The following is a 72089-nucleotide window of genomic DNA, read 5'->3' on the forward strand; positions in this document are numbered from 1 at the left end:
TCTCGCTGGACCTAGAACTTCCGAAGTAAACTCATCCCTGCTTGTCCATGCAGGAGGTCGACTTTAAAAAGTACTTTGAATTCACTTCGATCAGAGACTGAGAGGTGCTTATCTCCTTGTTTGGCTGAACAAAGCCTCTGAAACGCCCAGAGGCCGAACGGATTTTCCTCCCGTTAATCGCTGCCTGACGGATCTGCACTCGCCGAAGCGCTCCAGGACGCCCGTGGATTCGGAGGTGGGACACCCCCTTTAGACAACACAAGTAAAATGTGACTTTCCCCTTTTATTTCTCTTTTCACCCATAAGGTGATATATTTTGTGCCTGAGCAGGACCTATTAGGAATTAGTGTAATGCTTAATTACTCCGAGACGGAGTTTGTTTAACTGCTGGATATTTCTGATGTATGTGCATGCATTTTTGTAAGTGATTCTGCCGTGTTTGGTTTGTGGTTTTTACAAGTTGGCTCCGCCGAGAGCCGATCTTCACTCTTTCCCCTTTCTTCTCTTATCTTCAGTTTCAATCTCTTTGTGCATCCCAATGGCGTACCGCGAGCGAGCTATTTTTAGAAACGTAACGTCACGATGACGTCACATCACGTGGTACGCAGTAGGACAAGCTTGCATAGTCCGCCGCTGTTTCGCTGTAAAAGAGACGTGCGTTACCCTTGGTTTTACTCGGCAAATGACTGCTTTTTCCAAATCTAAGACCATGGTTTTTAAACATTGTTGCTATGGGACGTGCAACAGCGACTCCAGGTACGCTGATCGGCCGCATATGAAGGATGTTTTCTTCAAGACTGCCAAGGAGAAATGTGTGCGCTGGGTACACCGGTGCGGTCGGCCTACATATGTAGCAAGCATTTTGTTGGAGGAAAGGGCCCAACCGAAGAACATCCTGACCCAATTCCAGCGACATCAAGTAGTGAACAGGTAAGAGTATTTTGGTGGCCGACATGTTAATATTGAAGCGCCTGCTACCATGACAGCATATAGGCTATCATGGTAGCAGGCGCTAACATGATACCCTGCTACCAGGATAGCTTACTCAAAAACATTTCAAATAAGACAAACATTAAACATATACCGATACCTGGACGGTGATTACAAACAAAAAAACGGCCGACGACGCCATGACCGCCGCGCAGAAAAAAAAAACAAACAAAGCTCACCGTTCGATCAACTCAGCCCGTTTCCCGGTCTTTTTAAGCCCTCGACACTCAAGCCATCGTTTGAGCTGAAGGTTGGTGTGTTCTTCGACAGTGCGACCAGTAATCCGTGCGCCTGGAACATCGTCTTGGGAAAGTTTAACGGCTGCAAAGTCGGTCATATCGCTGGTTCTGTTGTGCGTGTAATAGCTGGTTGCTACGGGCGTTCTCTACCTGTATGCCCTACCTAAGCGGCAAAAGGGGCGTTGCTCTTGAGTCGGTGACGTCACGTGCGCGGTATGCCATTTCAGTTCGCGCATTTTCCTTGAATCCTTTGTCTAGGAGTAAGAGCACCCCTTTTCCAAAGCTCGCCCTATACACTAGCTGTGCGCTAAAGACGTCATTGGGACCTCCTCCTCACGCATCACTTAAGGTCGTAGGTTGTGTGTCGTCATAGTTGCTATCTTGGGAAGGTACAGGCTAGCTAAGCGGTTAGCATGCTTGTAGTGAAACACTGAAGCGTCCATCTGGTTTCTCAAAGCTATTTTGTCTTTCAATGCTGCTACGTCAAATGCCGACGTCTTGAATGTGATGTTTAAACAAATGTGAGTTAAACTAAGAATTGCTACCTCTCATTTTGACTTGTTTATTTTCATTTATTTTTCTTTTGCATGTTTATTTTAGTAGTGAGTAGAGTTTCCTAGGTTATTGATTTAAAATAATTACTGTGACAGGAAGTTGTTTTGGTTCAATAAATAATAACGTGTCGAATAGTAATTGTGTTTATTTTGATCCAGAGTTGCATGGTCTTTCAGAATACAGAATTACCTATTTTTGAGTTAACATCTGAAATCAATGAGAGACATTCTCATTGATTTGTGGTAAAGGAGTAAGGATTAAACTCCAATTGCAGTTATAATTTTAGTTTCTGGATAAATCTCATCGGTCAGAAACTGATCAGATCCCCCTGTTCCAGCATAAATGAGTTTGTAACAGCTAATTAATAAATGCATTATTGGTATTAATCATTACAAGCTTATAGCCCTGGGATCACAACCATTTGAACTATATGTGTTATAGCTGTGTTATAGCTGTATATATGTTATATTGTTAAAATTATAATAGCAAATTATAATTAATGATAATCATAATCAAACAGGTTTCTGGCATAACAACAGCATACAAGCAGATCAAACAGTTGCAAACCAGGATTGACACCCTCACCTTTGTCGCTCCCAGGTTCGTAGCACCAGCCCTTCGAAGGCCAAAAGCCGATTGGACTATAACCCGCTGTCTCTTTCCTTTCCTCCTTTCTCCTCCCTCCTTTCCTTGGTTCAAAGTTACAAACTTTGCTGGAGAAATGTTATTCTTATTTCAAATGGCCTTTTAATACTTATGGTTTCAATTTAGCTTTTATCGTGTTTTATTGTGTTTTTGTTTTTATTATACTTTCTGAACAGTTTTTTAACCCCCTATTGTAGAACTTTGAGATTTTATTTGAAATGTAAAGTGCATTATAAATAACATGTATTATTATTATTATTATTGTTAGTTCTCACATATGAGTAGTTTATATATTGACATTTAAGGAAGGGAGAACGCAGGTGCACCACATTCAAGCCTGCAATGAACTGAACTGAATCGTTCTTAGATGCCGGCTTTAAGTTTCCTTTTGTTTCAGAGTGGTAAGAGTACACGTCTATTTAAGTTATAGACTAAAGAAGATATTTTTCATAATCCAAAATTAAACTGTTGAATTCTTTATTGAAGCTTATGGTTAATCTGCTGGGTTATATGCACTGACATTATCTTCGGCCTAAGCTCTGACTGCTGAGGGTAACTGTAATTGATTGTTGGTGTTTGTACATGAGTGGAGGTAAACAGAGCTTTGGGGCTTCTTCCAATTTGTATATGTACATTTTGTGACGAGAGGGTTAAATATGTGGAATACTGAGGGTACAGATACCATTACGTTCAAAGAACTCAGGTTAGCTACCCCCATTAAAGTCAAGGACGCTAGTGGCCGCTACACAAGTCCATCACCCACACTCTACTTTTTAATACTCTGCAAAATTCTGATTTAAATTCTGCATAGTTGCAAAGTTCCAATGAGGAACTACAAGTGTGCGCCACAGGGCACCTTGTAAACTCAGACATCTTTGAAAATGTGACTTTAGTGGTTTTAGCCAGGAACAAGTCAGCCCATGTACAGTATCTGAGGAAAAACCCAAGCTCCTTCTCATCCCTTTCTCTTATAAACCTCAAGAGTTGATTGGAAGTGATTGTTTTGGCATCTGACATGCATCCAGGGCATTGAATACATGGTGATATTTCTTGCTTTGGGGTTTTAGATCATCCCGAATCTTGTTCAGTCCATCACAACTCATTGATTTTCCAACAGATCTAAGAATTGGCTGCCAACACTTGATGATGAAAGCTGGTTCTTGCACCATCTCTTTGTGAGCTATTTCTTCCCCTAGTTTTGGTAGATTCCCTTCGGTTGGGAGCAAAGTGCAGTTGTGAATGCTGAGAAGCTCCTCTTCATCAGCCATTTTAAAGTTGGCAAGAGCTTGAGTTAGCACATCCTTCTCAGTGGGGCTGATGAAATTAAAGAAAGCCTCCATTAGATTGTTTCCTGAAGTGCTGAGTGACAGAGCCTCTGTCAGAAATGGAGGGGCAAGCTGGCAGACAGACAAGGGAGACCTGTTTACCTATAAGCTCCCAATCTTCATCTTAAGTATGCAATCTAAGCTTGAATGGGATTTCTGGCAGAGGTGGAACCATTTTTTTTATCGCCTTTTAAATTACAACTGAATAAAGGTCATTTTTAGGATTTATCCAGTTGTTGGAAGTGACTGCCTACTGCAAAACACGAGAGAAAAACTGAACCCAGTTCGTGTAGATAATGAAAGAAAAGCCCTGGGGCGTTTTTAGGGTCTAGAAACATTGGGAACTTTAGCTCAGGCCCAAATACTATAATTTTCATTCAAGTAATTTACAGTATGTTCACTAAGGTAAAATAAATGTGCATGTGCATCATAAAAAACCTTTTTAGATTTTACACACAAGTGTCAAAATGTTTAACTCCTGCAGTTCCATGGTAGTAATTTATTACATGTCTATAAAAAACTGTTATAAAGTTGACTCTTAAATTTTAGTCAATGGTAAAATTTCACAAACACAATTACTCATTTTAATTAGACTAAGAGCATTCCAAACATTTGATTAAAATTGATTCTCTAAATATGTTCCTTTTGGTTTCTATCGTAGCCAGAGCTTTTAAGTCCAACTGTAGCTCAGGTGAAGATCCCTCTGCTCTCTGTTCTTCATGATGACCCTGGGGTGTCTTGCTGGATGAATACGTAAATAGCTGTAACTTACAATCAGCTCATTCTGAGTCAGCATTCAGGCTTTATTCCTAACTTGTCTGTCTTATCTACTCTATGCTTGGCTCTGCTGGTGCTGCTGCACTGAAATGTGCCACGTTGCCTGTTTTAAACCTGTTTGAGTAATGAACGAGGCTGGCCAACAGCCCTGGACTGCCAGTCCGTCCCTGCCTGCGGTGCCTGTAGTTGCACAGTCGCGGTGCTGCTAGAGCGCAAATCAGACTTCTTTTTCTTTTCACTCATTGTCAGGTTATGGTGGACAGTGATTGGATTGTATATAATACAAAAGAAAAAAATCTGACTGTTTTTAATGAAAATATTAAATCTGATGTCTTTTCCAGGGTTAATGCATCTTACAGGTGGAATACTGGGGCTGTTCAGAAGCACCAGAGCCCCAGGTCTAATGGCCTATGAATCAAACGTGGACTCAAACCATCAAACCAATGCCGTGAACTCATTATGGTTTATCTAAAATCTATTCACAGGATTATTTACAGAATTACACATAGACTACATGCTATGACTTACATTTAGAAGCCCTCTCCCGCTCTTGTGGCATTGAAGGATGGAAACAGCTTCAACTCACACACCAATCATCTCATGATTTTGAGAAAACAAAGTTTCTTTTCTCGAGATAAAAAATCCCGTTAGCACAAGAAAATGGTCTTTGTTATCTTTAGATAACGAGAAAATTTAAAATTAACTCGTTGGCAGGGAAACATCCGCTCTCGGCTTCCATAATTTTCTTTGTTGGTCACGCCTACATTTTGTGGACCATGAAACAAATTTTAATACCAAACACAAATTACCTGAGTGAAACCAAAATGGTCTCACTTATTAAATGAATAGGCTGTCCTAACCAACCTGGCACAATGGGGGAAAAATACACAAACCCCTAAAACTAACTGGTTGCACATCTGGCTACAACAGCTGCCTTCAAGCTTTTGCATAAATGTAAAATGAGTGCCTTACATTACTTTGGAGATATGTTGGCCTACTATTTTATGCAGAATTGTTTTAATTCAGTCACAAAGGATGATCTCGAACCATGACCTGTTGAAGTTCATGTTACAACATCTCTGTAGGGGTTAAATCTGGCCTTTTCACTATTAAATTGGTATTATTTCAGCATCTTGTAAAAATCTGTTAAAAGTTAATCAGTTAAAACTGCTCTAATTAAACACGTATTGAAATATGTTTTAATAAAAAGTTAAAATTAGTAAACTTTATGATTATACCAAAGTAAGGCCATACAGTATACAAATGGTGTATAAGTAAATAAGCATACTATTCTTATGCACGCATAAGTATAGTATAAATATGTCAGAAATAGGTACATATGTATGTAAACTTTATTTAGGTCTTAGAAGAAAAAACTTTGTGCTTGTCCGAAGTTATCCACTCTCCTCTGGGTTGACCTGCATCGGCTGATGTTGAACAATAACTGGAGGGACTAGTCTCAGCCGATCGTTTTTGACCTCCTATTCCAAGAAACAAACATGCATTAGTTTAGTGATTTCTTATTTAAATTTAAGTTGGAAATGAAACATTATTATCTAATTATATTTTCTGACACTGGTTAAAGTTGGCTCAGAACTGACATACTTTCATGCATGGATACAAACACTATGAAACACAGACAACTGGACTTTTGATCAGTTTTTCTGAAAAAGTTTCAACACCTATCCAGGAGTCATTGTCTGTCTTTGTCTCTGTGCTAGATTTAATGTTCCTGTGCTGTTTTCTTCATTGAAATGAAAGAAACAGCACATTAGGGCCTGCAGACTGCTTTTACTACCATTTATGAAAGAATAGGCTGGTATCTGTAAATTCCAGCGTGGGACGGTGATAAGATGCACTGTGCAATAAGCCCAGACAGGAAATTTTCCTTCTCCTAAATATTCCACAATTAACTGTTAGCGGTATTATAACAAAGTGGACAACACTGAAGCAACAAAGTTGAAGGTGGCATAAAAGTACAAAATGGAGTCAGTGGGTGTTGGGGTAGAGATTGTGCAGAGGTCTACAACTTTCTGCTAAGTCAACAGCTACAGAACTCCAAAGTTCTTGTGCATTTTAGCTTAGCTCAAGAAAAATGGACAGTTTCTAACCAGCTGCATGCAAACATTACATTACAAAGTGCAATGCTGTAAACCTGCCAGCACTGAACTCTAGAGCACTGGAGGCATGTTCTCTGGAGGGATGAATTATCTGTCTCCACCAGTTCACAAAGTTAGGTCCGTAAAAACATGGATGAGCGAGAGAGAATTTGAGACCCGACCTCGACCATCTCTAGGATGAATTAAAGTGAAAATCGCAAGCCTGTGTTTCTTGTCCAACATCAGTCTCTGACCTTACAAATATACGTTCTTGTAAAGTCAAAAACTTGACCTAATTTAAATTTAATTTAAAACTTTAGGAAATGTTACTTTTTACTAAGGAAATGTAGGCCTCTGACCAGGGTCCGAAATTACCACTCGCCAGTCGCCAAATGCGAGTAAATTTCCCGTTTGGCGAGTGAATTTCAGAGGGCTAGCTGCCACATGGCGAGTAAATGTTTGTACCAAATAAAATAAAAATAACATAAAAATAACAAAACCCATCTGGGCTGCGGATGATACGTTCACAGCTGTCTATCCAGAGCTCAGTCTAGACCCGCCTTCTACGAAGCTGGTTCAGCTCCTTTCACATTCAGAACCAGTCATGGCTGTACGCTGGTTTAGAAAACAGATCTGCTAACCAGATGCATTCTAAAATGCCAATTAGCCTGTTTATAAGTTTTGTTCTTATATATTCAGCTTTTTTTTTTAACTACGTGCGCTGCGGTTTTGCGCTTCGCCGCTCTTGTTGTGCCCCCCCCTCCAAGTGCTTTTATCAGCGGCCAGCCTTCAAAACGTGAATCACTGCGTTTAATGTCCTTCCACTCGTACCAAATTGTCCCAATTAAAGTCAATAGGAGAGTCAGTAACTGTATTTCATGCTCTTTGGTTTTTAACGACACAGAACCAGTGGTGCTTCAGTGGGCGTGGTGCCTTGCGCTTGTATTCAGGTGCGCAAAATTACGTTACAAGTAATTTAGGTTCCTTCATTTTAAGGAACTTGTAACATTGGGGGCTGCAGCTCAGACCAATTATTTCTTATCTCCTCCCTAAAGGAGCCCTTTAGAGTCTTTATTTATGTATTCCCACTGTTTATTCCTCGCGCGCAGCGCACCAGGGTAAAATCCAGCAGCCGGATCATGCGTAAAGACGCAGCGTGAACCCTGCGTGCTTTAAGTGTTGCAGCTCAGGGAAAATGTTGGGATGTATAGGCTTAATGAAACTCCGCCTCATTCACCTACATGGATAGACTAATGATAATCTGTAGTGTTTTTATAGTCTTTTATAATCAACTACAATATTTTTTTATCAAAGTCAGGAAACAGATTTCTCTTCAGCCACGCCGCCAACCACGCCCTCGAAAAGTAACATAATATCACTCTTGATTTTTATAAAAATTGAGGTCTGGTGAGGATTCATATTTTGGCCAGTAAAAAATATACCTGGCCGGTTGATTTTTACATCTACCGGCCAACTCTGCCGGTGAATCAGGAAGTTAATTTTGGACACTGCCTCTGACATTGAAGAAATTCATAAAAAAAAAAAACATCCAGGGCTGAAGATCCTTAAATCATTTAGAGACCCAAACTGACCAAATATTTAGCTTGATTTTACATCACAAAATAAAAAAGGTGTCTTTTTATAGAGTGGATATAAAACTGTGAGTTCAACAGAATATATGTTAAATCAGTCATGAACTCTTTCCAGCTTATGCTGGTCTATTAAGTTTTACCTCTGTGCTGTCCTCCAGCGCCTGCATGATTGCTGCCACCACCAGGTTTACAAGCACAAACTGGACTGTGACGACAAATGTGGTGAAGAAGATGGGAGAGGCCCAGAACAGGTAGCTGGGACAGTTACTGTCGCCGACCCGGCACTCCCTCATGGTGTCCTGCAAGGCAGAGAGGGAGGTCAAAAGTGTCAAAATCCGACAATCCAAATTTAATGTGTATTATTTAGTCAGTCATTATTTATAATTTAATATATCAATATACTGAATTAATTTTGTCCTTTAAAAGATATGGAAGTTTATTTATATGGCACACTGCAACACAGAAACATAAAATAATACAATAAATATCCAAATGATTATACAATTTGAATATTTAATGATTTAATATTACATATTAATAGATTAATTGTAACAATTAATACAGCCTAATTTTAACAAACAATTTCCACCTGGTGTTTCTAACCCTAACCTAAGTCATTCATACTTTAAGGATGCCGCTCCAGTTGTCTCCAGTGCTAACTTTGTACAGCGTCAGCAGGGCCACCCCGAAGTTTTCAAAGTTAGTGTGGCGGTGCAGGCCGCGGCATGGAATGTCTTCAGAGCATTCTGATCGACACAGAACAACAACGAATGAGTCACGTTTCAAAGGAGGTGACATTTGGACAAGAGGGCAAGAAAGCAGCCAGGGACACACCAAAGGACAAATCTCCATCAAAATGCTGAGTAAGGATGTTCTAACTATCTCCACCTTTATGTGATATACCTGTGTGACAACCCAATGGGCTTCACTGCTCATTTAGTTGGTAATATTAGCAAAACTTCACTCGAATACCATAAAGTTAGGCTCTGTTTTGTTCTTTTGACTCTACCCAAGTTTGATGAGTTCATATTCTGGATATAATTATCCTGTGTAAACACATTCATACCAATAGCTTTTATAGTTGTAGTAAACCTACTCTCGATTAAGATGTCTTAAGAAGTTACAGGCCTGTATCCAATCTTCCTTTAGTTTCTAAAACTATTTAAACAAATATTTGTTAATCAAGCATGTGACTATTTCCAGTTTGAAGAGTTTCAGTCATGCTTTCAGAGTTCATGGTAGCGCTGAAACAGCTCTAGTGAAAGTCACTAATAATATATATGATAAAAATATGATAATGTGTAGAGCCTCTCAGGATTAGTATGGCTTAAAAAGGCCTAAATTAAACTAGAAGACTGTAAATAAATAAATACATTTCACAACTGAATCAACCGTCCGTCCGTCCGTCTTCTTCCGCTTATCCGGGGTCGGGTCGCGGGGGTAGCAGCTTCAGTAGGGAGGCCCAGACGTCCCTCTCCCCAGCCACTTGGGCCAGCTCCTCAGGAGGAATCCCAAGGCGTTCCCAGGCCAGCCGGGAGACATAGTCCCTCCAGCGTGTCCTGGGTCTTCCCCTGGGCCTCCTCCTGGTGGGACATGCCCGGAACACCTCACCAGGGAGGCGTCCAGGAGGCATCCTGACCAGATGCCCGAGCCACCTCAACTGGCTCCTCTCGACGTGGAGGAGCAGCGGCTCTACTCTGAGTCCTCCCCGGATGACTGAGCTCCTCACCCTATCTCTAAGGGAGAGCCCAGACACACTACGGAGAAAACTCATTTCAGCCGCTTGTATCCGGGATCTCGTTCTTTCGGTCACGACCCAAAGCTCGTGACCATAGATGAGGGTAGGAACGTAGATCGACCGGTAAATCGAGAGCTTCGCCTTTAGGCTCAGCTCTCTCTTCACCACAACGGATCGGTACAGCGCCCGCTTCACAGCAGACGCTGCACCAATCCGCCTGTCGATCTCCCGCTCCATCCTCCCCTCATTCGTGAACAAGACCCCAAGATACTTGAACTCCTCCACTAGGGGCAGGACATCCTCCCCAACCCGGAGAAGGCACTCTACCCTTTTCCGGTTCAAGACCATGGTCTCGGATTTGGAGGCACTGATTTTCATCCCGGCCGCTTCGCACTCGGCTGCGAACCGCTCCAGTGAGAGCTGTAGATCACGCCCTGATGAAGCCAATAGGACCACGTCATCCGCGAATAGCAGAGACGCAATCCTAAGGCCACCAAAACGGATCCCCTCAACACCTTGGCTGCGCCTAGAAATTCTGTCCATAAAAGTTATGAACAGAATCGGTGACAAAGGGCAACCTTGGCGGAGTCCAACTCTCACCGGAAACGAGTCCGACTTACTGCCGGCAATGCGGACCAGACTCTGACACCGGTCGTACAGAGACCTGACAGCCCTTATTAAAGGGTCCGGTACTCCATACTCCCGGAGTACCCCCCACAGGATCCCCCGGGGGACACGGTCGAATGCCTTCTCCAGATCCACAAAAGCACATGTAGACTGGTTGGGCAAACTCCCATGCCCCCTCAGGAATCCTGCTGAGGGTATAGAGCTGGTCCAGTGTTCCACGGCCAGGACGAAAACCACACTGCTCTTCCTGAATCCGAGATTCGACTATCCGACGGACCCTCCTTTCCAGAACCCCTGAATAGACCTTACCAGGGAGGCTTAAGAGTGTGATTCCTCTGTAGTTGGAACACACCCTCCGGTCCCCCTTTTTGAATAGGGGGACCACCACCCCAGTCTGCCAATCCAGAGGAACTGCCCCCGATGTCTACGCAATGTTGCAGAGCCGCGTTAACCAACACAGCCCCACAACATCCAGAGCCTTAAGGTACTCAGGGCGAATCTCATCCACCCCCGGGGCCTTGCCACGAGGAGCTTTTTAACAACCTCGGCAACCTCAGCACCAGAGATGGGAGAACCCGACCCAGAGTCCTCAGGCTCTGCTTCCTCAATGGAAGACGTGTTGGTGGGATTAAGGAGGTCTTCGAAGTATTCCGCCCACCGACGCACGACGTCCCAAGTCGAGGTCAGCAGCACACCACCCCCACTGTAAACAGTGTTGGTACTGCACTGCTTCCCCCTCCTGAGACGCCGGATAGTGGACCAGAATCGCTTCGAAGCCGTACGGAAGTCTTTCTCCATGGCCTCTCCGAACTCTTCCCACGCCCGAGTTTTTGCCTCTGCGACCAGCCGAGCCACCTGCCGCTTCGACTGCCGGTAAACATCAGCTGCTTCCGGAGTCCCACAGGCCAAAAAAGCCCGGTAGGACTCCTTCTTCAGCTTGACGGCTTCCCTCACCGCTGGTGTCCACCTGCGGGTTCGAGGGTTGCCGCCGCGACATGCACCGACAACCTTGCGGCCACAGCTCCAACTAGCCGCCTCAACAATAGAGGCGTGGAACATGTTCCATTCAGACTCAATGTCCCCCGCCTCCCTCGGGACGTGTTTAAAGTTCTCCCGGAGGTGGGAGTTAAAGCTCCGCCTCACAGGGGACTCTGCCAGACGTTCCCAGTAAACCCTCACAGTGCGTTTGGGCCTGCCCGGTCGGACCGGCTTCCTCCCCCACCATCGGCGCCAACTCACCACCAGGTAGTGGTCGGTGGAGAGCTCCGCCCCTCTCTTCACCCGAGTGTCCAAGACATACGGCCGCAGGTCAGATGAAACGACAACAAAGTCGATCATTGAACTGCGACCTAGGGTGTCCTGGTGCCAAGAGCACATATGGACACCCTTATGCTTAAACATGGTGTTTGTGATGGACAATCCATGATGAGCACAGAAGTCCAACAACAAAACACCACTCGAGTTCAGATCAGGTGGGCCATTCCTCCCAACCACGCCCCTCCAGGTCCCACTGTCATTGCCCACGTGAGCGTTGAAGTCCCCCAGCAAAACGAGGGAGTCCCCAGGAGGGGCACTCTCCAGTACCCCTTCCAAGGACTCCAAAAAGGGTGGGTAATCTGAACTGCTGTTTGGCGCATAAGCGCAAACAACAGTCAGAACCCGTCCCCCCACACGAATGCGGAGGGAGGCCACCCTCTCGTTCACCGGGGAAAACCCCAACGTGCAGGCACCGAGATGGGGGGCAACAAGTATGCCAACCCCAGCTCGGCGCCTCTCACCATGGGCAACTCCAGAGTGGAAGAATGTCCAGCCCCTCTCAAGGAGACTGGTTCCGGAGCCAGAGCGGTGCGTCGAGGTGAGTCCGACTATCTCTAGTCGGAACCTCTCAACCTCGCGCACAAGCTCAGGCTCCTTCCCCACCAGAGAGGTGACATTCCACGTCCCAAGAGCCAGCTTCTGCAGCCGAGGATCGGAATGCCAAGGTCCCCGCCCTCTACTGCCACCCGTTGCACAATGCACCCGACCCCTTTGGCCCCTCCGACAGGTGGTGAGCCCATTGGAAGGGGGACCCATGTTGCCTCTTCGGGCTGAGCCCGGCCGGGCTCCATGGGCAAAAGCCCGGCCACCAGACGCTCGCCAACGTGCCCCACCTCCAGGCCTGGCTCCAGAGTGGGGCCCCGGTGACCCGCGTCCGGGCAAGGGAACACGAGGTCCAATAATCTTACTCATCATAAGGGGTATTTTGGGCTGCGCTTTGTCTGGTCCCTCACCTAGGACCTGTCTGCCTTGGGTGACCCTACTAGGGGCTTAAAGCCCCTGACAGCATAGCTCCTAGGATCATTGGGACACTCAAACCCCTCCACCATGGTAAGGTGGCAGCCCAGGGAGGAGCTGAATCAACTTGTTTGCTAAATATAAAATCTTTGTCGAAAGTCACCCCCAGATTTCTTACAGTGGTACTACATTTAAGAATCAGAGTGCTGACATCGGTGGTGGCAATCCCACTGAACAAAATGTATTAATTTGTTAATTTGAAAAGAAGAAGTTCTGGGTCGCTCCAAGTTGCAACAGGACTAAGGACTAAGAATGGACCCCTGTGGCACCCCACATGACAGAGAAGCACTAGAGGAAGATACATTATTAATCATAAATAAGAAAGACATGTCTGTCTGAGAGGATGTGAACCATTTAAGTGATGAGCCCCAGATACCAACATAGTGGGTTGATTGAGACAAAAGGACTGAATGACAGATGGTATCAAAGGCAGCAGTGAGGTCCAGCAGCACCGGGACAGGCACCTCCCATAAATGGAAAAAGCAAAGTCACTATGCACTTTTAATTAGGCAGATTCTGTCTCATGTTGCAGTCTGAAGCCAGACTGCAATTCCTTTAAAACCCTAATTATTTTCTAAAAATGTAGTTGAGTAAAGAAAATGTCTAAACCCCAGGAAAGGAAGGGCAAAAGAGAAACATACAGTAGGCTCAATTCCTGAGCTAAGACATGAGTTAAAAAAGACAAGAGTCGGAACAGTGATCTTAAAAACAACCGGGTATGAAAAATGTCAAGGGGACAATTAGTAGCGCCCATGTGTTGCCCAATTTTGATCAAATGAGAGATTATACTGGTTAAAAGTAGCAACAAGCGAAATTTCATTATATTAGAAAGAACAAAAAAATTGTTTTGCGAAGAACTAAAGGTATCTTTTTAGATGGACTATGGTATGACGTCACACACCATCTCTCTGTCTCTGTGTTGTTCTCCAGACTCTTGTTCACATAGCCAGGGCGGCTGCGTGTGCATGAACGTCCATGTGAATACTTCTTCACCAGACATGTTGCTCTGAAAGACGGATGCTGTTTTGCTTCTTTAAACTGTTTAAAAACAACAGAACCAGCACGGTGCCAGGATATTAAAGCCATGATGAGAGAATGAATGAATTAAGATTGAATTCTGAACATGTACCATGGGGGAGGGAGCCAAAAGATATTTCACACCCAAAGCAGAGACATTCTCTCAGCAGTGGTGCCACTGCTGTTGAGCCAGATCCCTCCCCACAGAGGATCCCTTCAGACTGCACCTCTCAGCTCTTCTTAACTTCTTCCCTGGGGCTCCGGCTCTCTCATTATGGCTAAAAATAAAGCTGAAGTCTTAGAAGTTAGTGCCGAAAATACGCTAGCCAAAATGCTATTAGCTTCTGGTAACTTCCGATTTCCGGTTATTCAAATACGGTCATTTCAAGCATAAGGCTTGTTCGTTTCACCATTGTTCCATAGTGCTATGAGCGTTATTATCGCATTAATGTGGAATATTAATGTCGATTTAAAGTTGTTTTGTATAACTTTAGATTAGCCTATTTTAGCGACCGTCGCCGGAGCAACCCCTAGCTCCCGGAGGTATAATCGCATTAATAAAATCGACCTTTCCTAACCTTTACAGATTCTTACCGAGAAAATCGTTCTTTAAAATGTTATTTCCTCAAATATTGTTTTGTGTAACTCGTGAGTTGCATTGTGAATGGGTTGAAAACATGCCAAATATTGTTCTGAATTAATGAAGCTAATTTAAGATCATTCCATGTTCTTTAAGGTTACCTTTGGTTCTTTAACTCAAACTAAATGTTATTTTAACAAATAATGTTTTGTTTAACTCAGGATTTGCATTGTGAATGGGTTGAAAACATGCCAAATGTTGTTCTAAATTAGTTAAACCGGTTATGAAGCACTAAATCATATATGTGAAAAAAAAAACAAAGATTTGTTGGTATATTTATTTGTTCATATTTTGCTATATATATACACGTAAAGTTAAGTCAAACTAACGGACGCTTCATAACCGGTTGAAGCTAATTTAACTCCATTCCAAGCTCTTTAAGTCAGATCTGCAGTGAACCAGGATTCACTGAATTATTGTGATGATGATCAATCACTTTCGTTTTGTCTTTTGTGTTCTTTTGTATATAGTTCCTTAGCTTATCTTATTTTTATCTTCATTTTGCTTAGTAGTTTAGTTAAGTTTCTCTAGCCTAGTAGAGAAGCTTTATTGATTGAAATATAGTGTTAATTCAGATAAACAGCATTCTATAGGGATGTTCTCTGGATGTTCATTCTATTTCTGTTATTAAATTCTTGAACTTGAGGAGAAGTTGTCACTTGTTTATTCAATGTGTGTGCAGAGTTTACTGTTAAAAGATTGCCAGTGCACGTATCATCCCTTTCAACCGTTGTCCTGATATCAGCTTAAGAGCTGATATTCACCGGACAATACCTAACAGACAGAGTTATTTATTAAACATTAAATAACTTTAAACAGTGTATAATTGTACAACAACGGACAGCAGAAACCAGTACGTAAACACCGTACCATCAACATCTCTAACAGACACCGCTTTCTCCAGGAAAAGGAATCAAATTCTCATTAGTAGTGACTGAGACATCAAGCTAAACAGAAGTGGGTGGGTTTGAAACAAAACTAATTGTATCAAATAACACCACAGGCCAAAGGCTGCTGCTGGGTATGATGTTAGACTAAAACTGGGTTTTTCATTCTTGTCTATCCCTGGTGGAGACCACGGATCTGTCTTTCTTCCACTGTCCTTCGGCCTTTCAGCATTTGTTGGGAGTTGGCTCTATATTAATGAACTGAGTTGAACTGAATGAACAATATGCATTCTACAGTACAAACCTTCTGAGCAGCGGATGTGTTTGTGTTTATCACATCAGCAGTGGTACACACCTAACTTTCCAAAGAGCTCCACTCCAAGCGCAGCGTAGATGAAGAAGAAAAACAAGAACAGGAGGCCAAGGTTTCCAACCTGGAATCAAAGAGCAGCTTCAATCTACGGGTCAGGAAATTCACACAGAATAAGTCCTTTCAAAAGAAATTCCTGTACTTTTAATGAGAAATAAATTATTAAAAAAGAACAACCAGGATGGGATTGTGCGTGGCTTTGCTGCATCCCCCCCCTTTTTCTCCCTCTTTGCTAATTTCTGATTTCTGTGACAAGGCCACTAATGTCGAAAAAATTAAGTATTGAAAATAACAAATGTAGGGCTATTGCAAGTTTATCATGCAAAGAAAGAAGCTTTAAGGTTTGATATTTCTGTTAACAGTTATATCCGAATGTGAATGTGATGATGAAACCTTCCAGAAATAAGGCTGTTCCTGACCAAATTAACAAGTTTAAAACCTACTTCAGTTTTACTTTGAAGAAAAAAGATCATGAAATAAAATATTTCTTTGGGAACATTTCAAGCTAGAAGCATTCTTTTTTGTTGGTTTTAACTAGGGCTGCAACTAACGACTATTTTAATAATCGATTAACAGGTCAATTGTTTTTACAATGTTTTTTTGAATCGATCAATTGGACAACAAAAAACAGTTTTATTTCCACTTCTTTTTTCCAAAATAGAACATTTGGACTGAGAGCAAATAAGCTTACAAAAAAACAAGTTGCTACTTAGGTGTTCAGTCACAATAATAGGTAATAATTATTTTGCTTCAAATAAAGAAGTTAGATAGATTGTTAGTCAATCATTTAATAGTCAATGTCTATATGAACAGCGACTTAACACAACAAAAGTGAAGCTATAAAACTGGTGTCAATGCGGTTTGGTTGAACGTCACCCTTGTGTTAGTGCATCTAGGGGAAATAATTGGGCATAACGATGAAACCAGTGCAAAAACACCACTTATGAGAATCAGATAAACCACCAGCCCATTTCAGACTGTTTTAGCACAAGCTGCATTTTATGTAAATACTACATGCTACATATACACACATTACATCACTGTTGTTGAGCTCCTATCGCCCTCATCAATGACTCCATGTTGTGTCAGGTCCTGTAACATCACTGTGGAGCTATCATGCCATGTCAAATTTCACGTTACTTATTTTATGGATTTGTGGAGCGCGACATGGTCCCTATCTTTTGAGGACTTGGTTTGAGCTTTTTTCTCTGTCGTCATTAGTGGAATCTACTACAAAAGCAGCATTTGAAAATATCAATTTTTTATCAGGGTCACCCAAGGCAGACAGGTCCTAGGTGAGGAACCAGACAAAGAGGGACCCCCTTATGATGAATACGAACAATGGACGTTTTGTTCCCTCGCCCGGACGAGGGTCACCGGGGCCCCACTCTGGAGCCAGGCCTGGAGGTGGGGCACGTTGGCGAGCGCCTGGTGGCCGGGCTTTTGCCCATGGAGCCCGGCCGGGCTCAGCCCGAAGAGGAAACATGGGTCCCCCTTCCAATGGGCTCACCACCTGTCGGAGGGGCCAAAGGGGTCGGGTGCATTGTATAATGGGTGGCAGTAGAAGGCGGGGACCCCTTGGCGTTCCGATCCTCGGCTGCAGAACCTGGCTCTGGGGACATGGAATGTCACCTGTCTGGTGGGGAAGGAGCCTGAGCAGGTGCGCAAGGTTGAGAGGTTCCGACTAGAGATAGTCGGGCTCACCTCCATGCATGGCTCTGGCTCTGGAACCAGTCTCCTCGAGAGGGGCTGGACATTCTTCCACTCTGGAGTTGCCCCTGGTGAGAGTGGTTGGGAGGAATGGCCCACCTGATCTGAACTCGTGTGGTGTTCTGTTGTTGGACTTCTGTGCTCGTCACGGACTGTCCATCACGAACACCATGTTCAAGCATAAGGGTGTCCATATGTGCTCTTGGCACCAGGACACCCTAGGCCGCAGTTCGATGATCGACTTAGTTATCGTTTCATCTGACCTGCGGCCGCATGTCTTGGACACTCGGGTAAAGAGAGGGGCGGAGCTCTCCATCGATCACTACCTGGTGGTGTGTTGGCTCTGATGGTGGGGGGGGAAGCCGGTCAGACCTGGCAGGCCCAAACATATTGTGAGGGTTTGCTGGGAACATCTGGCAGAGTCCCCCATTAGACGGACTTTAACTCCCACCTCCGGAAGAACTTTGAACACGTCCCGAGAGAGGCGGGGGACATTGAGTCTGAGTGGACCATGTTCTGCGCGTCTATTGTTGAGGCGGCTAGTCTGAGCTGTGGCCGCAAGATTGTCGGTGCATGTTGCGGCGGCAACCCTCGAACACACTGGTGGACACCAGTGGTGATGGAAGCCATCAAGCTGAAGAAGGAGTCCTACCGGGCTTTATTGGCCTGTAGGACTCCGTGAGCAGCTGATGTGTACCAGCAGTCGAAGCGCCGGGCGGCTCGGCTGGTCGCCGAAGAAAAAACTTGGGCATGGGAGGAGTTCAGAGAGGCCATTGAGAAAGACTTCTGTACGGCTTCGAAGCGATTCTGGTCCACTATCCAGCGTCTCAGGAGGGGGAAGCAGTGCAGTCCCAACACTGTTTACAGTGGGGGTGGTGTGCTGCTGACCTCGACATGGGACGTCGTGCGTCGGTGGGCGGAATACTTCGAAGACCTCCTTAATCCCACCACCATGTCTTCCATTGTGGAAGCAGACCCTGTGGACTCTGGGTCGGGTTCTCCCATCTCCGGTGCTAAGGTCGCCGAGGTTGTTAAAAAGCTTCTCGGTTGCAAGGCCCCGGGGTGGATGAGATTCGCCCTGAGTACCTTAAGGCTCTGGATGTTGTTGGGCTGTGTTGGTTAACGCGGCTCTGCAGCATCGCGTGGACATCGGGGGCAGTTCCCCTGGATTGGCAGACTAGGGTGGTGGTCCCCCTATTCAAAAAGGGGGACCGGAGGGCGTGTTCCAACTACAGAGGAATCACACGCTTAAGCCTCCCTGGTAAGGTCTATTCAGGGGTTCTGGAAAGGAGGGCCCGACGGATAGTCGAATCTCGGATTCAGGAAGAGCAGTGTGGTTTTCGTCCTGGCCGTGGAACACTGGATCAGCTCTACACCCTCAGCAGGATCCTGGAAGGGGCATGGGAGTTTGCCCAAACAGTCTACATGTGCTTTGTGGATCTGGAGAAGGCTTTCGACTGTGTCCCTCGAGGGATCCTGTGGAGGGTACTCCGGGAGTATGGAATACCGGGCCCTTTAATAAGGGCTGTTGGGTCTCTGTATGACCGGTGTCAGAGTCTGGTCTGCATTGCCGGCAGTAAGTCGGACTCGTTTCCGGTGAGAGTTGGACTCCGTCAAGGTTGCCCTTTGTCACCAATTCTGTTCATAACTTTTATGGACAGAATTTCTAGGTGCAGCCAAGGTGTTGAGGGGATCCGTTTTGGTGGCCCTAGGATTGCGTCTCTGCTATTCGCGGATGACGTGGTCCTATTGGCTTCATCAGGGCATGATCTACAGCTCTCACTACAGCAGTTCGCAGCTGAGTGCGAAGCGGCCGGGATGAAAATCAGTGCCTCCAAATCCGAGACCATGGTCTTGAACCAGAAAAAGGTAGAGTGCCTCCTCAGGGTTGGGGAAGATGTGCTGTCCCTAGTGGAGGAGTTCAAGTATCTTGGGGTCTTGTTCACCAATGAGGGGAAGATGGAGAGGGAGATCGACAGGCGGATTGGTGCAGCGTCTGCTGTGAAGCGGGCGCTGTACCGATCCGTTGTGGTGAAGAGAGAGCTGAGCCAAAAGGCGAAGCTCTCGATTTACCGGTCGATCTACGTTCCTACCCTCATCTATGGTCACGAGCTTTGGGTCGTGACCGAAAGAACGAGTTCCCGGATACAAGCGACTGAAATGAGTTTTCTCCGTAGTGTGTCTCGGCTCTCCCTTAGAGATTGGGTGAGGAGCTCAGTCATCCGGGGAGGACTCAGAGTAGAGCCGCTGCTCCTCCACGTCGAGAGGAGCCAGTTGAGGTGGCTCGGGCATCTGGTTAGGATGCCTCCCGGACGCCTCCCGGACGCCTCCCTGGTGAGGTGTTGCGGGCACGTCCCACCGGGAGGAGGCCCAGGGGAAGACCCAGGACACGCTGGAGGGACTATGTCTCCCGGCTGGCCTGAGAACGCCTTGGGATTCCCCCGGAGGAGCTGGCCCAAGTGGCTGGGGAGAGGGATGTCTGGGCCTCCCTACGAAGCTGCTACCCCCGCAACCCGACCCCGGATAAGCGGAAGAAGATGGATGGATTTTTAGCTATTTCATCAATTTGTTGTTGCAGCCCTAGTTTTAACGGACCACCTTGAGAAAAGATTCCACAGTGTGTGTTTTACCTGGTACAAGGTTCTGGTGATGGTTTTAAGCAGAACCTTCATCTTGGTGGTCTTGAGAACTAAACAGAAGACAAGAAGCATCAGGTGAACCAGTCTGAACTCAACAGCTGGGTCGACCTGTGAATCCTTTCTAACGAAGGACATTTCCCTTCAGAGTCCGTTTTTGTACCTTGTGCAAGTCTGAGGACTCTCATCACGCGGAAGATGCTGGGTTTGATGGGCATGTTATCGGAGAGTTTGAGCTGGGTCAAAACGACGCTGATGACAGAAATCAGGACAATAAAGACGTCCAACACGTTCCATCTAAACACAGATAAGATGAGTCAGGCGCTTTCAGGATTGAGCCAACTGAAGGGAGAGAGAGGTGCAGAGGGAAAGGGTCTCTTACCCGACTTTCAGGAACCTCACTAGGCCAAAAGCGATGATCTTCAGCACAACTTCAAGGACCAGCACGATGGTGATGACGTAGAAGACCCACTCTAAAAACTGTCGCACAGACTGAACACACACACATCAGTTACCAACCCCGATCACCGAAACAGACAAATCTTTTGGTCTGTTTGTGTGTGTGTGTGTGTGTGTGTGTGTGTGTTACCTCAGGCTGTTCATAGTGCTCTACACCCATCAGCAGCAAGCTGACAATGATGATGACCGTCATGAAGCACTCCATAGACTCATTTCTGCAGAGGTTGAGGATTTTGAGACGTAACCAGGAATAGTTGAGGAAATACGTCACCTCCTCATACTCTGCAACAAACCAGTTCACAGGTATGTTCATAAGGCCTTGCAAAAGTATTCATACCCCTTGACCTTCTTCACATTCTGCCATGTAGTAGCAGTAAACATCAGTGTATTTAGTTTCATTTGTATGTAACTGACCAACACAAAGAAGAGTTTAATTGAAAAGAGGAAATTTGATATGGATGTTGTGTCACTACATAGTTTTTAAGGTGAAGAGGCTGACCACAAATGCATGTATGTCAAACAAAATCCCAAGAAAATGATTGTAGCTTTTAGTTGGAACATAACAAATGTCCAAACGGTGTTCAAACATAAAGTTGTGTAAAACAGAAAACATAGGACTTTTAGCAGAGTCTGAGATACCTTGATGCCTCTAAAAAAGAACGATCATCTTGAGCTGACAAAGATGCTAGTTTTCATTAAAGATAAGCCAGGTGGTAACCAGTCTTACCACTGTCTGGGTCACTCTCGGTTTCTTTGACTGTTCTCTGCTCCCGCTGACATTTGTTAAAGATGTCCACCATCACCCCGATGAACATGTCCAGCAGAAGGAAGCTCATCAGGATGAAGGAGATGAAGTAGAGCAGCATCCAGAGGTTGTAGTTGGGCTGCGGCTGAGGACAAAAACAATCAAAGTTCCTTCACTGGTCTTTGTGTAACGGCATGCTTCCTGCTGCTCTTCCACACACCCTTGGTGCAATAATGTTTTTTTTCTTCAAAAACATTAAATCTGGGGAGAAGGTTGCTTTGCCCACAAGAATCCCTCGTCTCTGCTGTTATTGTCAGAAACCAAATGGGAACAAGCAGTCAGAACCGGTACATGTCCCTTTCTGGGTAACTTTGAGCCTTTTCTATAGCTGCTGTGGCTTACTACATCCTCTGCAGGAAGACGGGGAGGCAGAGCTTAGTCACAGCAGAGTGAGGGACAGAAATTTGATGTTATCTCCTACGGGCTCCTATTTCCAAACTAAGCCTGTCTACTTTTCAAAGTTATCAAGTTTAAAAAAAAAGAATCAGACCGTGAAACCTGCAAGAGTTGTTTGTTACATTACTATGTCTCTGTTGATGGTTTTGTGAGGTACCTGTTGGTCAACTCCCACTGCGTCCAGCCCGTCATACATCAGGTTAACCCAGCCATCCTTGGAATACATCACAAACACAGATATGGCGGCCTGAAAAGGACATGCGAAAACACCGCTTGTCAAGTCAGCTCTTGTATGGTTTTCCATGAACTGGGATTCAAATTACAAGATTAAAAAAAATTCTCTGTAATTTAAAAGCAACATTTAGCTCAGGCCTCTGCTTTGAAATAGAAAGTGATGCTTATTTAATTTGCCTAAAAGTAGTAAAATCACAATGATATAAGAAAGCTAAACAACAATCAGAGAGAGTCAGAATGTCAGTATTTGTGTACGGAAATTATAAACTTGCTTTTACTTCAATCACTTCTGTTAGCAGTGGACCTGAATTCACAGAGCAACTAAATACAAGCTGTGAAACATACATGTAAAACAAGAGGCCCAGCCCTGCCATGGTAAACAATACAAACATAACACACTTCTAGCGTTACCACAACAAGCAGGTTTCTCAGTTTTGAGTCTACATCTAACACCAAGTCTCACTTCCCTTGTGTAGCTTCAAGCTAATTAAAAAAATGTTTAATCAAAGTGCCTCTTCATGGGGTAAAAACATTTCCCCTTTGGAGTAAATACATTTTATCAATATATCTTATGCTATTGGCAAAACAATTTTGGGAGTGATGACGCAAAGCAAAGTTTCACTATACTTTCCATGCGTTTTGAAAAACATTTACTTGTTGTGTACAAAACACAATTTTAACAAACCTCTGACATGTAAATAAAATGAAACTGTCATGTTTCAAACCTACTAAATTTACTGCATATTCAGTAAACTCAAAAGTACATTCTTGTCATCTTTATTTATTTATTACACATTTTCAGCCACAAAGCCGAGCCTGCTTACAGCATCTGGCTTCAGACTTGCTCAGAGGCATGCTACAATGCCCCCGTCTACACTAAATGCTCGTATCGTACGGGACACAGTGTGAAAAGGATTCCCCTGAAGTGGGTTGTCTTATCACAGGGTTTTATGAGCTGCTGCTGTCCTGAACCCTGACGATATACTCAACGGAGCGTCATTTGTTGCTCTAAGAAATGAACCAGTTCCATATCATGAAATGCTATCTTTCTTTGGGAAACAGCTCTTCTGTGCTAGCTACCATGATATGTGTATCTGTGTGAGATGGGCAGTCTGATGACACTCTATGCCACAGGAGCCCAAGGAGTAAGTTGGCAAAGAAAAAGGAAAGAAAAAAATTCAGTTTTCCCAAAAATACATCTTTTGTGAACAACAAATTAAAATTAATTATAAAAGATTAATCAATTTATCGCCTGTGTTGAACTTTTCCAAATTTTGTCACATTGCCATCACAAAGTTTAATGTATATTATGTGGCAGACCAACACAAAGTTGCAGCAAATGGGAAAGTAGAAGGAAAATGACACATGACTTTCAAAGTGTCCAAAATGTTTGGTTTGCATTTTTATTCAGCCCCTGTTACTCTGATCCCCACCGAATAACATCCAGTACAACACTGCACATCCTCTCCTCACTACATTCCCCTAGCAAAACATGGCGGTATCATCATTCTGCAGGGATGCTTTACTTTAGCAAGAACAGGGAAGTTGATCACAGTTGGTTGGATTATTAATGGTGCTAAAAAAGAGCCATCCTAGGATAAAACCCGATGGAGGCAACAAAAGACTTGAGACATAGGCAGAAATGATCCTACAGCTCTAAACACACAGCCAGAGGGATAGTGGAATGGCTAAAATCAAAACATATTCATGTGTTAGAATGGCCCAGTCAAAATACACACCTAAAGCTGATTAAGACTCTGACATGTAAATTAAAAATGAATGTTTACTGAAGCAAACATCAATTCTGAAGAACATGCAAAATGGAAAAGACTGACTCCATTTCCTCCCACTTTACAATTATGCACTACTTTGTGTTTATCTGTCACACAAATTTGTATCAAAATGTATCAAAGTATTTGTTTGTTTTTTTCAACACAACTTGCTGATGTCACTATATGAAAATGTCCTGACAAGAAAAATAGCACAGAGAAAGGGATTATTGGAGTCGCTTAAATGTTGCTTTCGGACACAGGACATTTCTGACCAACAAATGAATAATGAGCACAAATTATCATTGGTGTGTATTAAACAGCAAAGAAAATGTGACTCAGCTTTGTTTCCCTACTGGTCAGTTCCTACCTGAATCAGGTTGTCAAAGTTGTACTCCTTTTTAACCCACTGGTAGTTGGCATCCAGACAGTCAGACTTGTTGAGGACTCTGGTTATGTTCCCACCCACGCAGTGGAAGAACTTCCCTTTAAACAGCTTCAGTTGGAGGGGAAGACATAAATACAGAGTTTAGTTTAATCAACTGTAGCCATCGGACAATTACCTCAAACCTCGTAGGCTTTTATACTGATGATGAAGCAAAAGAGGTGTTGTGCCATAATAACGCCATGATAATAATATTTGATGTCAGACTGAATTCTGGCCATGTAGTATGGAGGAGCTAACAAAAGGAATTCCACTCCTACTGCAAACATGAGACCCTCACAGGCACAAAGGACCTCCTCTCTCAGCAGGGTGCTTCTGACCACCCCCTCCTCAGACCCTCTCCTGCAGCTCCCACATCACTTCTGACCAGACTCTGCAGACTTCTTCAGACTCCAAGCTGCTCAGACCACCTCGTCCTGGAGCAGACCAGAAAACCACTTCGAGCCATGGGTCCTGCACGGGCCTGACCGATACACAAGCCAGCATCTGAAGGAAGGTGCTTGGACCAGCCATGCTTGACCCAGGGTTTACTAAACCCGTCTGCCTGCTTCAATGGAGGACCTTCCTGGCATCGGAGGAACTGCTGAGACAGAGCTAAGTTTCACTCTGACTTCTGCACAAACCAGCCGCAAAGTAAGGGATGCCGAAACAGCTTTGTTAACTTTTGTTAACTAGCCCGCTAAGAACAACCAACAGCTTTCCTGCTTTTACTGCTTTCCTTTGTATGACCAAAGTGGACCGACTCACATGGACTCACAGGTTTGGGCAGAGAGTTGAGAGAGAAGTTAAAAGGGTTTATTGGGAAATGTTTTGTAAATAGTTGTGCACATGGTGCCTTTAGAACAAAGGGCTAACGGAGGTAGCTCACGCTAGCCTTCCGCTCATGATATTGCTAATATCATTTGAGTGTGTTTTTATGGTTGTAACAAGGTTATCTCCACAAGGGTTTCATACATTGATGGGACAATAATGTTTATGCCGAATGCCCGCTAGCCAAAATGCTTTTAGCTTCTGTTAACATCCGATTCCGGACATTCACAAGGAGCTTGTTTTAAAACATATAGCTTAATCGTTCGACTCCGTCGTCGGCCGATAGGGCTATAAGCCTTATTCCCACATTAATATTGAATATTAATGTCGGTTTTAAAGGCAATTTTGATAAAGATCGTCCATAAGGGTTAAATGATTTTACTGAGCAAATCAGTCTTTAGAACATTATTTATTCATCAAATAATGTTTTGTTTAACTCAGGCTTTGCATTGTGAATGGATTGAAACACATGCCAAATGTTTTTAACTCCATTCCATGTTTTGTAATCAGATCTGCAGTGAACAAGGATTCACCGAATTATTCTGATTATGATCAACCACCTTTGTTTGTCTTTCGTTTGTTTTGGCATGTAAATAGTTCCTTAGCTTAGCTTCTCTTTATCTTCATTTTGCTTAGTAGTTTAGTTAAGTTTCATTAGCCTAGTAGAAATATTGTGTTAATTCAGATAAACAGCATTACATAGTCATGTTCTCTGGATGTTCATTTTATTTCTGTTATTAAATTCTTGAATTTGGAAAGAAGTTGTCACTCCTTTATTCTATGTAAGTGCAGGGTTTGTTGTTAAAAGATCACTAGTGCTCGAATAATCCCTTTCAACCATTGTCTTGATATCAGCTGATTATCACCAGACAATACTTAACAGACAGAGAGTTATTTAATAAACATTAAATATTGAAGCAGGCAGACGGGTTTAGTAAACCCTGGGTCAAGCATGGCTGGTCCAAGCACCTTCCTTCAGATGCTGGCTTGTGTATCGGTCAGGCCCGTGCAGGACCCATGGCTCGAAGTGGTTTTCTGGTCTGCTCCAGGACGAGGTGGTCTGAGCAGCTTGGAGTCTGAAGAAGTCTGCACTTAAACAGTGTATAATTGCACAACAGAGGGAAGCTCATAGTGTCCTATAACTGAACTAACCTTGCTGGAGAGTGATCTCCAGTTGTAAAGTATTCATACACCTTGAACCTTTTCATATTTTGACACACTACTACTACAAACTTTGTTGTATTAATGGGAATTTATAGTCTTAAACCAACACAATGTAGAGAATTATTATAAACCCGATGGAAAATCCTACTTTGTATTCAAAAGATTTTGCAAACAGAAATGTGAAATGTGTCCTTTGGGGTGTGACTCTCATTCTTCTTTGCACAAAAGCTCAGTCAGACTGCCCGGAGAGCATCTAGGAATATCACTTTTTGAGTTTTGCCAGAGATTAATAGGGTTTTCTGTTACTGCCTACTTGGATGCTTTCTTTCTGCTGCTCCCTACTTGCTTGATTGGATTTTTATTTTTTTTGCCTTTGACTGCATGTTTAAGCTTTAACCTTGCTAGAAAGTGAACCTTTATCCCGGTCTCAGGTTTTTTGCAAGTCTTTTACAGCCTCTAATAGGTTGTCTACCAGGATGGCTCCTCATTTAGACCCATCAACTCTGAATGTCTTCCCTGTCTGGGTTGGACCTCACATAACGACTCTGCCAGACCATGTGTAAGTTCAGGGTTCTTCCATTCTAATGGTTCGACTTGTGCTCTGTAAAATGTTCAAAATTGTTGATTTTTTCCCCGAGCTAAACTCTGGCTTAAACGCCATAACTTTATTCCTGGTCTGTCTGCTATGTTCCTAGACTTTTATGAAGATTTTTGTTCATGGGTCTTAACTGAACAGTTAATCGGTGTAAACAGTGTTTAATATAAATGCATGACACATTTTTCAGATGGTTATGATTTTCCTTTAGCTTCCAATGTTGGTTAGTTTATTACATAAAATCCCAATAACAACATTAGAGTTTTATTAAAGATTATGAGATTACAGATGCTAGAGCTGTGGAAAGCAGTTACTGGGAAACAACAGATGACTTGCGGAGACGGAGGACATCCCAGATGTGGCATACATCAACAAATGGACAGTTATCTCGGGGCAGTATGGTCATGTGGAAGAAACCTGGAGCTGATGCTATTTCACAGTCTAACAGTGACACACATCCCAAAGATAACATGGTAGGGATCGACCACACCTGCAGGGGCGTGTCCTTGCTGATCAAATATAAACTGATATAACCAAGAGTTTGGTGCTCTAACTTCCTAATTTGACCTTTTCCTACATCATGATTAATATGAGAGTCCAGTGCTGAGCTGTATCATTCCTCTGGCTTGTTTAGATTAAATGTGTTAAAGTATAGTTTCTGGCTCAATAATCATTTCCTACTTGAAGGGTAACTCAACTTTTTTTTGCTAAAAATAACTGTTAACCTGGTTTTATAGTGCCGTCTACATATCCTGGTTATTATTTTGATAATTTAGTGCATGCTTAGATCCTGCTTTTGTGTCTAAAACCATCAGTGTGGCTCTTTCTTAGGGTTAAACGGTGGTCTTAAATTGAATTACGCATCAATATTGCTATTGGTTCAAAGGTTTTTGGGACGCCATTTGGAGAAACTGATGTGGACTATAAAATCAGCTCTGTTTTGTGTCTGTGTAGCGAGTTGGACTTTAAAGGGTGAGTTTTGTGGTCTTTCTATCAATTTCAGGTTAGCAATTTATTAGATTTGCATTCAGTTGGTTTATTTAGCATTTATTTAGCTTTTAGTAGTGGCCCAGACCACACCCAGCTCTCACCCCCTCAACACGTTTCCTGGTTTACCAGGTACTACCTACACTCGGCACATTTTTCAAGAATGAGATTGGGCGGGGTAAGGCTCTGGTTCGTGGATGAGTTACACGTTAAGAAGTCAACAATTAAAGAAGACTGCTTCTCCAGGGCAAAGGACTGGGAGGATCGCAACTGTGTGCTATTATAATCTTTACAGTTTGTAACTTGACAAAACCTGAAAACCTAAAAGGGCATCAATAGTTTTCTAAAGTACCGTAGAAGTGTCTGGCTGAGTCCAGGTGATACTGGGTCATTTTAAAAGACATTTGAGCGTGCGCACCAACCAACCTGCAACCCGAGGAGGCTGTAGAAGAAGATGAAAATGCCACAAATGAGAATGATGTTCCCCATGGGTTTAACAGATGCCAGGATAGCCTCCACAGCCAGCTTCAGTTTGGGTGTTCGTTTGACCATCCTGCATCACACAAACATAAACAAGTTAGTGTCTATCTGTCAATACACCCGTCCGCAGACAGAGTTAAGCACAAATCCCCAGAAATACGATCATGATGCACACATAAACGACGCACCTGAGGGGACGGAGCGTACGCAGCAGGCGCAGGGTTTTCAGGATGTCCACAGAGCTGTTTGTTCCAGATGACATGAGCTCCACGCAGATGTCAGCTAAAGATGTGATCACCAAAAAGCCATCTAAGATGTTCCAGAGACTGTGGCAGTAGCTCCCCTTCCCAAACACCAGCCCAAGCGCTGAGATCTGGTTTAGAAAACAATCCATTATGTCTGTAATACAATGTTTAAAATCTCACAGCAGTTCAAAAAGAAACAAAGTGAATTTACCTTGAGAAGCATTTCCATTTTTTTTTTTATTTTTTTTTTTTTTTGTGTCCTGTCTGGGAATGTGGCAATAAGAATTGTTGTCTTAATGCCAAAACGAGCCCAACAGATTTTACTTTCACAAGTGGAGCCTTACTGCTTTCGCCATAGTGCTCCGCTTGATTTATATATGTAAGTAGTTTTATCAGATTTTATGCTGGGACTATTTCATGTTCAGTGGAAACTGAAACGGGAAGGTAAAAGAGGAAAACAAGGAGAGAAAAAGATGAGACAAAATGTTAAAAGAGAGAAAAGGTGAAAGAGAAAGAAGAGAGCACAATATAACATCCTCTGAGTCTGCTTCTTCACCTGCAAAGAGAGATATAAAAAGAACAGCAAAACCAACTGATAAGGTATTGCGGGTACAAACAAGCAATGCATTGATAAAATCGCTGAAAAATATGTAGTATTATTGATTACAAGATGTATTGGTTGACAACTATACTTATATATACCTTATAGGTACCTAGAATACCTTATGGTGATTACTGTAAGGTAATCATCAGTGATGATGATTGATACCATCCCTGAAGAATATACAGTATTAAATACGAAATGTATAAAGTGACAGGTAAAGATAAGAATAGGATTTTTCTGTATAGAAGTGAATCTACTTGAATCCAAGCGCAAGCATGTGCTTGTGTATGTAAGATTTTTCCATAAGAAGAATGCTCCATGGCAGTTGTGAGGAGCCAAAGACCCGGCCTCCAGAGCACCAAGGCAGATGCTAGGGGATCCAGAAGCCCTGACGCCCGTTTAAAGTCCCACAGCAGTTCAAAAAGCAGCATATAGTAAATTTACCTTGATAAGCATTTCCAGCAGAAAGATGACAGCGAGGACATGAGAGATCCGATCCAAGTGTTGTCGTTCCTGAGGGAAACATGTGCTCCACTTAATACAACTTATATTACACATCTGATTCCTTTCAGTGGCCTGTTTGGGTGCTGGTGTGTTTTGGTACTTCTTTCACAAAGCACCGCTCATCTGGACCGGGTCATCAGATCGTAACGTGCAGCTCATCTATGAGCAGTGTGTGTGTGTGTGTGTGTGTGTGTGTGTGTGTGTGTGTGTGTGTGTGTGGTGTTTGGTGTTGTGGGTGGGAATAGGACTGGTGTGGGTGTGAATTTCTCTCACCATGCTCTCTGGCTGGATGGAAGGTCTCTCCCAGGCGATGGTGACACAGTTAATCATGATAAAGATTTGGATTATCATGTCGAAATTCCTATGGGAGACAACCTTTGTGCAAAATCGACGCCACCTAAGAAAATGCAAATCCAGTTATAAAACAGCTGGGTTCGGCAAAACAGACAATTATTTTAAAGGGGAAAGTGCAATTATTTTTTAACATACCAATCATGTTACTTCTAAATGAGATAATCTGATTATGAGGTTGCAGGAAATTTATCGAAACACTCATTTTGCTGTTTTATAAGTCTTCAGTAAAAGTAAAAGCAATGATTCATAGAGCAACATTAAATCAATTTCAACACAATCTAATTTAATTGACCTCCATCAGTTTTACACATCAAGAGACTGAAATATTTGCCCAAAACAGCTCAAGTTCTGTTAGATCGAACAGAGAACATCTATGAACATTCATTTTTAAGTCTGGATTTCTAACACATGAATGTGCTTTAGTCTATACCATCTATTGTAGTTCTGGCTGTATGTTCTGGGTTGTTTTCCAGTTGGAAGTTGAACCTTCACGCTTGGTTTAATCCTTCTGCAGCCTCTGGCAGGTTTTCTTCCAGGACAGTTCCATATTTAGCTTCATCCATCTTCCCATCAACTCTGACCAAAGTCTCTGTCCTTGTTAAAAAAATGCCTCCCCACAGCATGATGCTGCCACCATCCTGTTTCCCCATAAGGGCGCTGTGTGTTGAAGACAACATGCAGTGTTTTCCAGTGCCAGGGTCATGATGATTCTGGTGATCTTTCAGTTTAAGTGGACAGCCATGCTGAATCAATATACGCCCAGTCTTCCACACCTTTAAAGCACCACTATCTGTTAGAGAAATACCTTTCTCTTAGCCGGAGAGCCAACGCAATTAACTACTGTTTGTGCCTAAGTCCAGAAGATGAAGACTGATTCCAAGTTTCAGTGTTTACGAGTAGTGACAGACAATTTAATGTTTTTATACGAATGGAAGAAGAAAAAGAGAGAGAATGTGTATTAGAGCTAAGCCATGCAGAGCCACAGTCCGATTTAACCTTGGCTCCATTTTGGTCAATTTGCATTAATAATTATAAAATTCCTTCTAATATCAGGTCTATCCTGTGCTGAATACACTGATAGTGAATTTCTGTGTCTTAGTGGGTGTGCATCTCTGACTTGCCAGTTCTGTGGAGACAGCAAATAGAGGGACCAATCTTCATGGTCTTTGCACCAGCGCTGCATCTTCCTCATCCAGCCCATAGATCCCTAAACAGTCACATATCAAAGACATTGGTTTCACCTTCCTGACAGCATAGAAAACAAAACTGGAAAACTTTAAAGCAGTTCTGCCTAGTGTGTTAAACTGAGGCTGTTTAATGTCTGTATTAACTATACCCCAGGATAGAATAAACTCTGTGTCCTTGCTTGACTTTCATGGACTTTTCTTAATAAGGTAATACTGCAGACTATGTGTCATCAGATGCCAGCAGTTTTTAGATGTCGGCTGCTCAGACTAAGCAGTTGGCTGTTTATGAATGAAATAATCTCTCTGGTCGTAAGCAGTGTGTTTAGCTCACAGGTCTTTTCCCACATTACATGAATGCGACAAAAGGTGTCCCTCAGGGCTCTGAACTAGGGCCAAAATTTTCTAGCCTGACTCCGCTAGATAGATTTGCTTCGCATATCCATCTGGAAACCTTCCGTTGAAGTAATTTTGGGAAGGGGCGAAAATACTGGTTAGCTGATTGGCCTGTGTTGGTGATAGACGGGCCAAATGAACCAATCAGATCAACGAAGCATATGACATACTTGTCAACATGCTTCGTCGTCGCTCGTAACAGAGCGACGACGAAAACACAACCACAAGCCAAGCTACTCTTGCTGCTGCAGGTAAAGGCTCGTTAGCTCAGCAAAGAAATACTCTGTAATTCCGATAAAACTTGCTCGATAGCCACACTAACGCTAGTTTCATCGGCTGAAGCCGCCATGTTCTTAAGACTGAACTGTCGCTCCTCGTTGCGTCACACCTCAACCCGCCTCAAAGCCAACGCTGATTGGACGTTCGTTTGGTGAACGGCTCCAAATTTTCTTTAACGGAGAGTAGCCAGACTGATCTGCGAGTGAAACCTTGAAAGCTCGCGAGATCAGGATGGTCTCACGAGGCTAAAAATTTTCTACAATTTACAGAAATTAAAATAATTTCAAACCATGTTCCGTTCTCCTTCCACATCCGAAAAATGCACAACTTTGTGTTGGTCTTTCACCCAGATTGTGAATAAAAGACTTTGAAGTATGAGGCTACAATGACACAAATTTTATAATGGTTGATATATACAAATAAAAAATTAGTTTGGTATCGTTTTCTATATTCTTTTTTTAAATAGTGTAGCTTCCCTAAATGTCCCTAAATGTTTAAAGGTCCCTAAATGTTTAAAAACATTCTTTCAGGATTAGCTTCTCAACGTGCTCAACAGCAGCCCTAGAAAGCTGCCTGTCACACAGACTTACATGGTCCTGGTCCGTCTGTGTTACGGCGGCTTCCTCCACCTGAATTGACTGCATCTGACCAGAGCTGGACTCAGAGTTTGAAGGACCCAGGCTGATACCTGAAGGATCCTGGAAAAAAAAAATTATGTTTGCAAATGTTTCTGCATGGTGAATAGGGTGTGGGGTCTGATCAGAAGCCATAATATGTACAGAGCCTTACAAAAGCATGCAGACCAGCTGAACTTAGTTGCTTACTTTACAACCATAAACTTAATGGTATTTCTTCAAAGATTTTATGGACAAAAGTGAGGCATGCATTTCTATTCAGCTCCCATTAATCTAACGTCTGGGTTTGACTTCCGGATCAGCAGAATTCACCTGTGCATTAACTAATGTTAGTATTAATAAATAAATAGCAACAAACAGCATCATGAAAGAACTAGGGCTGAAACAATTCCTCAATTGATTAGAGTAACTTGGTTAAAATTTATTTCAGGCAAATGATCTGCCTCAAGACTTTGTTAAATTCAGTTTAACTGCTCAGCGAACTGTTCAGGTGGGTACTGGTGTTGCAAAAACACTCCCCTTTCATCTAATAATAGCCTGCACTGCTGATACGTGGACGCCAAGTGCAGTTAGCATTCACGGAGGGAGGCAAAAAGAAGCCAAGAGAGTGTTAAACCTAACAGAAAAAAGTGCAGCACTTGTTCTGCTAAACTGAATTAGCATTCCCTAATAGCACGCCGATGCTGCAACACCTGAGCAGGAAACTGCAGACCATCTCGGGAGCCACTCAGTTCATTCAGGTGTTGGAGAAGGGCTAGTAGCTCTAATGAACTAGACCTGGACACCCCTGGTTTAGATCAAAGCATATTCATAAGCTAGAGCGGCCTAGTCAAAGTCCAGACCGAAATCTTTTTTTTGTGTCCTGTCTGCTAATGTGGCAGTAAGAATTGTTGTCTTAATGCCAAAAAGAGCCCAACAGATTTTACTTTCACAAGTGGAGCAGTACGGCTTTTGCCATACTGCTCCACTTGGTTTATGCATGTAAATAGTTTTATTATAATTCATGCAGGGAGTATTTCATATTATATGGACATTACAATGAGAAAGTTGAAGAGGAAAAGAAAAACAAGAAAAAAAGGGAGAAAAGGTAAAAGAAAGAGGAGATAAAAGGGAGAGAATGATAAAACATCTTGAGTGTGCTTCATCACCTGCAAAGAGAGATATAAAAAGAACAGCACAACCAACGGATATAGTATTACAGATACAATAAAGTAACACCTTGATACAATATCTGAAGTATATGTAGTATTATCTAATCCGACATGTATAATGCGGAAGCTGAAGATAAAAATATGGGCTTTCTGTGTGGAAGTGAATCTCTAAGTACCTGGAACCCAGCACCTGTAGCAGTTTGTGAGAGTGCACTTGTATCTGTGAGGTTTATCCATGTGAAAAATGCTCAACAGTGGTTGTGAAGAGCCAAAGACCCCCCCCCCCCCCCCCACCCCGAGTACCGAGGCAGGCGCCGGAAGACCCAAAACCCCAGATGCCCAAAGGGACCCCCAAAGTAAAGGTGCCCAGGAGGGCACCTTTACTTTCTTAACCTTTACCTTTGGTTAAGAAATACAGGGAAACATGTTGGCATGGGGGCTGAAAACAAATGTAAACCACACTTTTCATTTGCGTTTTCATTTTATGTGAAACAGTTCATGGGGTGTGAAAAATCTTAAGATGCGCTGAGAGAAAAGTTCAAACTTACATCAGTGTTCAACGTGGCAGAACCAGATTCTGAAGGGGGTAGGACTTCTTCTGGCTGTTAGATCAAAGAGCAGAAAACCAACAACATGAATCACATTTCTGAAAATCTGAGGCAGCTGTGTGTTTCAGTGAAGGGAGAAAACGCTTGGACAGGTTCTGACCTGGTTCTGGAAGCTCTCCACAACAATGCCCACCAGGATGTTGAGGAGCACGTTCTTTCCCAGAATAATGACCGCAACAAAGTAGACAGCAGCCCAGGCAGAGATAGATGCCATTGCGTTGTATAGGACCATATTCCAGTCCCCTTGAGTCAAAACCTGCAGGAATATGAACAAATAAATATGAATATACAACAAATTATGCAAAAATGGTAACAACTTTAATACCAGACTCTGACCTCAAACACTGTGACCATGGACCAGAGGAGCGTGTCAAAGTTTTTCCTGTTATTGACGTTGCGGACGATGTTGGAGCTGAAATCTGGACCTGAGCTATGAATCTTGCAACCAGACAGATGCATTCCCACGATGCTGCAGGGACACAGCAGATACAAATTAAAACTACTCATCTTTTCTCTGCTAGATATAGGACTCAGTGTGAGCATGCACCCGAAGAGATAGATCCCAAAGAACAGCAGCCAGCAGAGCATGGCCGCCTCCACCATGGTCCTCTTCAGCACCAGCAGTTGTCTCTGCAGGTAGGGCAGAAAGTGCACCAGCTTCCCTAACCGCAGCACTCGAAACGCACGCATCACCGATAGCTTGCTGTCAGATTGGGCTCCGAGCTCCCACAAACTGAAAGGCACAAACATTTTAGTTTGCTCTACAGTTAACATTACACATAAAACTCTGAAACAGGAAACGTTTGGAATCTGAATCCAGTTTATTTGAGTTTCACTGGATAGTGACCCGTCTCAAGTCTATGCTACAAGTCAGGTCAGACACCCACTTGCATGGGATCATACCTGATAATGACGATGGCAAAGTCAAACACGTTGCTCCAGTCCTGGAAGTAAGCCCACCTGAAGGCGAGCTGTTTAAGAATCATCTCCAGGACAAAGAGAGCAGTGATGATAGTGTTACAGATCTGCAATGCCATGGTCATCAGGAGAGGCTGCAGGAGGATGTGATACAGAGAGTATGAAGATGGAGATGAGACAAGGCCTGAAACCTTAGCTTGAAACTGCACTGAAGACGTGTCAGAGACAGATAAAAACAGCATGATCATGATCCCTAACAGTTGTACAATAATGTGACTCTATGAGGACTCACAATCACAGATCAGCTGTTCTTCTGACATCCAGCCAACAACTTTTCAAAAATGTCTTACCTGGTTATGGTGCTCCACAGCCATGCAGAGGATGTTCAGGAAAATGGCAGCCATGATTACTCTGTTGAATATTTGGCCTTTCACTATCACCTCCAGCCTTTTCTGGAATGGCTGCCAGCATGGAATCTGTTAGATGACAGAGTCATGTCGGTCTGCCCTGTGTTAGTAGCGGATAAAATCTGGTGGAGGCGGTTCGTTGGTGCTCTCACCTTGGACGGAGTTGCGCTGCTCCGGCTGTCACTGGAACTCCACTTGTTGCACAAACTAACGATTAAAACAACAATAAGATGAAGATGAGTTACCCAGGAACCAGGAGGGATTTTCAGGCTGAACTGACATGCAGTCGTTTATTTATGCAGTTCTGATGTTTTCCTTGACTAAAACTAGTTTAACTTGGCCTAAAGACCCACAGTTTAATGAATATTTAGTGTAAATCATTAAATTAATATTTAGTAATTCATAGTCACGAGCTCCAGGTGGTGGTTTTGTTTTTCTTATTTTGTTCAGATTTTGCCGTATTCTGTGGTGTAATTTGCCATTTGACTTTTGCCACAGTGGCTCATTTGTCCTATTTTTAGGTGTTTTCTATATTAGTGCATTCTTTTGAGCTTAGATTCCTTCTTCATTTTATTCTGTAACTAGTATCTGACCTGCTGTAGAGCTGCACAAGCCAGTTTCTCAGCGTGGTCCAGACCATGTTGAGACTCAGAGTACCGGGGAGCGGCTCTCCAGCATCGTCCTCCGTGGCCTCTGAGTAGTGGGTGGCGATAACGACTGCACACGTGTTCATTATGACGAAGGAGCCAAGCTTCATCAAGACATAAACAACAAATCAGTAGCTTGTATGAGACGTTAAGAGTACAATTCAATTCAGTTTATTTCGTTAGGATCCATTCACTAGATATCTAAAGAAATTATACAAGACAAACAGACTCAATGCATGTGGTGTTGTATAGACCTATACTGTTAAAAATGAATCTGATTCAATCTACTTGTGTAGACAGGTTAAATCACAAACAGTCTAATTTGATTCTAGTAATAAAATACAGTCAAATTCAGTTTCAGTTAGTTGTAAAAAGATATCTATAAGGCAGCTGATTGCAGTGAGTTGTGGGCTGCATCCCAAACTGTCTAATTGGTAAGGACTCGTCAGTCAAAGCAGAAGTGCGTCAGTGTTCACCATGAGTATTTTTGTCAGGATAATGCAGTCAGTAAGGAAGGAGATAGGAAAGGAGCCTGGTTCCAATTTATTTCTAATGGCTGTAGGCCCAGATTCGACTCGCATTATCCATGTGCGTTTCCATTGCATAATGATGTATGAGTTACAGGCTGTCTGAAATCGACACAGCAGTGCGAAGCTCTCCCACAATAAGGCAAGGCAAGACAAATTTATTTGTATAGCACATTTCAGTACAAGGACAACTCAATGTGCTTTACATGATTAAACTATAGGAAAACAGAAACAGAATAAAAGCAAGTTGGGATAAAATGTAGAAAAAAATTAACTAAATAAAACATGGAAAATGGAAACTAAAAGCAAATATAAATGATTTAAAAAACAGTTGGACTACAAACTTAAACTAATGATGTTTCCATTTAACTAGAACAGTCAAAGGCATTCCTAAACAAATGTGTTTTTAATCTTGATTTAAAAGAACTCAGGCTTTCAGCACTTTTACAGTTTTCTGGGAGTTTGTATCAGATAAGTGGAGCATAGGAACTAAATGCTGCTTCTCCTTGTTTAGTTCTGGGTCTAGGTATGCAGAGTAGGCTGAAGCCAGAAGACCTTAGTAAACAAGGGGGATAGATACACTGACAGCATGTCTGTGATGTGTTTAGGTGCTAAGCCATTCAGTGATTTATAGACTAACAGAAGTATTTTAAAGCCTATTCTCTGAGATACAGGGAACCAGTGTAAGGACTTTAGAACTTGGGTGATGTGCTCTACTTTCTTGGTCTTAGTGAGGACACAGGCAGCAGCATTCTGGATCAGCTGCAGCTGTCTGATCAACTTTTTTGGCAGACCTGTGAAACACTGTAATCAATTATACTAAAGGTAAACACATGGATTAGTTTTTCCAGGATCCTGCCGATAGATTAGTCCTTTAAAGGCCGAGCTTGTAAAGATGCTTTTGGAGGTTCAGATCTGAGTCCATCACTAGACCCAGAGTTTGGGCTTGATCAGCAGTTACTAGCTGAAGCAGCTCAAGCTGTGTGCTAACTTTTGATTGCTCCTCTATTGGTCCAAAAAATTCATGCATTGATTTCTTCTAGGCATTTACTCAGTGCTTGAATGGGTTCATAGTCACCTGGTGACATGGTGATATACAGCTGTATGTCGTCCGCATAGTTATGGTAACTGATGTGACCATACGTGTTTATTATCTGAGTCAAATCAGACATTATGACAGGGAAAACTTTCTTAACGAAAGCTGTGGGGAGAACATCAAGGCAGCAGGAGGAGGACTTTAGCTGGTGAATATTGTCTTCTAAGCTTTCGTAGTTTATTTTGCAGAATTGGGATATTTTGTCACAATCAGTTCTAGTTGGAGACAGCTTTGGTTCTGAACATGATATGGATGTATAGGCTCCAGAATCTTTCGGATTTTCTCAGCAAAGAATTAGCAAATTCATTACAGGCTCTGCTGGAATGGAGGTCAGATGCCACAGACAGAGGGGGATTTGTTAACCTGTCGACCGTGGCAAATAAGGCATGAGCATTATTAATGTTTTAGTTGATGATCTCAGAGGACAAATTCCCTTGCATTTATCAGTTTTAAGTAATATCTTTGAAGTCTCTCTTTATAGATGTCATAGTGAACCTGGAGTCTGCTGCGTTCTGCTTTTCAACACTGCTTTTTCACTTCTACCTGCTGAAACACTTCTCTGTGGTGATTTTTTGTTCCCACAAATAACAGCTTCCTTACTGTTGACTTCAAGAAAGCCCAGGGGACAGAAGCTAGGAGCTATGATTTGAATATTTTTGATGCAGCCAAGGACTTTGCAGTGGTTCTCATCTTGACCAAGCATGTTGCGACTGTGGAGAGGAACCACTCCCTTGAATCAGGAAGAAACTTCTGATGGGTTTATTCAAATGTTTAAAGGCTTTAAGTTTCATGAAAGCTTCATTAAAGTTTCAGTTAAATTAACAAAGCAATTAGGTAATCTCTTTGTATAAAAAGCATTACTGTATCTCTAAAAAGGGAGGAAATCACAGTTATATTGATGAGCATCGCATCAAAACATCACATTTCTTTTCAAATTAGTCCAAAAAACACGATAGTCCAGTTCCTAAGGCTTTGTGAGGCTTAAAAAATCTTGATTGCAAACACAACTCTAAATAAATTGACTTACAATCGTGAGGATGATGAAATAGATACAACTCCAGTAGGAATATGAGTCCATCACATAGTACATAATGTCTGTCCAGCCTTTCAGAGTGACAGCCTGAAGGAAACAGATAGAACATATAAAAGGTGAAGAAATGAAAATCTGCAATAGTAAAAGAGAAATTAAACTTTCTTATGACCTATAACCAGCATCTTAACAACGTTATGAGGGTCTCAAAGGGTTAATATATATATATAAAAAAAAAAAGCAGAATGAATTAATCTTAAGCAAGAGAAGCAGCATATCCCAACCATGAAGAGTCATCTTACTCCAGTTAGGAGGGAGGATAGATCACGTTATTGTGAAGAATCATTTCAGAGGGTGGGGCTAAACTGATGTCATCCAATGTACAGATGAATGCAATCTGTGAGATGACTCATAGAAAGGGTCACGCTGCAGAGAACCTCACTGTGGATGTTATTATAATTCTGTCTTTTATGACGAGAAGTCAGATTTTGAGGCTTGGCCACACACACATACTTTGATGCATCAAAAAGCGTGTCATAACTTTTGATTCCCAATGCCTTAAGACTATACTGAGTGATTTTTAAGTCCAAAGCTCTAGAAGGAGTTCACTCTCATACAATATGAGTAAAAGAGACAAAATGGTGGGTTTGACCTAAAATGGCCGATTTCCTGTTGGGCTTGGACCATCGGTCCAAGACACTTTTTTGTGGGTTCTGAGAATTAATGTATGTGTACCAAATTTCACAATCCTTCGGTCAAAGTATGGCTTGGGGCTGATTCTTTTAGTGTTGCTAGGTGGCGCTGTAGAGAGATTAGGCCATGCCCACCACTTGTTTCACTACATATCTTTTGGGGCCTAGACTAAGATCCATCATAGCGAATTTGGTGCAGATCAGATGAAAATTGTGGAGATTAGAGCCAAACTTTGCCACGCCGCCGTTACCACACCCTCCAGTGAAAACTATGCTCCAAAGGATCTGAGACCAACATGTTATCTGTCTATTAAGGCAGTTTCAAGTTGATCAAAGTGGGTCAAGGAGGTCAAAGAAGCATCAAGTGAAAAAAGTGGCTTCCTCTTCTGAAGGGGCGTGACTTTGATGATGTCAGACTTTGACCCACAAAGGATCGTCGCGCACCTGAAAGCGATCCATCATACCAGCTTTTGTTTAATTCAACCTTTTTATACGAGAATTAAAACGTTTCCAATGTTTTGCCGAGTAGGTAATGTTCAAGCTGTGGCTACGCTTCCTATACATTGTCATACCCCCACCATTTTGATAACTTTTAATCCCCAGGGCCTTGACTGCATACTGCGCGAATTTGAAGACCATAGCTCAAAATTAATGTTTGAGAGGTGTAGATGTCAAAAACGGCCAAAATTTACCCTTTGACTTCCTGTTGGTTTTATGGCATACCACCAAGAGGCTTTTTCATGATTTTGAGTGATCTACCTATAAACCAAATTTCAACTCTCTACAGCTCATGGTTTGGTCCAATTCTTTTGGCGGCCCTGTAAAGCAATTTGGCCACACCCATTTTACATTACATTAAAATCTTTTAGTCAGTGGACAACTTTTGATAAGTTTGGTGAGTTTTCAGGCATGTTTAGACCTCCAAAAAGCTGTTCTTGGAGGCAATGGAATAATAAGAAACCCTTTGATTACAATAGGCCTTGGCAGCGGTTAGCTGCATTCGGCTAAAAAAAATCAAGGGAGGCTTCATACATATAAAGCGTCCCTTTGTAAAGCAAATAGTTTTTTTTTGCATAACTACAGCACCTGGAGCACTGCTCTGTTGTCATGAAGCTCTAGATGACGAGGGGGAAAAATGTCTTGTAACACAGATGGCTTACCTGGAAAACGGCAATCCAGGCGTAGCCGATGTTGTCAAAGTTGATGGAGCCCAAGTTCGGGTTTTGTCCTCCGGAACGACACACATTGTAGTACACATTCCAGTTAACACAGCCGCTAACATTGGCCCCGAGGGGACCTGTCGGATTCTGCTGGGGAGCAGCCAGCAAACAGGGGTTCCCGTTTTCATGGAGAGGAGGTATGTCCCAGCAGTGACGCATGCCCGTCTTCTCGACAGAACAGATGAAAGGAACTCTCTCGCCAGGCAAGGACACATAGTATGGACTCAGGCTCCTGTTATACAGCCTGGGTGGATAAAAGCACATTAAAGATGAACGCCATGAAAAGGCTGCAATGCATCAGAGCAAACATTCCCAGCTGAAGAGACCCCAAACGCTATCTACTGTGCACTGTATTCTTATGAAGAGATTTAAAAAACTGCAAATATAGCAAAAAGAAAACAGCTTTTCTACCAAAAAGCAAAAGATTGCACTGAACCGAATAGTAGAAGGGGTGTGCATGTCCAAAAATCTGAATATATACACAATAAATTTGTCTTAAGTGAAGTTTCCTCAAACAGATAACATTTGGTCTGAGTCAAAAAATGTTCTTCAATTTCAGTACATTTTACTCAGGCAAATTTCTTATGTACTGGCAATAAGAATGGATAAAATATACAGTTAAAAACATTATTAAAAGGTGTATTTAATGTTTTTAACCAATCTTTTCTTATTTAATAGTATCTTTATTTTTACACGGTAATGCAGTATGAAGCCAGGAAATTTTTTTAAGATTGTAAAATATAATACTACAAAATCAATATGGTTGAAACATAAATACTTAATAATTAATTTAATAAATAACCTAAACAGTTATACGTGCAATAATCTATTTAATATTATTTACACTATTCAAAATATTTTATTAGTATATGATAAACACATTTATAATAAACTAATTTAAAGATACGTAAAGATGATTGGTCTAAAATTGACAGATAAAAAAGATAGTAGAGTCTGGTAAGTCGCAGTGATAGTTTAATTTTACCCAACTGTAATATAATTTAATAAATAAAGTGATAACTATATATGATTTTAATATGCAGACAATTGAAATAAAGGAAATGTTCACATATAACCATTATTCTATAATACGTAATTTAAATACATTTCTGATTTAATTAAAATAATGACATATTGTATTTTCTGATTTGTTTATTGGACTGCTGCCATTTTGGGCCTGTTCACAATTCTCACCAAGCTCCACATTTATTTCTTCGGTCTTTAGGAAATATCAGGAAGAATTCTCAAAGTTTTAAATTCCTGAATGAATTTACGGACTGAATATTTTCCTGCAGATATAATGAAACCCAGAGGAAGAAGGAAGGTTTCTTACGCTGCAATGTCCTCTCCCAGGAAGCATCGGTAGTGCAGGTCCCCCGCCCACAGCTGGACCCCCACCAGGGCGAAGATGTAGACGACGAAGGCATAGAGGATGAGGACGTTTCCCAGCATGGGCAGGATGCCCAGGAGCATGGACACCAGTTTCCGCATCTCTGCAGAGGTGAACACAGGCGGGCTTCAGGCTTGGTTACTAGGATTATTTATTATGGCTACAACCTTTACGCCTGTTTTTAGTATAAATGCACCAGTTGTACAGAATATATTTCTATTGTCGGCATTAAATATGAGATGAATGTATGGACACCACACCAATTGGCAGACAGACCGATTACTGGAAAACAGTAAATGGACTGAATATTTACATCTTATCTCGAGTCAACCAGGGGCACCAGGGCGCAGATAGCTTTTTTGAACTGGGGGGGGGAATCAATATGTCAGCAAATGATTTCAACACAATTAAGTTATTTTTATTTAATTTGGGCTTCAATGGTAAATGGACTGAACTTATACAGCACTTTTCCAGTCATGCTGATCACCCAAAGTGCTGTACACTATAGCCACACTCTCTCTCACTAACTCGCACACATTCATACTGAGAGGGAGCTCGGAAGGCAACTTGGGGTTAGGTGCCTTGCCCAGGGGCACATTGACATACGACAAGGGGAAGCTGGAATCAAACCTGCAACCTTCTGATTGCCAGACGACTACTCAACCCATCAGGCCACAGTCACAGCCCTCAAATGTCTTTTTGACTGCAGCCTGCAATTCGCTGTTTTTTCTAAGTGTTTTTGTTATGTATACCGAGTTTTCATTACGTTGTTTAAATGTTTGGTGCATCAAGGAGATTATGAAAAGAAATGTTAAGGTATTTCCTGTTAAAAGAATGCTTCCCAAATTCACTTAGTAGACACTATATTTTAAATGATTTCACAACAGATCAGATTATTAAATCTAAATTCAATTTAAATACAGAATGTTGTGTATTTTGTCTGAGAAATGCTGAGAATTTGAAACTTTTATTTTTTTTTTCTGTGATCTGATTCTCCACTTCTGGATGGAAAGCTGTTTGAATCTTAAGAACATTGTTCTGTCCCCACTTTCTGATACGACTGTATTATTTGTATGAGAAAATTAAAACAAATCACTTGAGTATTTAGGAAACTTTTTTATATTATGTTACATTATATTATTGTAGGTATCTCAAAACTAACCCCAAATTTAGTAATTGGAAAAAACGATTTTGAAGTCTCTGAAACTAGTTAAAATGAAACAAGCAATGCAATTAAATTCACTGTTGGAACATTTTAACCTTATATGAGGTTTCCCTTTGCCTAATTTTATTTAGTTATGATAGATTATGTTTTCTCGTTTTATGTGTGATACACTTCAAGTGTTCAAACATGTTAGGTTTGATGTCCCAAAGACACTTTAACTTAATTGTTTGCTGTTGTCTTGTTGTTGTTCTGTTTTATGATCTTGGCTCCTAAATTTGAAAGAGAGTCATTATCTGGCTGAACCTGAGCCGATGTTAAATTGATTTGAGATACATGTACAATTTACCCTATCTTCGTTCTGTATTTTGTAATTTTGCAACAGAAAAAAAAAGAAAAAAAAGACTGGTGCTGCTTTCAGATGGTTGTCTGATTATTGGTATTGGATGATTGACTTTGCGACTTTAGAAAATAAGTTTTTAAGTCTGCTTTTTGCATTAAGCTCTTAAGCTGTTCTATCCTGGATTTCTCAAGTGAAGCATGTAGAAATGAAGCTCTCTGAACGTCATCATCTACCAAAATGATTGGTATTGCAGTTGCTGTCGAGCTGTCTCCAGGCAAATGTGACATTATTTGAGAATGACCCCCCTTCCCCACTCAAAGCTGTCCTGTATTTTGTAAGTGCTGAGTTGGCAACCCTACCGTCTACCCTGCTGAACAGTCGCAATGGGGTGAGCACGTAGCAGATCTCAATGTGGAACCCCAACGCCTTCAGAGAGAAATCCAAGATTCTGAGGAGAGTAAAGGCAGGGTTTTGTGTTTCGTTTACTTTATTTCAGTCAAGTTTGTGTCTGCAACACAGAGTCGGCATGAGTAATAGAGGGTCACTAACTCTCCAATGAGAATGAAGACGTCAAACTTGTGCCAGTTGTCTTGGAGGTAGGCCGTCAGGCCCACGGCCGTCACTTTGATCAGCATCTCCACCAGGAAGTAGGCAAAGACAAAGCATACCAAAATCTGGTTGGAAAGAAGGAAATGTTGTGCTTTACAGACAGGCAGTGACAACAGTTTGTGGTTACATGTGGCTAAATGAGTTCAGATCTCACATCCTGCAGCAGGTGGTCCTCTATGCAGGGCTGGAAAATTCCTTGAACAATGCAGTTGATAAGGATGATCAGGATGGAGATGCAGCTTAACCCAGTGTCAGAAGTTAAGGACAAAATAACTGAAGTTGAGGCTCACACACTGGACCAACCTTTTTAAACTGATTAGTTTAAAAAATGTAAAATAGTGTTAGACAGATTAGAGTTGAAAAGCGTTATTGGTTTTAGCAAATGGCGACTGAAGCCATCAGCAAAGGATATGTACTAAAGACAAACTGAAAGAGCCGCTGACGGAACGGTACGGCTGGCCTCCAACCAAAAGACCTCAGGAGGGCCGTGGTCTGGTCGGGCTGCTGCTCTCCTGGTCCAGCCATGTTGACCTCTGCGTTAGGCTGCTCCCTCCTTGGACCTTGGGTCCCAGTCATCATGACTGGAACCCTCTTCTTTAGTGGCAGAAGACACCACCAAACAGGCTGAAACTGGAGGAGAGTCAAAGAGAACTGAAGGTTGCTTTCAAATATCTAGGAGGCATGATTGTGAAATAAAACCGTGAAGATTTTAAACCAACATTATTAATATCGATATTGAAGTTTTAGTCATACAACATAATAAATAAACAGCCATACCACCAGAAAACAGTCACCAGGAAAAACAACTGAATACACGTCCTTCAGTAAGAGCAGAATAGGCCTTCTTTCCAGTTATACAGTCTTTATTGGAGTCCTAAATAAAAACCTCTGAATTGTTTTTGAATTGAACTGTACTAAACTAAGCTGATAACAACCAAGAAACATTTTGTGTACCTTCTCACCATAAACACTGTTATTTGTGTTAGATGGTTAAATGGTAGAATAAACCATTTTTCTCCACATAGAGACATTTTCCTCATATCTGCATAGATAGAAAATCTATTTAAATAAACTTAAATCTTTTATCAGCGTTGTTTCCTGAATGAATGGCCGCCTAGGTGAGCGACTGATCCTGCTCATGATACCCATTTTCAGATTCAAGGTTTAACAAATCAAGTGTGTTAAAAGGATTTTGTAATCAGTGTTCAATACAACCATCTGGGGTTGACCAGTGTAAATATTTTAAACTGTAAACTAGAAATGTTTCAAATGTATCGGGGTGAAATAACCATATCATTTTGCAGGACATTAGTGTCTATAAACCTGATTCCATCATCAGCTAGCCACACTGTCAGCCATATTGTCTCACATTGCCTCTCCTCATTGTCCAAACATGCACTTATAGGAAAATAACTCTGGGTTCTGGGTTGTTTTATGTTAATAAATTAGCCATCCTCTGGTGGAATAGCAGCCTGCTGAGAAATCCTCGGACCAAACCTAATGTGACTGCTGTTGTTTTATAGATTAACACAGTGTTTTTTGTGAGGTTAATCTTGTATTTTGGAGCATGTCGCTCCATTAAAAATCCCATAAAGAACATGTAGTCAAGTTTTAATCATGCCAATTTAAAAAAAAAATGCTTGAGCTGCTGTCACCTTAATATGCATGCTACATAATATCAGAGTTTATGCTATACCTAAAATTATTGAACAATAAATTGTAGCTATTAAAGGATTGTTTTGATTTTTTACCCTTACTTCAGTCGTGTTCAAACTCTGAGTGTTGTCTAAAGACTTTTCAGATCACTTTGAGAGCACTGACGTGATTAAATATGAATTTACTCCACTGAATTATCTATCAACTCTGGAAATTTTCAGCAAAATGCAACTATTTAAAAACATTTTGTTTTCTAAGCGTAACCATGGCAGAGACACAACATGGAAATGTGGTTTCCATGGTAACCCCTGAGCTTGCATGTGATATTTGGAACATTCCATATTAATTTTAAACTACTGCTGTTTAAAAAACAACAATGAACAGCTCTGGTTATTCAAACAGAACAGGCTTGATCCAGAAAACTGGCTTAATCTCAGTTATTTTACTGTGTCTCAGTGATCCAGTTTGAAAATGTAGAACATGTCATTGATTATTTCACATCTGACACAGTTGGATTAAAACAAAACATGAAAGACAGTAAAGAGGAATGACATTTAGAAAGTGTCCCTGCCACACACATTGACCATATAGACCTTCAAATGCAAAATCTGATAAAAGTCATTAGATAAAGTCATTGATTTACAGTGCCTTGCAGAAGTATGTGAGACTTTCTTTTTAGAAGGGAACTGTGAAACTAGTCAGACTTTATGGGAAAATGGAATGAGCCAAATTCAGGGCAATCCTGGAAGAAACCCTGTTAGAGGCTGCAAAAGATGTGGGTCTGGGGCAGAGGTTCACCTTCCAGCAGGGCAACAAACATAAATGAACAGCCAAACTAGAGAACAAAGTATGATCATGACTTAAAATGGCCTAGTCAAAGTCCACATCTCAGTTGTTTTGAGAATCTGTGGCAAAACCTGGAAAATGATTTCCACAGATGCCCTCAATACATTCTGACTGGACTTGAATGATTTTACAAACAAGAATGGGAAAAAGTTAAACCAATTGCAGTGAAAAGTGGTTCAACAAAATGTTTACACTTCTTCAAATATTTACTGTTTCAAACATTCCCTCATTTTCATGGACTTTTATTAATAAAATAAAATAAAATAAACGGCAACAATTTTTTTTCTTCCAATTGACTAGCAACCTGTCCATGGTATACCCCGCCACCCACCCGGTGACTTCTGGAGATACACACCATCCTCCCCACAAGGATTAGCAGGTGTAGAAAATGGAGGGATTGATGGAGGGTTAGATATTTCCATTCTTCTCTACAATTATGCACTACCATGTGTTACTCTGTCATATTTAATCCCGATGAAATAAACTGTATTTTGTCAACAATTAAGGGGTGTGAGTACGTTAGCAAAGCACTATAACTCAACTGTAGAAAACAGTCAGTGAAGACTTTTAGAGGTTCAATAACTACTTTTCAAATCATTGAACTAATAATGTCGATATTAAAGGATTGTTTTGATTTCTTACCCTCACTTCAATCGCAGTCAAACTCTGAGTGTTGCCTGAAGACTTTTTAAATCACTTTGAGAGCGCTGACGTGATTAAGTATCACTGCACCGAATTTATCGATCAACCCTGGATAGTTTCAGCAAAATGCAACTATTTCAAAACATTTTGTTTTGTTTTACGTTTAAACGTAACCATGGCAAAGAGACAACATGGAATCATTGTTGCCATGGTAACCCCTGAAATTGCATGTGATATTTGGAAGATCCTATATACATTTTTAACTGCTGTTGTTTAAAAAACAACAATGAACAACTTTGGTAATTCAAATAGAACAGACGTCTCTGTGCATTTGTTGTTCTTTAACTACAATTTTACACAAATATCAATATTAAAATATAGATAAATAATTTTAAATAATACAATCCACGTTAAATTTTAAATTCATATGGTGTAATGGCTGCACCTTACAGGGAAGCAGCGTTAGGTCTGTCGGCAGAGGATTGATCCAGAAAATCTGATTTATTTTATTGTGTCTCAGTGAGTCAGTTGAAAATGTAGAACATGTTAATATTTCACATGGATTTGGATTAAAACAAAACATAAAAGAAAGTAGAGACGAATGACATTTGAAGAGTGTCCCTGGGTTTGCTGACAGAATCTAGCAAACCCAGGGTAGTAGAGGTGTGTTTTTTAATTTCAAGGAGAACATAAATTATGAACAAATAACACGGTTAAATGAAAATTAGGTTGAATGAATTCGAGGATTGATGTTTCATTTTGATCATAACATATAGACCTTCAAGTGCAAAATGTGTTTTTTCATCAGATAAAAGTCATTAGATAAAGTCATTGATTTACAGTGCCTTGCAGAAGTATGTGGGGCTTGTTTTTTTTTTTTAGAAGGGAACTGGGAAGTTAGTCAGACTTTATAGTAAATGGAAGGAGCCAAATTCAGGGCAATCCTGGAAGAAACTCTGTTAGAGGCTGCAAAAGATGTGGGTCTGGGGCAGAGGTTCACCTTCCAGCAGGGCAACAAATCTAAATGAACAGCCAAATTAAAGAACAAAGTTTGTTTATAACTTAAATTGGCCTAGTCAAAGTCCAAACCTCAGTTGTATTGCGAATCTGTGACAAACCTTGGAAAATGATTTTCACAGGTGCCCTCAATACATTCTTACTGGACTTTAAGTATTTCACAAACAAGAATGGGAAAAAGTTAAACCAATTGCAGAGAAAAGTGGTTCAACAAAATGTTTACACTTCTTCAAATATTTACTGTTTCAAATATTAACTAATTTTTATAGACTGTTATTGAAAAACTAAAATAAACGGCAACAATTTTTTTTCTTCCAATTGACTAGCAACCTGTCCATGGTATACCCCGCCACCCACCCGGTGACTTCTGGAGATACACACCATCCTCCCCACAAGGATTAGCAGGTGTAGAAAATTGAGGGCTTGATGGAGGGGTAGATATTTCCATTCTTCTCTACAATTATGCACTACCATGTTTTAGTCTGTCATATTTAATCCCGATGAAATAAACTGAGATTTGTCAACAATTAAGGGGTGTGAATACTTTAGCAAAGCACTATAACTCAACTGTAGAAAACAGTCAGTGAAGACTTTTAGAGGTTCAATAACTACTTTTCAAATCATTGAACTAATAATGTCGATATTAAAGGATTGTTTTGATTTCTTACCCTCACTTCAATCGCAGTCAAACTCTGAGTGTTGCCTGAAGACTTTTTAAATCACTTTGAGAGCGCTGACGTGATTAAATATCATTGCACCGAATTTATCGATCAACCCTGGATAGTTTCAGCAAAATGCAACTATTTCAAAACATTTTGTTTTGTTTTACGTTTAAACGTAACCATGGCAAAGAGACAACATGGAATCATTGTTGCCATGGTAACCCCAGAAATTGCATGTGATATTTGGAAGATCCTATATACATTTTTAACTGCTGTTGTTTAAAAAACAACAATGAACAACTTTGGTAATTCAAATAGAACAGACGTCTCTGTGCATTTGTTGTTCTTTAACTACAATTTTACACAAATAACAATATTAAAATATAGATAAATCATTCTAAATATTACAATCCACGTTAAATTTTAAATTCATATGGTGTAATGGCTGCACCTTACAGGGAAGCAGCGTTAAGTCTGTCGGCAGAGGATTGATCCAGAAAACTGGCTTAATCTGAGTTATTTTACTGTGTCTCAGTGACTCAGTTGAAAATGTAGAACATGTTAATATTTCACATGGATTTGGATTAAAACAAAACATAAAAGAAAGTAGAGACAAAAGACATTTGAAAAGTGTCTCTGGGTTTGCTGACATAATCTAGCAAACCCAGGGTAGTAGAGGTGTGTTATTTAATTTCAAGGAGAACATTAATTATGAACAAATAACACGGTTAAATGAAAATTAGGTTGAATGAATTTGAGGATTTATGTTAAATGTTATAACATCCATCCATCCATCCATCCATCCATCCATCCACCCATCCACTTTCTGATCCGCTTAATCCCTCATGGGGTTGCAGGGGGTGCTGGTGCCTATCTCCAGCGTTCACCTGGCGAGAGGCGGGGTACACCCTGGACAGGTCGCCAGTCTGTCGCAGGGCAGTTATCATAACATATTGACCTTCAAATGCAGAATGTGTTTTAATGATGAATGAATTACTCAATTACTCAACAATCTAATATTATTAATGGGAGCTGTTTAACATAAATTGGAGGAACAAAGACTCATATGCCTCATCAGTCGCCATTGTCTTATATATTGCAGTTCAGTCTTGCTCCATTAAATCATTCTCAAATGCTTTGATACACTGATCTCAAATGACTATAATTTTAATTTCTCTCCAAGTTATTATTTTTACTAGGTTGAGTTATTACTGTAAATATTGGTGATTCATCTGTAATATCATTTATCAACAAACCACTTACTGTACTGTTGGTTAGATCATTTGTAAACACTTATCAATAAGAGTTGCACAGTGTGTTGTAATTCTTGACGGTTTAGTTATTTTTGAAAGTAAATTCAAACTGTAAATATTATTCGGAAATTCTTCTGTGGCATTGTGATTACTTGGATTAAGCAAATCAATATTAATATCTGCACATAAATACATTCTGTTATTTCTCCTTGTAAATGTTTCCTCTATCCAGTCCTTAAGTAACTCTACATTTGAGCCAGGTACTCTGTATCTATAACTAACAACAATATTTTTAGCACCTTCCATTATGAGCTCAATAGTTATGCATTCCAACAAATTGTTCAGTGTTATCGTCCACTTGCATTTGATCCTGTTGTTCAGGTTTTTATCCACAAACAGGGCCAATCCACCCCTCCTTTATTTTGCTTGTTTATATGGTTTAAAATCCTTTCAATTCGACTTCCGGAAGTAAATGGAGTAGGCGGATGTGTTAGAACCTCTCTCCCGTTCAAAACTCGTTAACCAGCTCACTGTTACGACAAACTAATTTACGATGGGAGGAGAAACACGTCGAGTCATAAAAAGTCGACAAAGATGCCCAAAAACCAGGATAAATTTGCCTCGGGCACTAAAGCCAGCACACGACTGAATCAAGCTAGCGACAACCCGGCTAACTCGGGAGCTGAAAGCACCGGAACCAACATGGACTCGGCGGAGATACTTAAGGCTATAGACGACTTGAAGACTGTCTTGAAGGGGGACAATGCAAAGCTTCAACAAAAGATGGACCAATTGGGGCTTGAGATTAATGGTAAACTGGACAGCATCGCCACCGAGATGCAGAGCTTGACGGAGCGGGTCGACGAGGCGGAGGTCCGCATTCATCAAGTGGAAAACTGGGCAAAAGAAGCGACCGAGGCGCTGTGCTCCTGCATCGAACAACAGAGGAAAACGCAGCTCAAAGTGCTTGATTTAGAATCCTGATCCCGAAGAAACAATGTACGTGTCTTTGGCGTGCCAGAAGGTCAGGAGGGTAACTCCACTACACAGTATATTGAGACATTTTTGAGAAGCCAGCTACAACTAACGGAGGACTTTGATCTAAAAATAGAGCGCGCCCATCGCACTCTGGCAAATAAGCCTTCTCCCGACTCACCACCGAGGGCTATTATTGTTAACTTTCTGGAATTCTCCACAAAAGAAAAGATCTTAAGAGAAGTGTGGAAAAAAGGCAAGATCCAGTTGGGCTCTTCGCATATCCACTTCGATCACGACTATGCACCTGAGATAGTGAAGAAGCGGAGAGAATACAACACTATTAAAAAGCACTCAAGGCAAAATGCATACGCTTCCAAACACCGTTTACCAGCATGAGGATCCACTGGGATTCAGGGACCCGCACATACGAGCTGAAGAAACGTGGAATCCAGGCAGAGGAGCCGGCGACAGCAGACGGCGGTTCCAGAGCAGCGCCGAGTCTTAGGGAGCTATTGGGCCGGCAGTCGGCGAACAACGGCGGTGCTGCGGTGGCACTGAGAGCGAAGAACACCTGCAAAACTTCCAGCGCAGCATGTCCAAGTGAAACTAGGCTGATCGACATGATGTAACGTAATTCATTTTTTCTCTTTTATTTTTCTCTGGCTGGACGTTGATTTTCCATTCCGTGGGAGAGGTCACTGATTTATTTTTTACGTTGGACTAATAGGATGGATATGTTTTTTCCTAAAGGCGCTTTTACTGTCCTTTTCGGGCCCTCTCCGTTTGAGAGGTTTAACCCGCGATCCACCAACGGGATCAAGAATGGGAAGAGAGAGCTTCTTCTCATCTTGGAAGTCAGTTGGATTTCGTCTTTCTTTACTAATGTTTGTGTTAATGTTTGTGTTCTGTGTTCTGGGGCCAATCCATTCAAGGTAATTTTCTTTACATATTAATGTCATATAATTTAAAAATTGCTTCCTTAAATGTAAACGGACTGGGCAGTCCAGTTAAAAGAAAAAGGGTATTAGCTAAATTAAAGAAAGATGGGATACAAATAGCTCTTTTACAAGAGACACATTTGTCTAAACAAGAACATGATAAGTTTGTCATTTGGTTACTCAAACACGTTTTACAGCTCTTGTAGAAATAGTAGAAAGAGGGGGGTAGTTACCCTTATTTCTGACTCACTGAATTTTGAATTGATATCTGAAAAGAGGGACAAAGATGGCAGATTTGTCATTATGAAGGGGAGAATCGATGACTCTGTGGCCACAATTGTCAATATATATGTTCCGCCAGAGAGCGACAGGACCTTCTTAAAAATGTTCTTTGACACCATTATCTCATTTAGCGAAGGAGTTCTTGTTTGTGCTGGAGATATGAACACAATTCCTAATTATGCTCTAGATACAACAAGTCATAAAAAACAAAAAACTGGCAGGTCAAAAGATCTAAATATCTTGATCAGGGAGTTGGGCCTGTTTGATGTTTGGAGGGCTCTTCACAATAAAGAGAGAGAATTTACTCATTATTCTTCTACGCACAAAGTCCATTCCAGGATCGATCTGTTTCTGATGAATACTATCAACAGATCTAAAGTGAAGGAATGCTTAAATGGAACTTCTGACGTTTCGGACCACAATATCATCTATTTGTCCATCGGTCTGTCTAAAAGGCCTTAGACGACACTATGGCGCTTAAACATAGGTATCCTTAATAATGAAACCACCACAAATGAGATTAAAAAATAAATAACGGAATGTATAAAAGACGATAACAATGGGCAAGTGAAGCCCACTTTAGTCTGGGACACGGTCAAGGCAGTAATGAGAGGAAGACTAATTTCTAGAACTGCCTATATTAAAAAGTTAAAAAGGTTAAAATACAATGAACTAGAAAAAACATTGAGGGAATTAGAATTAAAACAGCAAATGACTAACAATGCAGAAGTATCAGAACAAATAACAAAAACTAAAAACAATATAAACAAAATGATACTTGAGGAGCTAGAGCAAAAATTAAGATTCTCCAAACAAACATTTTATGAATCAGGCCCAAAAGCTTTACGAATCTTAGCCAAACAACTTCGTAAACATCAATCGAAGCATTCGATTACCAAAATTAGAGAATCTTCTACTGGTAACCTAACCTATGACATGGATAAAATACATAAGACCTTTGAAGACTATTTTAAAACATTATACTCTCCCCCAGAATCAGTTAACATAAATTACATTGACAACTACTTGGCAGCCTTGGACCTACCTTCGATTGGACTAATCCAAAATGAAGCTTTATCTGCTCCCATTACCCAGAAAGAATTAGATACAATAATTGGACATTTGAAAAATAACAAGAGCCCAGGTAGTGATGGGTTTCCAAATGAATGGTACAAGATGTTCAGAAAGGAGCTCTCCCCTGTCCTACTTGAGTCTTTAAACTGGACATTGAGAAGAGCTGAGATTCCCCCATCTTGGAAAGAGGCTATAATATCTGTCCTCCCTAAAGAAGGAAAAAACATCGAATACTGTGAATCATATCGCCCAATCTCAATTTTGAACGTTGATTATAAAATTTTTACGTCAATAATTTCTCGGAGAATGGAACAGTACTTGTTAGATATAATACACGAAGACCAGACAGGTTTCATCAAAGGCCGACAAACTCATGACAACACAAGACGAACATTACATGTAATAGACCATGCTAAAAAGCAGGGCCTTAGCGTTGCATTAGTTAGCCTGGATGCAGAAAAAGCCTTTGACCGGGTCAATTGGGCTTTTTTTATATAAGGTGCTTGAGCGTCTGGGCTTTAATAATCAGTTTATTAGTTGTTTGCGGTCACTTTACGATGAACCACGGGCCAGGGTAAAAATTAATGGACACCTTACTAACAGCTTTCAACTATACAGAGGAACCCGCCAGGGTTGTTGTCTAAGTCCATCGCTTTTTGCAATATTCATTGAACCCTTGGCACAGGCCATTAGAGAGGATGATAGAATAAAGGGTATTAGTTTTGCTAATATAGAACACAAAATCGGCCTTTTCGCAGATGATGTAATCACATACTTGCAAAATCCAAATATAACTCTCCCCAAAGTAATGTTGGCGCTAACGGAGTTTGGTAAACTGTCAGGCTATAGTTTAAACATCAAAAAGACGCAGGTTCTGACCATTAATTATTCCCCTAGTAAATCTATAAGTAAGACCTATGGTCTTAAATGGGACTCCAAAAAGCTAAAATATCTTGGAGTATTTATTTCCCGAGATTTGGATGAGCTATTTAATTTGAACTTTGGAAGTCTTACTGAAGCTATACAAAAAGATCTGGCAGCCTGGACAAGGTTAATGCTGGATTTCACAGCTAGATTGGAAATAGTGAGGATGAATCTGCTCCCTCGTTTTTTATACCTTTTCATGTCATTGCCTGTTAGAATCTCTAGCGCACAGTTTCATGCCTGGGATAGGCTGATCTCAAGATTTATTTGGGCTGGGACCAGACCAAGGATAAAATTAAAAACACTTCAAATTAATAGGGAGCTAGGGGGTCTGGCTCTTCCAAATTTGAGGGATTACTATTACGCATCTCAGATGAGATTTATGGTCTGTTGGTGCTCTTCGGAAATGGAGACTGGATGGAAACAGATTGAACTTAGGCAAGGCAGTGTTCAACCCCAATCAAGGCTGGGAGATAAAATAGTTACAGATAAAAATGGGAATGGTATAGTTGAAGACACATTGTTAATCTGGAAAGAGGTGGTGGACAGGTACAGATTGGCAGATGTCACTGGACTCCTGATGTTCCCCTCCTGTAACTCAAACATTCGGCCAGGAGAATTGGATCCCTCCTTTTTAGCTTGGAAAGATAGAGGACTCGTGGCTTTATGCCAGTTTGTAGATGGTAACATTTTTAAAACATTTGATCAATTGAAAAAGGAGTATAATCTTGAGAACAGAGACTTATTTAAATACTTCCGGGTGAGACATTTTTACAACACTAAAATAAAGAAGAGTGTTCCTCCTGAAGGTAATACTATTGTAAACATTTTAAAAAATGCTTACTCTCACCTTCCATGTAAAACTGTTTCCAAACTATATAAAGGGCTGCAGAAATATAATGGAAAAAACACCTTGAATATTATGGCTAAATGGGAAAGGGAATTAAGAAAAATAATTTCAGAGGATGATTGGCTTTCAATGTGTATGACACAACAGACATCCACCAGCTCTAAGAGGTGGAAAGAATTCGGATGGAAATGCCTTATCAGATACTTCATTACACCTAAAATTACTAGTAGACAGAGAAGAAAAGATCAGCAATGCTGGAGACAATGTGGCCATCAGAACGCCGATCACTCCCTTATATTTTGGTACTGCCCAAAATTGGCAATTTACTGGGACGGTATCTGTCGGTCTACTGGGATAATCTTGGGGTATGCCATTCCTAAGGACCCCAGAATTTTTCTGCTGGGGCTGTTATCTGAAGAAGTACTCCGAAAAGAAGACGAGTACCTTTTCAAAATTTTATCCCTTGCAAGTAAAAAAGCTATTACACGGTCCTGGCTAAAGAAACTTTCTCCCAAGCTGGATCAATGGCGGGAAGTCGTTGAGGAGATCTACTCCATGGAAAAACTGACCTATCTCTTACGCGTAAGAGGACATTCTTTTGATAAACGCTGGTCTAAATGGCTGAAATACAAGAATAAGGAAGCATAATCAAGCTTAATGTCTTGTAACATTTTCTCTTTTCTCTTTTATTTACCTATGTATCAGTGCCCCCAGTTCTATGTGTGATGTATGTTTCATTGATATGAAAAACGTTAAATAAAGAGTATTAAAAAAATCCTTTCAATTCAAAATTAGCTCCTTTACTTTCTGTTATCCATGTTTCAGATATAGCAATAACATTAAATCGATGCTGAAATGGTAGAGCTTGTTGTGTTCAAAGTTAGCTTAAAGACTTCAACTACTGAACTGAATAGTATAGAGCTCTTGTCATGGTTTTGGCCCGGGACACGGGAGGCGGCAGATTTATTAGTTTCCAGTCCCTTTAGTCAACAGCCATGTGTCACCATCCAAATAGCTCAGTACATTCCTCAGTCACTAGTCAATCAGCTCAGATCAGTTCCACCTGCTGCCACTAAATAGTTCTTACCCTGTCTCCTTGTCATTCTCTCTATTTACACTAGCCTCACTCAACCACTCCTTGCCAGAATGTCTCGCCTTGCTTCATCTGCACTGCCGCCGTGCCTCTACCAGTTTCTGTGAGAGCAGCCAGCTGGCCTCTTCTGTTCTGTTTGTGTTCAGCCCTCACTGTTGTTAAGATGCCAGTGTCTGCGTGCTGCACACGTCTCTCATGTCTCCTCATGAGTTCCAGCTGCTTGCTCTGCTCATTCTAGGTGTTCCTTGGTCCGCATTGCCTGTTTTGGTCAGCTCCTACCTTCATCACTGGTTCAAGTCTGTCACTGCCAGCATCTCCTGGTCTGTCTGGTTTTGCCTGCCTCATCATCCACTACTCATCCACCCAGTTTGGTTTTGCTTGCCTGCCTAGTCTATCATTGCTAATCCTTCCAAAAAACTCTTTAAAAACGCAACTCTGTGTCTGGCTGAATATTGGGTTCTCCAGCACTACTCGTAACAACGTGCATTTATTTGTATATTCCCTTTGAACTACATCTCTGTATAGTAAAGACAAGTGCTGTCAACTGTAGGGGAAAATATTACCTGGGTCATTATTATATTTCACATCCTGTGTGTTGTAATCTCCAACCTTACAGGCCAATCTCAAAACTGCCATTTATCAGTAAAATTATTGAAAAAGCTGTGTTTCAACAATTAAATAGGTTCCTTACAAAAACCAGCTGCTTTGTGTTTGTCCGTTTTCGTGCTCAACACAGTACTGAGACCACCCTCGTCGAAGTGGGTGGTCTCAGACTGTGGAAGAACCACAGTGTTTGTTCTGTTGGACATCAACCAAACATGGAAAAGCAGCATTTAGTTTCAATACTCCACAAATCTGTAACAAACTTCCAGGAAACTGCAAATCAGCTGAAACACTGAGTTCTTTTAAATCAAGACTGAAAACCCACCTGTTTAGAGTTGCTCATAATAACAGGACCATTGACCAACACATTTGATGTGTATTGATGTTTTCGCCTCATACAATTTAATGTTTTTCACTGTCAGGGTGAAGTCCTCCCTGCTCCACCATGGACAGTTCCAGATCCTTCATTCATCCACTCTGCCCTGCTTCACTCCATGCTGGATCAGGTTCACCTGCTGCAATAATCAACTCCGGACTCATTCCACCTGTCCAACCTCCTATATAAGCTCCTCTCAGTTCTGCTCTCACCGCTGGTTCGTCATCATCCTTCCTTCGTCTGCTTCACGCCTCTCATCTCCAGTGCTTCCTCGAGTCTACTAGCAGTCCTCCAGCTACCTCTGTGTCAGACGCCTGCCTGCCGGTGTTCCCTCACATCCTCTGGCTCCAGCTTCACTCTGCCGCTTCAGCTCCAGCCATCTACACCATCCCTCCGCTGTTATCTGGTACAGACTTCTGGTTTCCATCTACACAACTCACAATCTTCAATAAAAACGCTGGAACAAGACTCTGTGTGTGGCTGAATTCGGGCTCAGTAACCAGTTCCTGACAGTACGAACCAGCCATCAGAGCCCGTCGCCCACACAAAGCCAACGTGCTGGAGCCGGCAGAATGGACCTGAACCACACACGGAGTGTGGAGACAGTTCTTTCCGAGTTGAGAGGATTGATTACTGGATAAATGCGCCACCCTAAACCCGCCGTGGATTCGGCTAAGTGCGGTGGGGAATTTTTGGGACCAGTGGAAGGACAGGACTACATTCCTGTCCAACCTGGGGATAATCGGCATGGCTGAGGAGGTCGAGTGGATCATGGCGACTGCTAGGGCGGACACGTTCTACAGGCCGCACCCGCCTAGACCTCCTCTCGCCTGGCTGTCAGTCCCATCAGCTGCTTCTGCCATTGCCTCTGCTGTCACTCCCACTGCATCACCGTCAGCAGCGACCCCTGCTTTGCTGCCGTTGGCTGCTGTTTCCCTGTCTCAAGAGGGGGTCCAGGGGGACTCGCCTCCGTCCATCACAGCCCCCGCCACGGATCTGGACTCAGCTCCTCCCGCTGCTGCTGCGCCTGTCGCTGCAGTCCCCACCACAGATACAACTTCTGCCGCTTGCTCCTCCCGGCGCAGACGCCGGGCTTGCCACCGCAGAAGCTTTCTCGAGGCCCAGCTCGACACCTCTGCTAGAGCCACACCAACTGCGGCTGACGTCACCTCCATTTCCCTGGTGAGTCGGCCGGGGGCAGATGCTGCTGCTCTGGAGGGTCTGGCTAGAGCGCCCCGCCTCTATGAAGACCAGCTGTGGGATTTTTTCTACGGGGACAGGGGCGACCTTCTCCCATGTTGGTCCGCCCCTGTTCCCGCTGATGAGAGTCCCACAGCCTACGAGGTCGGGGTGCACACCGTCTCGCCAGCCATCTCAGAGGTTTCCGCGGCACACGGCACGGCCCAAGCCTGCGTGGGTGTGTTTATCCCAGCTCCGCCGGCCGTCTCCGAGCTCCCAGCTCTGCCGGCCGTCTCCGAGCTCCCAGCTCCGCCGTCCGTCTTGAAACTCCCAGCCCTGCCGGCCGACGAAAGCGCTGTCCCGCCGGCCGAAGCAAGCGCAGTCCCACTGGCCGGCGAGAAAAAACACCCGCCGACTGCCGAGAAGAAAGACCCGCCGGCCACCGAGAAGAAGGACCTGCCGGCCGCCGAGAAAAAAGACCCGGCCGCCGCCGAGAAAAGACACCCACCGGCCGCCGAGAAAAGACACCCGCCGGTCGCCGAGAAAAGAGACCCGCCGGCGGCCGAGAAAAAAGACCCGCCAGCCACCGAGAAAAGAGACCCGCCGGCCGCCGAGAAAAGAGACCCGCCGGCCGCCGAGAAAAGAGATCCGCCGGCCGCCGAGAAAAGGGACTTGCCGGCCGCCGAAAGAAAGGACTTGCCGGCTGCCGAGAATAAAAAACAGCCCGAGTCCTCCGAGGGTGCTGCTCTGCCTCAGCCCGAGGTTCCCGAGTCCTTCGAGGCTGGCCAGAAGGACCCGCCTCCTCACAATGTTCCCAAGTCCTGCGAAGGGGTCCAGGGGAACCAGCCTCTGGTCAAGGCTCCAGAGTCCATTGGGGGTCGACCTGCTTTACCGACCGACAAAGGGCCTGCTCCGCCTCAGACTCGGCTCCTTCGCCGTCGGGGTCGCCCTCCTCGACGACCGCCGCCTGAGATCATGCTGCCTCGCTGCCGGCTGGCTCTACCTCGCCAGGGTCGTCCCCCGCGACACCCGCCTCCGATTCGGCCACGGCGAGGCCATCCTCCGTGAAGACCACCACCACAGACCCTGCTGTTCCATCGCCGGATGACTGCGCCCCGCCGAGGTCATCCTCCTCGAAGTCCGCCACCAGAGACCTTGCTGCTCTGCCGCCTCCCGTGTCCCAGGCCGTCCTCCGCCAGCTCATCTGGTCATTAGCCAAGCAGCAAGCCGTCGCCAGAGCCCTCCTGTCTGTGCCCTCTGGCGCACCCGAGCCTTCGCTGCCAGCGCTCACAAGTCGTCACCAGAGCCCTCAGGCGCAACCAAGTCGCCGTCTGTGCCTTCTGGCGCACCCGAGCCTTCGCTGCCAGCGCTCACAAGTCATCACCAGAGCCCTCCGGCGCAAACAAAGTCGCCGTCTGTGCCTTCTGGCGCACCCGAGCCTTCGCTGCCAGCGCTCACAAGCTGTCGCCAGAGCCCTCCGGCGAAACCAAGTCGCTGTCTGTGCCCTCTGGCGCACCCGAGCCTTCGCTGCCAGCACTCACTAGCTGTCGCCAGAGCCCTCCGGCGAAACCAAGTCGTCGTCTGTGCCCTCTGGCGCACCCGAGTCCGCGCTGCCAGCACACCCGAGTCGCCGTCAGAGCCCTCTGGCGCACGCGAGCTTTCGCTGCCAGTGCTCACAAGCCAGGGCCAGAGCCCTCCAGCGCAACCAGGAACTTGTTTGAGCAGAGCTACTTTGTGTTTTCTGCTCACAGATTTTAATATCACCGCTGGTTTGTTGCTTGCGCTCCTTCTTGAAAGTGGATGGCATGTGTCTATTTCCCTTGAGTTTAAAAATGCAGCCACCTGTTGCTCCAATGAAGTGATGTCCTGCTCAGCCGACTCTACCTCGTTGGTCGAAGTCACCGCTCATGCGTGTGATAGGGGTTTGATCTGGAGCCCTGAGATGTTAACGTTATTTGTCCTGGTATACTGCTCTAGACTGTTCACTGACTTGTCTGACAAATAGATGTCCTTGTCCTTCCCACAACAAAGTTGTATTCATTCAAAAAAATGAAGAAATACAGTGCTCACAGCACACATTTTGTGGTGTTTGCTCTCAGCGTGCAGCAGAAACAGGAAGCAGGAGTTGTATTTTGATAATATTTGTATTGGGGAGAGGATAGAAGAAGAAGCCAAGCTAAGAAGAGGAATATTCACCTATGTGTGAACATTTTGACTTCATTTTACCCAATAAGTTAAGGTAAATCTAACATTCTTAAGAGTCATTTGATCTGTTTATCAAGAATTGTATTTTTCACTGTTTCTTAATTTATTTATACGTGATGTGCATTAACTGGCCAAACTGGCTAAAACTGACACCCTTTTATTAACAACATTGGGAGTTGAAAAAAAGATTCATGTTGACTTGCCTGATGTCTACACACATTTTGACATTCCTGTGCTGAATAATGTGGGAAGGTGGCCCCATCAGTGTAAATTACAGCTGCCACATATACAGGCTTACATTGGATCCTTAATCGGATGTGATGTTTACAAGGCTATGGAACCATGGCAGATCATCCACAGTGAAGATGATGGCCCATATGCCGTTCGAACTGGGCTGAATTGTCAATGGTCCTCTTCAAATGGCTGCAGCTACAGCTACATCAACCTGAAAATTAAATAAATGTTTTTATGAATTGTATCTCTATTGCCGGTGTCGCTGAGGTGTTGCCAGCAGTTTAATCAGGATTTTCCAGAGAAAGCTAGTGAAGAGAAACAAGAAATGTCACGGGAAGACATTCAGTTTATAAACTCTCTAAATGAAACATGTAAAAAGATTGATGGGCATTATACTATTTGCAAAAAACAATGCTCGAAATAGGTAATCTAAAAAATGCACATGAAGGCTATATTGCCTTGACTATACATAGCTAGGTAGGTTGAGCAACAAGCGAGGACATGGCGTCTCACAGCTCCTGACATCTCCAGCAGCCTGATGAGAAGATTTCAGATAGGTGTGTGCAGTCTGCTGCTCATGGCTACACCCTCCCGCAAAGATCTGTTCAGGAATGATCTCGTGCATGCACACAAACTCCCTCTCCCACACCAGGGGTTCATCTTCGTAGGTTGCTTAAAACATCCGAGATCAAATGAGACATCCAATATGATATCATCGTGCTAATCATGACCTGGCTAATTGGGTTCTTCGAACATACCTGTTGTTTATGATTAGTATCGCTGGATTGAGTTATCTGAGATAATTGCGTGTTCATGCGTCGGTTTAAAAGGGGAAATGTGTCGTTAGTAGAAACAATGATCAGCAACGCTGCTATTGGCTGTTCAGCATGGCCAAAGAATGCGCACAGTTTTTCTCCCAAGCAGAACAAGAGCTTTTAATGGAAGGTTAAGCCGAATTTGAGTCATTAATTAAAATAACAGGTAACACCTCAAAGTCAGCTAAAGCCAGGAGACAGGGCTGGCAAAAAGCAGCAGACAAATTAAATAAGTGCTGTCCATGGTAGATGTTTATTATCACTTTCTACAGTATGTATTTTTGCATTTTAATAATTTTATATTTATTTTGTTCTTTTATGTCAGAGCCTCAACAGGACGCAAAAAAGTGAATATTCTACAAAAGTGTAGCTTTTAATTATTATACTGTATTTTAAAAAGCCACTTTTTCCTCTTTGTAAAAGCCACTGTTAAATGTGTTTGTCTGTTTAAACCAGCCACCAACAAAAAGGCTGGAAAAAACTGGTGGTGTTCCTACACCACCACACTATACCCCAGCATAGGAGCTGGCCCTTGAGTTTAAATGAAAACCGAACCATTGTGGAGGGCATCCCTGGAGTCATGATTTGTCAAGATGAACCAAATACACACGGAGCTTAGTTCTGAGAGTTAATTGTAGAGGAGTGAGTTGTGGAAGAAGCGAACCAGAGTCCTACTGAGCTGGAGCAGAAGGGAGATGAGAGCAGGAGCTGGGGACAGAAGTGAGCTGCAGTAGGACCAGGAGCGCAGCTGAGAGAGAGTCCTATGACTCAGGGGCTGCGGTGGATCCTGCAGCACTGCAGGGAGAGTTCTTGGAGGCGCAGGGCTGCAGTCGAGTCAGCAGTGCAGCAGAGAGAGTTCTTTGGACGCGGATGCTGCAGTAGGATCAGGAGCGCAGCAGAGGGGGCGTCCAGGAGTAGGAAGCTCAGGCAGGCAGGTGTAGACGCGGGAGAATCTCTGACCGGGAGAACAAAGGAAGGCTGATGCTCAGACAGACACGGGAAAATCTCTGACTGAGGGACATCAGACGATTGAAAACAGACCGGCAGTGAGGAGCTGACTGAGGAGGGTTTATATGGAGAGGTTGGCAGGTGGAATGAGTCTGTGCTGATTAGAAACTGACAGATGTTGATGATTAGTGGAGGGAGACGGAGCGGGGCAGGTGGAGGAAGGTGCTAGAAAGGTTCAGAGTGCAGCAGGCAGAATTGCACCCTGACACCTGGGGGCAGCTCTTCCTCAGACCCAAAGCCAGGGACCAGTAGCAGCAACACCTTCTTTACTGGTAGGCTAAATGAGCTTTCAAATCTCTTAGTACACTGTAACATTATTTGTTACTGCAATAAATGAGGTATAATCCAAATGGCTAGTACAATCATTTCAACCACTTATGAAAGTGATAACGTCTAAACTTTTAGTTAATATAAATTATGTTGCTATGAGTTCATGATCACATACTTTTTACAGTGTACTTAATAATGACAACACCCCCCCCCCCCTTGTGCAGTTTTACATAATACACCAACACTTTAACCTGTTCCCAAGCAAGTGGTGGCTGAAGCATATGCAGTAAGTGGTGTACTTTTTCTCACTCATATAAAGGGAAGAAACTGTAACACTTTGTAATACTCATTTATTTCCATTACACAGAACAGTGAAGAAACTTTCTCAGATGACTGTCCTTTGGAGGAAGAACCTGTAAGTGCATAAATAACTTTACACTACTTTGTATATACTTGTGTACTTATTCTTTCTGTCTGCAATGTGAGTTGCAGGAATCCATAGCTAGAGAAAGATCTACAGACAGGCTTGAAGGACAGTCTGCACAAATAACTGATACAGAGGTGCACTGTGTTGTACTTTTACTTTTTACTTTTGTTGCATGAAACATATATTGACCCTTTCTTTTTCTTTCACAAAATGACACACGGTGTCATCCGTTCCCTATATAAATGGCATCTTCAACAAAAAATTTAGTATTTTGACCTGAAAAAACACAAATTAAGAGGAGAAATTGAACTTGACAATTTGAAAAAGAGAAAAATTGCCCTAGAGATCAAATTGCTTCAAAAGGACCTTCAGAGTAAGTGCTAACACACCATTTGACACATAGCAGTATTGCTGACTTTACATAACTATCTCTTATTGCAGGCAAAAGATGACTTACTATTCTTTATAAATAATTGTTTAAATAAAACGACAGGAACTAAGCATATTTGTTTTGTCCTTTATTAAACATTTAAAAAATGATGTTCAACAATTCTGTCCTGTGCAGCCCTGCCACTAGGTTGGTCCAAGTGCACTGGCTAGAGGTCATCATCAGGCTGCACCCCCACCAGAGGGATCCTCTCCTTTCTGATAGTGGCAATGTTATGCAATATGGCACATGCTGTGATGATTCTGGCACTGGAGCTGACCCTGCCCTCTATCATCACACCTGCTCATTCTCCACCTCTCCGCAATCAACCTTCACTGGCTCCACCTGTCTCCAACTACATATAAGGCCCGTCCTTGTCAGTCTCCAGTGCCAGGTTGTCTCGTGCCAACCACTGAGTACTTTCCAGCGCCTTTCCTGAGAACTTGTCTGTCTGCCTGTTCGTTATTGACCTGATCCGCCTTCTGACTCCCGAGTTTGCCGAAGCCCTCTCTGACCCTGCCTGTTTGAAACCCGTTCCCCTTGGACTGTCTCCCCGTGCACCAAACCTGGACCAAACCGGAACCTGATCTCGGATACCCCTGTCTGTACTGCTGTTGGATTCTGGATTCCCCGTTAACGGACCTGGACTGCCCCTGGATTGACGCCCCCTGGATTGTTCCATTCGGGCTCTGCCTGTCAGCCGCACTCTGCCCTGGAGCCGTCTCCCAAGCCAGCTCTCGTTCAGGTTAGTGATTCATTTTTTCTAACTCATCACGTCAGACTCCGCTGATCACTAACCTGTCCCCTTCCCTCCAAAAGACTGCCAGACGGTTAGCGCTAGCAACGAGCCCTGGGAGCCGCACTCCACCTCCCTCTAAATAAACTAAGTTTTAAAATGCCACTGACCTGTTTCGGGTTGTCATTGGGGTCCGATTCCTGTTCGTTACACATGCAACAATAATGTCACAGGCCCCGTCAGGTGCAATCCTCAGACTTTTCAGACACTGAAATAGTTTGTTTAGTTGCCCAAATGTCATTTCAACGCGTGCCCTTGTGCTGGCTAGAGCTGCATTGTAACGGGTTTGTGGTCCAGGGTTTGGCTCAGGGAAGGGCGTCATAAAATACTGCCTGCAGAGATAGCCCCTGTCTCCAAGCAGGATCCTGTCAAAATCCCCTGTATAATGGAAAATGCAGTTTTGTTAGGCTCAGCATAAGCAGGGTTTATACAGGAACGAGTAACTCTAATTTAATGCTTTTTAATGCTGTTTTAATGCTCTTAGAAATTATTTTAATGCCATCAACAAGTACCCATGACGGCTGTGTTTAGACACCAGAGTACCTCCGCATGCAGTATTGCATTGGATCCAAATTTTTGTTCGAAGACCGTCTGATTTCCCGACGTTAGTGGCGGTAGAGCTTGCTCCAGCTGCTGCTGTTGTGTTTGTGCTGGTTGCGGTAGCTACTGCTGACGTGACTGTGTTGGTTACAGAAAAGTAACTTGACATTGTTAGCTGTTGTCTGCCCCTTGCAGCTGATCTGTGGCTGTCGGCAGTGGTGTACTGGTCCCTGGAAAAGTGGGCATACTCTCAATGTTGCCCTTTGAGACCCTGCTCAGAAAAATGCCGTTTTAGAAACAATGACATGTAACACTGCTCTATTTAGTTTACCCAAAAATCCATCAGTAGTGTTTACTCATTTTAGCCTAAAATATTTAGGCTAAAATATTTTGATTAAAATATTTCCTTGAGCTACTATGTGAGGTGTGAAATTACTGTTGTAATTTTACATTACTTGCCAGCTTCTGGCATTTTTTTTTGGTTTATATTGAAGGAATTCCTACACTACATCCAGAATCAACATTTCATTACTGTATGTTTTTCAGTATAGACCTAGGTTATAAGGCATATGGAAAGTCCTGAATTGATTGAGAAAGAGAATCTATAGAAAGAGATAAAGGTAATGTCGAGGAGACCATCAAAACTCAAATCACTTTCTCTTTGCAAATCATAAATTGTCAACTATTCCAGTTGGAACACCCAAAGAAATGTTGATCCTGTTGATTTAGACCCCATGACAATGAAGGTTTAGCCCCTGGATCATGAGAGTTATAATGCCAAAGCAGTTGTTTGCAAATAATAATAATAATAACAATATTAATAATAACAATATTAATAATAACGTGCTAAACCATTTTCTGGAGTTTTTTCCAGCCAAAAAAGCAATGAGATGGCACCATTGCCTCTTACTTAGAAAAATATTCTAAATATTTTAAATTTCACAGATTTCTCTTTTAGGTGTTTAAATATGCAAGCCTTGGCTTCTCTCCGCCTCTCTGCCTGCTCTGACGCTTTTTTCTCTGCTCCTGGCTTGCTTGCATTTTCCTGCCTTTTACTTTTTATCTCTAAACCAAAACATCAGAAAGTTGGATTCAGTTATTTTATTTATTTTCTTTTATTTATTTTTTTATTTTGATTTTGAAAAGATGCCTACCTTCACCACAATGGACTTTGACAAGCTTTTACAGAAGATAGCTGTTATGGAACTGAAAATCTGTCGACTCGAAGTGAATTATGATGTAAACGCCGCACGTGGAAATTAAACAACCCTGACTGTGATTCCGATCGGCGAACAAACAGTTCCCTGAGGAAAATGAGAATCCCTGGACCACTCTGGGTGCAAGGCCAAAGGATCAACGAACCCCGCACCTAGACAAAGAAAACTGGCCGAGACTACAGAGAGATGTCCCAACACAAGTGAAACAACAGCGGGCTGTTCTCACAACAAATGATAGGAGTAAACCTGCTGGAAATGCTGGAATTCCGTTACTAAACAGATTTGCTCCACTCCAAAATGTGACCCAGGAGGATCTTGACATCAATAAGAGGTATGTCAACAATTTTCGTTCTAAGACATCAGAGAAAAGAAATGCCACAGGGCCAAGGACCCTGATATTATGCAATGGATCTCTAAGTGAGATTAAACATTTCTGTAACAAGAAAAGAATGCCCGACCCTGGAAAACTCATAATACAAGCTGAAGCCCTGGGCGACGTCACATGGATAATAAAATCAGAAGTATTGAAAGAGGATTACATTCGTCTGTTGAACTTAGTTGATGGCCTTAATGTCAAGGTGTTTCTCAGCGGCCCTCACGCACCCGTAAATTGTGGAGATGAGATTTTTTCCAGAATTCTGATGCTAAACAAATGGCTGGAAAAAACATGCAAACAAACAACTGTAAGTTGTCATAGACAACTTTAACATCTTTTGGGAGAGGAGACATCTGTTTAGCGACAATGGTTTCCATCTAAATAGGTCAGGTGCAAAACGGCTGTTTTCAAACATCTTCTATTCTGTGAACCATGCACCATCAGCTTTGTCCCAAAACTAAGCTCAACCAGTGCCAAAACAAATGATAAGCCCAGTACAGCCCGAACAAGCCAAGATAAAGATGGCCAGAAAGATGACAGAGAAAGAGGCTACGTCAGAACTACAGGGGGATTCATCACAGATCTCAGCAGGACAAAGAGAGGACCAAGAACCTCCATCGTCAGGAACACCGGTCCAGACTGCACCCACTTCCCCTTTTTCTCCACAAAGCCCAGAAGTTCCTTTTTTGGAATTTTCTCACAACATGAACAAAGTATTTAAGATTAGCCTACAGTTGACATCCTCTCCACATAGCCATTCTGCTGTGACTAAACCAGCATTTTCCAAAGGCCTCAGAGCCTCAGATCCTCCTCCTCTGTGTGTCACGGAACATTCTGGTGCTGAGGACCTCCAGATTATTTTGCTGTGATACAGATCGGACCCTGGCCGCACGTTTATCAGACATGACAGTTTCCAGCATCAGCTTGGGCCTTTTGCCGGAGATTTTAGAATATCTGTGTCATGAATGGTGTGGAGCAGAACCCAGAATTCAGCCAAAACAATGTTTCCTTTTGCTGGATTTATTGAAGCAAATGAACAAAAACCACATCCAAAAAAGTGGGTAAGGCAGACATCCAATACACTGACAGGAACAGAACTGGGCAGAATAAACAGAAGCAGGTTAACCAAAACAGGTTCAAGGTGCTGGGCTCTTACCAAAACAAACGAGGAGGCAGAAACGCGTTGGCATGAAGTGTGATGAACCGACGGGGAGCAGAGAACTAAGGCAGGTTTAAATGGGCTGATAGAACAGGTGAGCGGAGGGAAACTAATCAAGGACAGGTGGGAGTGATTAAGGGAGCAGACAGGACACTAGAAAATAACCCTAAGACAAAACCAAACAAACCAAGCACAGAACTAAAAGTAGAGCTAAAACAGGGACCAGATAACCAACACAATAAAGGGGCTAAACTGGAATCCAAAAACGGAAATAAATCCAAGGGCAAAAAGAGCTACTTCAACCAAATAATAAACATAAACCAGAACAGAACGTGACAGAGCCCCTCCCTCAAGGACGGATTCCAGACGTCCTTTGAACCGAAAATAAAACAGATTAGACCGGGTGGGTGGAGGGGGTTACAGGACGGAGGGACACAGTCCATACAAAACAACCCGACAAACAGATGAAACAAAATACAAAAATGACCAATCAAAACCTGAACCAACAACAACCCAGACAGGGTGAATAACAACTAACAGAAAAGTCTCAAAAAACAGAGTTTTAGAACAAAAAGTCTGGCGGACGTCCCCGAGCACGTCCCGGAGCACGGCCCCGGCGTGTCAGGTTCTCCGGCGGACGTCCCGGAGCACGGCCCCGGCGTGTCAGGTTCTCCGGCGGACGTCCCGGAGCACGGCCCCGGCGTGTCAGGTTCTCCGGCGGACGTCCCGGAGCACGGCCCCGGCGAATCAGGACCTCAGGAGGCCGTCGACGGACCAGTGCCCTCGGTGCTTGACGCCTGGATAGGGAGAGAGCAGAACCTGGCACCTGGCTACAGGCTGCTACAGACGGAGCCTGGCTACAGGCTGCTACAGACGGAGCCTGGCTACAGGCTGCTACAAGGGGAGCCTGGCTACAGGCTGCTACAAGGGGAGCCTGGCTACAGGCTGCTACAAGGGGAGCTTGGCTACAGGCTGCTACAAGGGGAGCTTGGCTACAGGCTTCTACAAGGGGAGCTTGGCTACAGGCTGCTACAAGGGGAGTCTGGCTACAGGCTGCTACAAGGGGAGCCTGGCTACAGGCTGCTACAAGGGGAGCCTGGCTAATGGCTACGGGCGGCGGTGCCTGACTACGGGCTTCGGGCTGGGCCTGACTACGGGCTTCGGGCTGGGCCTGACTACGGGCTTCGGGCTGGGCCTGACTACGGGCTTCGGGCTGGGCCTGACTACAGGCTTCGGGCTGGGCCTGACTACAGGCTTCGGGCATGAGTGCTTTATAGCTGCGAGGAGCTGGCACTGGAGACAGTGCTTTAAAGCTACGGGGAGCTGGCACTGGAGACAGTGCGTTAAAGCTACGAGTCTTTAAGCTGCGGGGAGCCGGCACTGGATGCTCTGCTTTAAAGCTGCGGGGAGCCGGCACTGGATGCTCTGCTTTAAAGCTGCGGGGAGCCGGCACTGGATGCTCTGCTTTAAAGCTGCGGGGAGCCGGCACTGGAGGCTGAGCTTTAAAGCGGCAAGGAGCCGAGATTGAAGGCGGATCCTCCAGGGCCCTTTCTTGGGGCTTGGGCGGAAGCGGTTCCTCTTGGACCCCCTCATGAGCCTTGGGCAGCGGCAAGTCCTCCAGGACCCCCTCATGAGCCTTGGGCAGCGGCAAGTCCTCCAGGACCCCCTCATGAGGCTTGGGCAGCGGCAAGTCCTCCAGGACCCCCTCATGGGGCTTGGGCGGAGGCAGGTCCTCCAGGACCCCCTCATGGGGCTTGGGCGGAGGCAGGTCCTCCAGGACCCCCTCATGGGGCTTGGGCGGAGGCAGGTCCTCCAGGACCCCCTGTTGCCCGCTGGCAGCAGACCCTCCTGGGTCTCTTCCGGGGGCTTGAGCGGGGGCGGGTCCTCCTGGACCTCCTGGTGGGGCTTGGACGGAAACGGTTCCTCCTGGACCCCCTCGTCGCCTGCTGGCGGCAGACCCTCCTGGGTCTCCTCGACGCCCGCTGACGGCGAACCCTCCTGGGTCTCCTCGTGAGACTTGGGCAGAAGTGGACCCTCCAGGGCCCCCTCTGGAGACTTGGGCAGAAGTGGACCCTCCAGGGCCCCCTCTGGAGACTTGGGCAGAAGTGGACCCTCCAGGGCCCCCTCTGGAGACTTGGGCAGAAGTGGACCCTCCAGGGCCCCCTCTGGAGACTTGGGCAGAAGTGGACCCTCCAGGGCCCCCCCGGGGATAGGGGCCGGTCGACTATAGAAAGCCTGGAGGGCTGATCTATAGTACCCCTCTACCTCCTTTAATTTAACCTCCAGCTCCACTGAATAATGGCTGAAAAGGTCCTCTCTGAGGCATTTAATTAAAGGGGCAAAAGTTCTTATCTTATTCTCCAGTGTTTCATACTCGGCGTCACGGACGCCACCAGGAGGCGCAATGGGCTGCTCAGCTCCTGGTTCCCTTGAAAGAAGATCCCATTGTCGATCCTTCATCCGCCCCCAGGAAGAGATCCGGTGAGCGAATAATGCGAGCCGGCGAGCTGGGCAAAGTGCCGGCTTCGCAGAGCGCTGCTCTTCCAGTGAAAGAAAAATGAATTGGCGATGGGTTCTTATTTCTTGGTCGGTTCATCTGTCATGAATGGTGTGGAGCAGAACCCAGAATTCAGCCAAAACAATGTTTCCTTTTGCTGGATTTATTGAAGCAAATGAACAAAAACCACATCCAAAAAAGTGGGTAAGGCAGACATCCAATACACTGACAGGAACAGAACTGGGCAGAATAAACAGAAGCAGGTTAACCAAAACAGGTTCAAGGTGCTGGGCTCTTACCAAAACAAACGAGGAGGCAGAAACGCGTTGGCATGAAGTGTGATGAACCGACGGGGAGCAGAGAACTAAGGCAGGTTTAAATGGGCTGATAGAACAGGTGAGCGGAGGGAAACTAATCAAGGACAGGTGGGAGTGATTAAGGGAGCAGACAGGACACTAGAAAATAACCCTAAGACAAAACCAAACAAACCAAGCACAGAACTAAAAGTAGAGCTAAAACAGGGACCAGATAACCAACACAATAAAGGGGCTAAACTGGAATCCAAAAACGGAAATAAATCCAAGGGCAAAAAGAGCTACTTCAACCAAATAATAAACATAAACCAGAACAGAACGTGACAATCTGCGATGATACGTGGCAGAAATAAGAAAAACAAAAGGATAAACATGAACAAATACTTAAAAGTCATAAACTGTCAGATGCAACCTGTCACAGAAACATCATCAACCACTAAGTCTTATAAACTGGGTTTATTAAACATTAGATCCCTGTCAGGAAAATCCCTTTTAATTAATGACTTCATTATTGACAATAATCTTGATGTAATGTTTTTAACAGAAACATGGTTACATGAATCTAATGAAGAAGTTATTCTGTTGGAGTCGATACCTCCAAACTACAATTTTATTTGTGAGAGCAGACAGCAAGGGAAAGATGGAGGAGTGGCAACATTGTTTAATGATTCACTAAAGTGTAAAAAGGTGTTTTTGGGAAAATTCAACTCTTTTGAACATTTGGCTCTCCAGGTAAAGAGCTGGTAAGAACTATGTTTCTGAATGTTTACAGGCCTCCTAAGTCCACATCAAACTTTTTTAAGGATTTTAGTGACCTCCTGTCTGTGATTTGTGTTGATTATGACTGTTTAATTATTGTGAGAGACTTCAACCTTCACGCTGACAACCCTGAAGACAGAAGTGCAAAAGAACTGTGTGACACACTTAGAAACTTTGGTTTAACTCAACATGTTAAACAGCCAACACACAAACACAGACATATTTTAGACTTGATCATCACTAAAGGTCTAAAGATTTCTAAGGTCAATGTAACTGATGTTTCTCTATCTGATCACTTTTCTGTTACCTTTAAAAGCATAATTTCCAGTGACTCATTTAGCAAAAC

General features: G+C 43.0%; 1 protein-coding gene across 4 annotated transcripts; it reads right to left on the reverse strand.

Annotated features, from left to right (window-relative positions):
• Positions 1–5878: 5878 nt before the first annotated feature.
• Positions 5879–49265, reverse strand: LOC105918384 (voltage-dependent T-type calcium channel subunit alpha-1H). 4 transcript variants are annotated; one of them, XM_036136754.1, is made up of 33 exons: positions 49156–49265; positions 44739–44956; positions 44481–44574; positions 44267–44391; positions 44077–44165; positions 42156–42315; positions 40763–41066; positions 38908–39000; positions 36204–36361; positions 35763–35817; positions 35554–35679; positions 35189–35337; positions 34833–35018; positions 34622–34754; positions 34386–34541; positions 34226–34279; positions 32482–32589; positions 31154–31239; positions 29952–30075; positions 29619–29687; positions 28514–28698; positions 28272–28398; positions 24215–24340; positions 21999–22088; positions 21368–21530; positions 20771–20922; positions 20564–20673; positions 20345–20478; positions 20176–20234; positions 15821–15899; positions 8847–8968; positions 8363–8521; positions 5879–6012 (listed from the first exon to the last, which is right to left on the reverse strand). In XM_036136754.1, the coding sequence occupies exons 2-33, from the start codon at positions 44903–44905 to the stop codon at positions 5926–5928; spliced, it is 4029 nt and encodes a 1342-aa protein (XP_035992647.1). In that variant the 5' UTR covers positions 44906–44956; positions 49156–49265; the 3' UTR covers positions 5879–5925. The 4 variants fall into 4 exon arrangements, with proteins under 4 accessions (XP_035992647.1, XP_035992646.1, XP_035992649.1 ...); XM_036136753.1 differs by lacking the exon at positions 49156–49265 and adding an exon at positions 47471–47572; XM_036136756.1 differs by lacking the exons at positions 5879–6012; positions 8363–8521; positions 8847–8968; positions 49156–49265 and adding exons at positions 14153–14216; positions 47471–47572.
• Between the last annotated feature and the right edge of the window lie 22824 nt (positions 49266–72089).

This window comes from Fundulus heteroclitus, chromosome 5 (genome assembly GCF_011125445.2).
Source record: "Fundulus heteroclitus isolate FHET01 chromosome 5, MU-UCD_Fhet_4.1, whole genome shotgun sequence".
In the NCBI taxonomy this organism is placed as follows: domain Eukaryota; kingdom Metazoa; phylum Chordata; class Actinopteri; order Cyprinodontiformes; family Fundulidae; genus Fundulus; species Fundulus heteroclitus.

Coding starts and splice junctions, on each gene's coding strand:
- LOC105918384 (XM_036136754.1), bottom strand. CDS start 44,905: ATGATGACTGGGACCCAAGGTCCAAGGAGGGAGCAGCCTAACGCAGAG. Junction 44,392..44,480: donor AGGACCACCTGCTGCAGGAT/GTGAGATCTGAA, acceptor CTTTCCAACCAG/ATTTTGGTATGCTTTGTCTT. Junction 35,680..35,762: donor GCAGCGCAACTCCGTCCAAG/GTGAGAGCACCA, acceptor GTCATCTAACAG/ATTCCATGCTGGCAGCCATT.